Source organism: Toxorhynchites rutilus, chromosome 3 (genome assembly GCF_029784135.1).
Source record: "Toxorhynchites rutilus septentrionalis strain SRP chromosome 3, ASM2978413v1, whole genome shotgun sequence".
Classification (NCBI taxonomy): domain Eukaryota; kingdom Metazoa; phylum Arthropoda; class Insecta; order Diptera; family Culicidae; genus Toxorhynchites; species Toxorhynchites rutilus.
Genome location: NC_073746.1, coordinates 251,214,618 through 251,282,273, shown reverse-complemented (window position 1 = coordinate 251,282,273; position 67,656 = coordinate 251,214,618). Strand labels below are relative to the sequence as shown.

The 67,656-nt window shown below is 40.2% G+C and overlaps 8 protein-coding genes across 10 annotated transcripts in view; 5 read left to right on the top strand and 3 right to left on the bottom strand.

The window, feature by feature from the left end:
* Positions 1–10,124: 10,124 nt before the first annotated feature.
* LOC129774129 (uncharacterized) lies at positions 10,125–11,567 on the bottom strand. The gene has a single exon (XM_055777827.1). The coding sequence runs from the start codon at positions 11,565–11,567 to the stop codon at positions 10,125–10,127; it is 1,443 nt and encodes a 480-aa protein (XP_055633802.1).
* A 276-nt stretch (positions 11,568–11,843) lies between these two features.
* LOC129774128 (uncharacterized) lies at positions 11,844–13,256 on the bottom strand. The gene has a single exon (XM_055777826.1). It carries the CDS (start codon positions 13,254–13,256, stop codon positions 11,844–11,846), a length of 1,413 nt encoding a protein of 470 aa, XP_055633801.1.
* Positions 13,257–16,029: 2,773 nt separating this feature from the next.
* LOC129775079 (WW domain-containing protein tag-325-like) lies at positions 16,030–24,228 on the top strand. The gene is made up of 8 exons (XM_055779323.1): positions 16,030–16,406; positions 16,472–16,585; positions 16,885–17,011; positions 17,070–17,106; positions 17,159–17,462; positions 17,523–17,846; positions 17,907–18,000; positions 24,032–24,228. The coding sequence occupies exons 3-8, from the start codon at positions 16,908–16,910 to the stop codon at positions 24,210–24,212; spliced, it is 1,044 nt and encodes a 347-aa protein (XP_055635298.1). The 5' UTR covers positions 16,030–16,406; positions 16,472–16,585; positions 16,885–16,907; the 3' UTR covers positions 24,213–24,228.
* On the bottom strand, positions 23,915–27,914 carry LOC129775077 (cytochrome P450 4d2-like). Of its 2 annotated transcripts, XM_055779321.1 has the most exons (7): positions 27,687–27,914; positions 27,402–27,605; positions 27,240–27,346; positions 26,534–27,181; positions 26,350–26,480; positions 24,431–24,720; positions 23,915–24,376 (listed from the first exon to the last, which is right to left on the bottom strand). In XM_055779321.1, exons 2-7 carry the CDS (start codon positions 27,550–27,552, stop codon positions 24,216–24,218), a joined length of 1,488 nt encoding a protein of 495 aa, XP_055635296.1. In that variant the 5' UTR covers positions 27,553–27,605; positions 27,687–27,914; the 3' UTR covers positions 23,915–24,215. The 2 variants fall into 2 exon arrangements, with proteins under 2 accessions (XP_055635296.1, XP_055635295.1); XM_055779320.1 differs by having other exon boundaries at positions 27,402–27,914.
* Positions 27,915–33,156: 5,242 nt separating this feature from the next.
* LOC129775078 (cytochrome P450 4c3-like) lies at positions 33,157–45,835 on the top strand. Its single transcript, XM_055779322.1, has 7 exons — positions 33,157–33,344; positions 33,408–33,514; positions 33,581–33,921; positions 33,991–34,276; positions 45,043–45,176; positions 45,227–45,516; positions 45,581–45,835. Exons 1-7 carry the CDS (start codon positions 33,188–33,190, stop codon positions 45,742–45,744), a joined length of 1,479 nt encoding a protein of 492 aa, XP_055635297.1. The 5' UTR covers positions 33,157–33,187; the 3' UTR covers positions 45,745–45,835.
* On the top strand, positions 36,410–45,036 carry LOC129775081 (putative nuclease HARBI1). 2 transcript variants are annotated; one of them, XR_008742851.1, is made up of 3 exons: positions 36,410–37,357; positions 37,419–41,311; positions 44,780–45,036. XR_008742851.1 is itself a non-coding variant. In XM_055779325.1 (2 exons), exons 1-2 carry the CDS (start codon positions 37,091–37,093, stop codon positions 38,157–38,159), a joined length of 1,008 nt encoding a protein of 335 aa, XP_055635300.1. In that variant the 5' UTR covers positions 36,410–37,090; the 3' UTR covers positions 38,160–45,036. The 2 variants fall into 2 exon arrangements, 1 of the variants encoding a protein (XP_055635300.1); XM_055779325.1 differs by having other exon boundaries at positions 37,419–45,036.
* A 556-nt stretch (positions 45,836–46,391) lies between the features above and the next one.
* Positions 46,392–54,137, top strand: LOC129776414 (cytochrome P450 4d1-like). The gene is made up of 6 exons (XM_055782040.1): positions 46,392–46,699; positions 46,765–46,871; positions 52,628–52,907; positions 52,967–53,036; positions 53,093–53,643; positions 53,709–54,137. Exons 1-6 carry the CDS (start codon positions 46,537–46,539, stop codon positions 54,050–54,052), a joined length of 1,515 nt encoding a protein of 504 aa, XP_055638015.1. The 5' UTR covers positions 46,392–46,536; the 3' UTR covers positions 54,053–54,137.
* A 9,844-nt stretch (positions 54,138–63,981) lies between these two features.
* The window catches only part of LOC129778710 (cytochrome P450 4d1-like), a 19,602-nt gene continuing 15,927 nt past the window's right edge, over positions 63,982–67,656 (top strand). The window contains exon 1 of the mRNA XM_055785781.1: positions 63,982–64,370. Within this exon, the coding sequence (XP_055641756.1) occupies positions 64,211–64,370 (160 nt within the window). The 5' untranslated portion in view covers positions 63,982–64,210. The remainder of the gene's footprint in view (positions 64,371–67,656) is intronic.

Sequence of the window (67,656 nt, the reverse complement as noted above, 5' to 3'; positions counted from 1 at the left end):
TTGCGCTAATCAACACATTTGGCCTTCCATTTTTATTTTTATTTTTATTATTTTTTGTATTATAGTGACTTTCAACATTTTTTGACACATTATTTCCATTCTTTGAGAAAATTTCGGGAGTGAGGATTGCATTCATGACTTCTAGCGTGAGAGGTAGTGACATTATTCTCTATGAGATTAGTCGGCCCTAAGACAGTTTTAAATTACTAAAATTTGTATGAATTTTTTTCCTTGCGTTATTTATCTATTAGAAGTACGTTGATCTGACCCCAATTTAAACTATTTTCTATGAATTTTCAGATATTTTCACCAAATCTTACCATTATAATATAAAATCATCTTTAGACTCAATTTTTATATGATATTTTTTCACTACCTGCAAGCGAAAGTAATTTTCATTTACATAGAGTACTAATTTGATTTCGGAAAAATAATTTTCATTCATAATTTTCATTTTAAAAGTATGTTCATTTGTTCTGCAAACCGATATTGTCATGCCTACTCCCCCATTTCGTAATACGAAGCTCAATGCCGTCAACGCGGATAGATAGAAGCTAAGATAAGATCAGACAATAGGGGGTCTTTTACGGACCAAATTTCTGTCAGATACGGACCAAATATCTGTCAGTCGTTCTGATTTCTGATTGGCTGAATTTGATAAATTTTGTAAACAAAGCCGATTTTTTAGTGTTGCCAATTAAAATAAATAGCGTTGTATTTGTATTGAATTTAGAAATGGTGAATTTAATGAATATTACGATATTTAGTTTAAAGGAAATGAGAAGGAAATATATGCAAGTTTATGTATGTCATTTGTCAATTTAGCTTCGTTAGGTCCCTAATGCGATTACATATTTCGGATTATAATTTCCATTGCTAAGAAGAAATGGAAAGCCTCATCATTCACTATGCATATGGGAGAGTTGTTAGCTCTAGCTCGTAAATATGAAAAATGAGATGGTACCATCCATGTTATGTTTTACTGACTACCAATAGTTACACTGCTGACATATTCTTTCCCGCTGACTTATTTTGATGATGTAAAGAGCTATATGGAACAACGAATTTTGTTCTGTTCTGTCGAGGAGAGTTTTCGCTTTATCGATGGTGTACTCATAGTCGAATTCAATTTTCATGTTATCCACATTATCAGTAAAATTAGATGAAGCTGAAATTCGATATGATGTCGAGGCTGCTTCATTGTCCATCAATTTTTAGGCTGAACATTCTTCTCGCTGCTTTGATAGCAAGTCTATCAATCCAACAAGATGTTCTTGTGTATCGGCTGTATGCGAAGCATTCGGTACTACGGTCATGTGTTGCGAAAGAGTCACGATTTTCACGTTGTTCCTGAATTACAACGTAATTGAGCACCGTTGTTTTTCACGAATTAACGAGAAAAGATTCTCCGATAAACTTGGACGGGATGTTATGGACATCATTATTATATTATAGATATTATATATTATAGACTTATTTTATCCTTTAAAACATATTTTTGAGATTGCCTTATTGAAAATATGAAAAATCATTAAATTCGCACCAACCGAATGTTACGATTCATAAAAACAGAAATTTTAAAAAAATCGGAATTTTGTAATTTTTGGCAACTCTGGCATCTTCATGCCATGGCTTCGTTTTGTACGACGAAGAAGAGTAAGAAGCCAGCCCAGCAAACATTAAATCGTATAATTTTGCACGTGCCAAGTCTTACAAGAAATCCGAATAAATCATAATCGCATATAATATCAATCAAAGTATGTATCGTGTATATTTGAAATCGCATAAAATGTAAAAACTCGATTTTATATACCATTATCAAATAAAGTCGCAATTCGGTATAATAAACATCAATTTTATGATGTACATTGTCGTAAAATATATTTGATCCGCATTATATGCGTATATTACGCTGATGCAGTTTGTGTGTCGTATAAGCGTATAATTTAAATCGATTCAGTACTGTAGTAAATCGTGTTGCATGCTGAAGAAAATCATGAAACATTAAATCATATTATATCCTAATAAAGAACATATTACATCATATTGAAATGTCAATGGTGCATTCGAAAGTTTTAACCGCTGTTGAATTAAATTTCAGATAGCCGTGCGAGATATCTGGTGGATGATAATCCAGACGACCGGAGTTCGAACCCACATCGGAGCAGTTTTCACCAAACATCAATCTGTGCCATTTTAAACATTCATATTCCACTCCCAACACAAGTCAATCAAACAATTATTATTTCTACAAACATAAAAAAATGGCTATTCGTGCGGCTATAATAAACATTTAACGACAATATTTTGCGCCATTTGTTTTTTTTTTCTATGTCTGTAATAAATCATATATGAGTATGGCAAAAGTCGTATTTGGTGCCTTGACAATTCATGAATATATTCATATTAGATCGCAATTCAATTTCAACATAATCGCTATTATAGCCGGTAAAAGTTGCATATTCATCCAAACAAATTCGGTAAGCATTTGCCATGTATGTATATGGCCTCCACTTTTGCATGCATATGCCAGTTAGGCGCATTATATGCCAACCAAATTTTAGGGCACATGATGTGATATATACGTTTGTTATGCGATTTAATGTAAATAACTCAATTTGTTTATTCCAGCTTTGATATTTTGATTAAAACTCAAACCACATTTATAAAAATTATTATTGAAACGGTATGTAATCTTCGATTTGTGAAGTGGTCTTGATGGGCTGACCAAATAGTTCAGGGATAAAAGCGGGACACATAAGTCAAGAAAAATTATAGCATAATATTTTGACGTACGACTTCGTCTAACAGGACTTCATGGGGGTTAGTATTAAGAATGTTTTGGTTCACATAGATTAACGAAATAAAATGAAAATCTAAACACTGAACATGTAGGAAAAAAAAAGATAGATGCTTATAACTTGAGTACAGGGAAACTTCGATATAACGTACCCTCGTTATAACGTCACTCGATATAACGTACATTTTACCTCGATATAACGTACACATTTCCAAAGTGTAAAGGAATTTTTTTTTCTATATATTTTTTGATAGAACAATGAATTATATGTATTGTGATGTTAAAACAAGTTTTGTACCTTTAATCAATCCCGAAATACAGCTGTTTTTGTGATTCCGGATTCTAAATGAATCAAGCTTTAATCAACAGTACGAAGGGAAACATCATCAGAAAGGCTGCTTTGTCTTCTGATTGAAGTTATTCATTAACTGTACTAAAACAGCAACACAATAATGTTATATAGACTACGTTTGTTAGTACTTTATTATGCTTCGATATAACGTACAATTCGATACAACGTACAATTTTGAAAGTGAAATGTACGTTATATCGAAGTTTACCTGTATTTCTCAATAGATCGCAAAGGTGTTTACATCACTTGATAGGAAATATTTCTACGCATCTATCATCCCCTACGCATTCTACGTATCTCCTCAAATTGTTCCAACCAAAAGGAGTTTGTCGCTTTCTAGGGCCACCAAACCTTTCCCAGAAGATTTATTACAATTGAATTCAATGCAACAGTTCGATGCATTCTAAAGTGATCCGAAATAATAAAAGAAATTGGTTTATTTGGGAAAAGTTTGGTAATTCGATTCCGTGAATTTTCTATGAATTTGTGCCGGAAAGAATGGTTAGAAGTAGTGTCGTTGGAGATAGGTATAGAAAAAACTACTCGGGTATTCAATAAGTTATTTCAATTGACAGCTCTTGGTGTAGCCCTACGTCTCTAGGGTAATGTTCCCGACCTTACCCGTCTTTTTAAGGAATTTTATTGAGTGATGAATTCACGGCCAGTTGCTCCACTATCAGATGATCCCAACGAGCCTCAGCCTCTCACACCAGCACACTTTCTCATCGGTCGACCGCTAAATACTGTTCCCGAGATTAACCAGTTGGAGCGTCGTATCGGATCCCTCAGCAGGTGGGAGTATGTGCAACGAGTTATCCAGGGATTCCGAGCTCGGTGGCAGACCGAGTACCTTTCAACACTCCAACGGATGACAAGATGGCAACTTGCAGCGCCGAACATTGCAGTGGGTGATGTTGTATTATTGGTATCGCTGATAACGAGAAACCCAAGCAATGGCCTATGGACCGCATTATCGACACCTTCCCTGGAGCCGATGGTCACGTTAGGGTGGTGGCTGTTAGAACAACCAACGGTACTACTAGGCGGGATATTCGACGGATCCGGCGAATCCCTGTGGAAGATGACAAGTACGTGCCAGGAAGGAATGGAGCAGAAATTCCCCATCGTAATTTGGTGGTTGCTCGACGGCGGACCAGATTTTTACACTACAGCAGTGTGTGGCATGCCTAGTTCTGGCCAAGGCGCCTAGAAGTATATCCTAAGGTGAGGCCGTTTCTTCACTAAGTTGGTTAGGGGAGCGGTATATGAAAGCAGTACGGAATAAAGCAGAAGGGGAATTATTTGCTTAAAGCGTGAAAGAGACAGACTGATCACGAGCGAGCTTGGGCACAAGCGTCTTGTGTTTTGTCTACAAACAAAACACAGTCTACTTCCAAGATGGCTGAAGAGTGATTTTAGCAAGTTGGCCCACCTTAGGATATACTTCTAGGCTCCTTGGTTCTGGCAACACAGGCATAATCAGAAACCGGCTTGAACCGAAATATTTTCAGAGGCTCTGCGTGGGAACTAAGTGGCACTAAAGATGCACGTTTCCGAAGTGCATTTGGTGTGATTCCCACCGTTTGTGAAATATTCCAAGCAGAAATTAGAAAAATATGTTTGTTTTTTTCCATTAAAGATCGTATTTGTGAAAAGGGGAAGTAAAACTTGAACTTGAAAAATTGAAATTGAAGAAGAACTTGAAATTACATGAAGACATGACTGTCCAACTCGGGACTACCCCGTTAGCGGAAAACTACAAGTAGCAGAACTATACTACCATGGGAGGCATGAAAATTTCCAGTAAGTAAATTATACGTTTGAAAAAAGTATACATTGAACAGCATGGTTGGCAGAAATTCTAGTGATCCATGTTAATCCGCAGGTTGACTTGAATGACAGCAAAATTGAATGTTGAAATGAAAACAACGATTTATTTTTCGATTAATAATGATAAGAGTGCGGATCGGAACGACCGTGCTGTGTAAAAACGGAAGTAAAATTATTTGCGGACCGAGACGACTGCATAGAATAAGTTCAGGACGACCGTATGAAAAAATGATGATAAGTGCGGATCGGGACGACCGTGCTGTGTAAAAATGGAAGTAAAAATATTTACAGATCGGGACGACCGTATGGAAAAACAATAATGATAATAGTACGGATCGGGACAACCATGCTATGTAAAAATGGAAGTAAAATTATTTGCGGATCGAGACGACCGTATGAAAAAAAAATGATAATAATAAGAGTGTGGATCGGAACGACCGTGCTTTGTAAAAATGGAAGTAAAATTATTTGCGAATCGAGACGACCGCGCAGAAAAAAGTACAGCTCAGGATGACCGTATAAAAATCTACAACATTAAAAAGAACTATTTGGACTAATGAGATGCAAACTGTTCTTGAAAATTTAGTTGATTTAGGTGACAAGACAAATGGGTGTGGAAATTTTTAACGATCCTGCGTTGGAAATACTGGTCTAGAAGAAACACAAAAGAACAAATGGTACAACGATTCGATTTCAACGATACGAAATTCGATACAACGTACAATTTTGAAAGTGAAATGTACGTTATATCGAAGTTTACCTGTATTTCTCAATAGATCGCAAAGGTGTTTACATCACTTGATAGGAAATATTTCTACGCATCTATCATCCCCTACGCATTCTACGTATCTCCTCAAATTGTTCCAACCAAAAGGAGTTTGTCGCTTTCTAGGGCCACCAAACCTTTCCCAGAAGATTTATTACAATTGAATTCAATGCAACAGTTCGATGCATTCTAAAGTGATCCGAAATAATAAAAAAAATTGGTTTGTTTGGGAAAAGCTTGTGTAATTTTGGGGCTTGTTGGTGGATGGTAATTCGATTCCGTGAATTTTCTATGAATTTGTGCCGGAAAGAATGGTTAGAAGTAGTGTCGTTGGAGATAGGTATAGAAAAAACTACTCGGGTATTCAATAAGTTATTTCAATTGACAGCTCTTGGTGTAGCCCTACGTCTCTAGGGTAATGTTCCCGACCTTACCCGTCTTTTTAAGGAATTTTATTGAGTGATGAATTCACGGCCAGTTGCTCCACTATCAGATGATCCCAACGAGCCTCAGCCTCTCACACCAGCACACTTTCTCATCGGTCGACCGCTAAATACTGTTCCCGAGATTAACCAGTTGGAGCGTCGTATCGGATCCCTCAGCAGGTGGGAGTATGTGCAACGAGTTATCCAGGGATTCCGAGCTCGGTGGCAGACCGAGTACCTTTCAACACTCCAACGGATGACAAGATGGCAACTTGCAGCGCCGAACATTGCAGTGGGTGATGTTGTATTATTGGTATCGCTGATAACGAGAAACCCAAGCAATGGCCTATGGACCGCATTATCGACACCTTCCCTGGAGCCGATGGTCACGTTAGGGTGGTGGCTGTTAGAACAACCAACGGTACTACTAGGCGGGATATTCGACGGATCCGGCGAATCCCTGTGGAAGATGACAAGTACGTGCCAGGAAGGAATGGAGCAGAAATTCCCCATCGTAATTTGGTGGTTGCTCGACGGCGGACCAGATTTTTACACTACAGCAGTGTGTGGCATGCCTAGTTCTGGCCAAGGCGCCTAGAAGTATATTCTAAGGTGAGGCCGTTTCTTCACTAAGTTGGTTAGGGGAGCGGTATATGAAAGCAGTACGGAATAAAGCAGAAGAGGAATTATTTGCTTAAAGCGTGAAAGAGACAGACTGATCACGAGCGAGCTTGGGCACAAGCGTCTTGTGTTTTGTCTACAAACAAAACACAGTCTACTTCCAAGATGGCTGAAGAGTGATTTTAGCAAGTTGGCCCACCTTAGGATATACTTCTAGGCTCCTTGGTTCTGGCAACACAGGCATAATCAGAAACCGGCTTGAACCGAAATATTTTCAGAGGCTCTGCGTGGGAACTAAGTGGCACTAAAGATGCACGTTTCCGAAGTGCATTTGGTGTGATTCCCACCGTTTGTGAAATATTCCAAGCAGAAATTAGAAAAATATGTTTGTTTTTTTCCATTAAAGATCGTATTTGTGAAAAGGGGAAGTAAAACTTGAACTTGAAAAATTGAAATTGAAGAAGAACTTGAAATTACATGAAGACATGACTGTCCAACTCGGGACTACCCCGTTAGCGGAAAACTACAAGTAGCGGAACTATACTACCATGGGAGGCATGAAAATTTCCAGTAAGTAAATTATACGTTTGAAAAAAGTATACATTGAACAGCATGGTTGGCAGAAATTCTAGTGATCCATGTTAATCCGCAGGTTGACTTGAATGACAGCAAAATTGAATGTTGAAATGAAAACAACGATTTATTTTTCGATTAATAATGATAAGAGTGCGGATCGGAACGACCGTGCTGTGTAAAAACGGAAGTAAAATTATTTGCGGACCGAGACGACTGCATAGAATAAGTTCAGGACGACCGTATGAAAAAATGATGATGATAAGTGCGGATCGGGACGACCGTGCTGTGTAAAAATGGAAGTAAAAATATTTACAGATCGGGACGACCGTATGGAAAAACAATAATGATAATAGTACGGATCGGGACAACCATGCTATGTAAAAATGGAAGTAAAATTATTTGCGGATCGAGACGACCGTATGAAAAAAAAATGATAATAATAAGAGTGTGGATCGGAACGACCGTGCTTTGTAAAAATGGAAGTAAAATTATTTGCGAATCGAGACGACCGCGCAGAAAAAAGTACAGCTCAGGATGACCGTATAAAAATCTACAACATTAAAAAGAACTATTTGGACTAATGAGATGCAAACTGTTCTTGAAAATTTAGTTGATTTAGGTGACAAGACAAATGGGTGTGGAAATTTTTAACGATCCTGCGTTGGAAATACTGGTCTAGAAGAAACACAAAAGAACAAATGGTACAACGATTCGATTTCAACGATACGAAATTCGATACAACGTACAATTTTGAAAGTGAAATGTACGTTATATCGAAGTTTACCTGTATTTCTCAATAGATCGCAAAGGTGTTTACATCACTTGATAGGAAATATTTCTACGCATCTATCATCCCCTACGCATTCTACGTATCTCCTCAAATTGTTCCAACCAAAAGGAGTATGTCGCTTTCTAGGGCCACCAAACCTTTCCCAGAAGATTTATTACAATTGAATTCAATGCAACAGTTCGATGCATTCTAAAGTGATCCGAAATAATAAAAAAAATTGGTTTGTTTGGGAAAAGCTTGTCTAATTTTGGGGCTTGTTGGTGGATGGTAATTCGATTCCGTGAATTTTCTATGAATTTGTGCCGGAAAGAATGGTTAGAAGTAGTGTCGTTGGAGATAGGTATAGAAAAAACTACTCGGGTATTCAATAAGTTATTTCAATTGACAGCTCTTGGTGTAACCCTACGTCTCTAGGGTAATGTTCCCGACCTTACCCGTCTTTTTAGGGAATTTTATTGAGTGAATGAAAACGATAATAAAACCAAACAATCAAACATCTACAACACTCTACAACATTTAGATGATGAAGCCGCCTTGTCGAGGTAGATTATGATTTTTTTCCAGATCAAAGTTCTGTTGGAAAATTTTCGTAGCTTTAATGGTTTCAACATTGAGTCGTGACTTTTACGTTGTCCCCACACGTAGATCACCGTCATTATCATCATAGGAAAAAAATCCTTCCAACTGGTGCGGTACTATTAGTTAGACATAAATTATAATCAATGAGCTTCATGAATTCATGACACTTTAGAAATTTGTTTTCCATTTCAGAAAAGATTTGCATCTAATGGTTTGCTATTGGCACGGATTCTTTATTCCTCCGTTTTATTTCTTTAACTATAGCTTCTTCAATCATTGTCAGTCACCAAACCAAATATTTTCATCTATCTGAACTTGAAGTTTTTTGGCTAATGGTACTTTGAATTTCCGATCATTGAGGAATTGACTTTAATATAAACCATTTGTTCTTTTGTGTTTCTTCTAGACCAGTATTTCCAACGCAGGATCGTTAAAAATTTCCACACCCATTTGTCTTGTCACCTAAATCAACTAAATTTTCAAGAACAGTTTGCATCTCATTAGTCCAAATAGTTCTTTTTAATGTTGTAGATTTTTATACGGTCATCCTGAGCTGTACTTTTTTCTGCGCGGTCGTCTCGATTCGCAAATAATTTTACTTCCATTTTTACAAAGCACGGTCGTTCCGATCCGCACTCTTATCATTATCAATCGAAAAATAAATCGTTGTTTCTGGCAACAACATTCAATTTTGCTATCATTCAAGTCAACCTGCGGATTAACATGGATCACTAGAATTTCTGTCAACCATGCTGTTCAATGTATACTTTTTTCAAACGTATAATTTACTTACTGGAAATTTTCATGCCTCCCATGGTAGTATAGTTCTGCTACTTGTAGTTTTCCGCTAACGGGGTAGTCCCGAGTTGGACAGTCATGTCTTCATGTAATTTTAAGTTCTTCTTCAATTTCAATTTTTCAAGTTCAAGTTTTACTTCCCCTTTTCACAAATACGATTTTTAATGGAAAAAACAAACATATTTTTCTAATTTCTGCTTGGAATATTTCACAAACGGTGGGAATCACACCAAATGCACTTCGGAAACGTGCATCTTTAGTGCCACTTAGTTCCCACGCAGAGCCTCTGAAAATATTTCGGTTCAAGCCGGTTTCCGATTATGCCTGTGTTGCCAGAACCAAGGAGCCTAGAAGTATATCCTAAAGTGGGCCAACTTGCTAAAATCACTCTTCAGCCATCTTGGAAGTAGACTGTGTTTTGTTTGTAGAGAAAACACAAGACGCTTGTGCCCAAGCTCGCTCGTGATCAGTCTGTCTCTTTCACGCTTTAAGCAAATAATTCCTCTTCTGCTTTATTCCGTACTGCTTTCATATACCGCTCCCCTAACCAACTTAGTGAAGAAACGGCCTCACCTTAGGATATACTTCTAGGCACCTTGGCCAGAACTAGGCATGCCACACACTGCTGTAGTGTAAAAATATGGTCCGCCGTCGAGCAACCACCAAATTACGATGGGGAATTTCTGCTCCATTCCTTCCTGGCACGTACTTGTCATCTTCCACAGGGATTCGCCGGATCCGTCGAATATCCCGCCTAGTAGTACCGTTGGTTGTTCTAACAGCCACCACCCTAACGTGACCATCGGCTCCAGGGAAGGTGTCGATAATGCGGCCCATAGGCCATTGCTTGGGTTTCTCGTTATCAGCGATACCAATAATACAACATCACCCACTGCAATGTTCGGCGCTGCAAGTTGCCATCTTGTCATCCGTTGGAGTGTTGAAAGGTACTCGGTCTGCCACCGAGCTCGGAATTCTTGGATAACTCGTTGCACATACTCCCACCTGCTGAGGGATCCGATACGACGCTCCAACTGGTTAATCTCGGGAACAGTATTTAGCGGTCGACCGATGAGAAAGTGTGCTGGTGTGAGAGGCTGAGGCTCGTTGGGATCATCTGATAGTGGAGCAACTGGCCGTGAATTCATGCACGCCGCCACTTGTGCGAGAACGGTACTCAGTTCCTCGAAAGTGAAATGACCATCACCTCCAAACTTGCGGAAGAAGGTTTTCATCACCTTTACACCCGCCTCCCAAAGTCCACCGTGGTGAGGCGATCGAGCGGGAATGAATATCCACTCAATGCCTTTGTCGGAGAAAATATCTGCCGTGTTGATTTGTTCGTATAACTCACGGAATTTGGCTGCTGCTCCTCGTAGATTGGTAGCGTTGTCCGAATAGACTTTGTTAGGCAACCCATATCGACTACTGAAGCGGATGAAAGCAGAGGTAGTGAGATCCGACACAGCTTCAAGGTGTACAGCTCGTGTCGAAAAACAGATGAATAGTGCGATGTATCCTTTGCTCGATACAGCGCCACGTGTTCGACGACTGACGATACTAATCGGTCCAGCATAATCAATGCCGGTGATGGAGAAAGGCGGATTCGGTTTCAGGCGATCCGCTGGTAGTTGACCCATCATCTGGTGCAATGGAACTGGTCTTGCACGAACACATTCGACGCAGGCTCGACACGTCTTCCGGGCTGCACTCGTACCACGAACAATCCAAAAGCGCCGTCGCACCACCGCTAGTAACGATTGCGGACCACAGTGAAGTTGCTCGCGATGCTCATGATGGAGAATAAGCGCGGTGAGAGTTGAGTGGCTAGGCAGCAGGATCGGATGCTTCGACTCGTAGTTGAATTCTGACAGCTGCAGTCTACCGCCCACCCTGAGAAGACGGGTTTCGTCCAGAAACGGTTGCAGTTGACGGAGCGAGCTGTTATTGTTGATTTCCCGTTTACTGTCCAGTTGAAAGATTTCCTTCCAGTAGTGCTGGCTCTGTACGCGCCGCACATACACTCTCATTGCGTTGTCTATTTCCTTTGGCGTTAAACGATTCGTCGTTCTAAATTCTCGATGACTGAAACGTAACATCCGGGCCGTGATGCGTATAAGAAGCTGAAGGTTTGGGTAGTACCGAGATAACATCGCGTCGAGGAAGTCATTATCATACGTAGCTATACATCCTACGGCAATTGAACGTTGTTCTCTCTCTACTTGTCTCTGCAGAGTCACGTCGAGCGCGGGAAGGACTTGTGATGATACGTGGTCACTGGTTGTGCTTGTCCAGCATGGTCCGTGTTACCAGAGAGAATTGTTAATAATTTGCGCTGGTAGAGCACCGCGCGAGATCAAGTCTGCAGGATTGTTGTTGGTGTCCACGTGCTGCCAGTTAATTGCCGGAAGTAATGTGGTGATTTCAGCCACGCGGTTGGCAACAAACGTCTTCCATCTCGACGCACCGCCATAAATCCATGCTAGTGCCACTGTGGAGTCCGAATAAGCTCGTATTTCGATGAAAGGGGTTGAGATTGCCGTGATAACGCTCGCCATCAGGCGGGCCAAAATCACCGCCGCACACAGTTCTAGGCGAGGTAACGTGGTTCGTCCATTTCCGATAGGCGCCAATTTAGATTTTGCGCACAGCAGATGTGATGATGTGTTTCCTCCTTCGTTAGCAGCTCGAATGTAGACGCACGCACCCATGGCTCGCTCTGACGCATCACTGAAGCCGTGCAGATAGATTCTGGTCGCCTTTCGAACGCCGATCACTCGTCGAGGTACCTGTAAGTAATTGAGATCGGAAAGGCTTTGCTCAAATGAAAACAAATGTCGAACAAACTCACCGGGGAGAGTTTCATCCCAGTCCACCCTCAGTTCACACAACTGCTGCAGGATCAGCATCGCTCTGACGATGATTGGGGCCAGCAGTCCAAGAGGGCCGAATATGCTGGAGATTTGCGAGAGCATGATCCGCTTTGTGGGCTGAAGGATCTTGTTCGGTGAGTTGGAGAACTTGAACTCGTCGCTGCGTGGCTGCCAGTGGATGCCGAGGGCCTTGATGGTGCCTGTCTCGTTGATCTCGATGGATGATTTCACCTCTCTGTCTTCCGTTGGGATGTCATTGAGGACAGCTGCATTATTCGATGCCCACTTCCGTAGATGGAAGCCTCCGGAAGCGAACATGGTTGTCAATTGTTGACGTAATAAAGCTGCTTCCTTTACAGATTCAGCACCCGTTAAGATGTCGTCCACATACGTGTTTTTCTCCGCTTTTCCTACTGCTACCGGATACTGCTTACGATGCGCCTCTAATAGCTGCTGCACACATTTTGTCGCCTGATATGAAGCACTTTGCGTCCCGTAAGTGACGGTGTTTAGGCGATATTCTTTTACTACGTCGTCGCTAGACCATCGCCAAAGGATCCGCTGGAAATCACGATCCGCTTCGTGGATTTGGATCATGCCATACATTTGTTTAATGTCGCCGATAATTACAACGGACGGGAATCGGAATCGGAGAAGAATGTCGACTATTGAGTCTTGCAGAACGGGACCACACATCAGCATATCATTCAGTGACTTGCCAGTGGTGGTCTTGGCTGAGGCTTCAAACACGACGCGACATTTCGTGGTGGAGCTATTCTCCTTAACCACACAGTGATGGGGGAGGTATACGGCAACTCTCGGAGATGCTTCTTCGGCAAGTGTCATGTGACCAAGTTCACAATATTCCCGAAGAAATGCATGGTACTCCTGTTTCAGGTGCGGGTTTCTTTGCATTTTTTTTCTCGATTTGAAACAAACGCTTTTCGGCTGTTTGTCTGGAGTCTCCAAGTTGACTCGGGGGATGAAGGAACGGCAAGCGAACAATAAATTTTCCAGTGTCGTCACGAGTGGTGTGTTTGTGAAAGTGATCTTCACACAATTTTTCCTCCTCGCTGAAGTGGGGCGTAGATGTGCAGCATTCCTCCAACTCCCAAAATCTACGCAACTGTTGATTGAGGTTATCGTCAGAGGTGGTCAACAAACACGTCGAAGACTTCGTGTATGGTGAGATGGTGGGTTCACGATAGCGACCAGCAACCACCCAACCTAGCTTGGTGTTCTGCAAGGTTGGTAGATCGCCATCAGGCTCAGGCTCTTTCCAGGCTCAAGCAACTGGAAGAATAATTCAATGCCGAGGAGCACGCTGATTTTACCTGGACGGTGAAACACTGGGTCGGCTAGGTTGATTGAATGCGGCATGGGCCAACCGTCAATGTTCGCTGGTTTAACAGGAAGCGTTTTAGTGATTCTTTCTAACACCATACACGGAACTGTGGTGCGATAGTCCGTGCATCGGGATGTTATGACGATTGGCACGCATTTGTCTGCATGCGCAGGTGTAGCCGAGATACCTTCAAGGTTCATATCAGCTTCTTGCAACTCGAGACCAAGTTCGTTGCAAAAACTCTGGCTGATAAAACTTACTTGAGATGCGCAATCAAGCACAGCGCGACATGCATGTGGCCGTCCTTGCTTGTGCAGTACGTTGAAGGCCACTGTGGCGAGCAGTACGTTGGAAGCATCGAAATCTGTGGGAGCATCGAGGGCCGAAATCAGTGATTGTGCGGCCAGACTACCACTATTGGGGACAGCATGCGATGTTGGCGTGAGGGCAGCGTGCAGCAGGGTGTGGTGGAGTAAGCCACATTTCCGATAATTCCCGGATCTGCACGATTCACCACGATGATCTTTTAAGCAATTGCGACACAGCATTTGCGAGTTGATAAGGGAAAGCTTCTCCTCTGAGCTCATATGAACAAATTTACCGCACTGGTAAAGCGGATGAGCTGATTTGGAACAGACGTTGCAATTTGAAGAAATGTTGGTGGCAACGAATGTTGTTGCTCCTCTATACGGTGGCTTCACAGGTGGCTTGGACACAATTGTTCGCGGCTTAACAGGTTGCGCAGATTGCAGAGCGAAACTATGTGAATCGATGAAAGCGAGAAACATCTTCAGGGTTATGTTCCTTTCGGGCATGTCAGCAACCTTCTGGTACCAAAGCTTGGTTTCGTGATCCAATTTCTGAATGAGGATGAATAATAACCAAGTATCGCGATCCTCTCTTTTCATGGCTTGGAGAGCTCGAACAACCTCGTCGGAGACGTCGTGAAGCGAACGCAATCCATGAGCAGACGGTAATGTCAGGGCTGGTTGATTGAGAAAGCGTTCGATGTGTTTGTGAGCTATCTCGAGTGGTTTATCGTAGCGTGATTGGAGCTTTTGCAAAGCTGGACCGTAATTTGCATCTTCGATCTTAAGATGAGAAATGAGCGATGCAGCCTCACCGGTGAGATTGGTTTTGAGGAAGTATAATTTCTGACTATCCTTCAGCGATGGATTTTGATCGACCATGCTCTTAAAGAGGTCGATGAATGACTGCCATTCTAAATAGTTTCCACTAAACGCAGGCAAGTTCATACGTGACAATTAAGATCCGTCAGTGGCATGGCTGTATCATTATGAACAATGGTTCACGTGTTCGCTCCAGAGGCCATTCTGTCCGCCATCATATTCAGCAGCTCGGCATGTCGCTGTGAGAGTTGGCACTTTTGATAACCGATTTTTCAACGCGATATATAATATAAATCCCAGCTGGCGTCGTTGGGATTTTCTGAGGCGAAAAATCTCTGGTTACGTCTTCCTTCGGAGCGGAAGTAAAAGAAGTTGGCCCGGCTCATGAGTTGTTGAGTCTGATAGGTAGGAACAGGTGGAGTCGCCTCCCTGATGTCGGTGATTGGCACTAAAGTGGCGGAAATAGGCCGACGAAAAATAAGCGAAGATAAAAAAAAAAAAAAAAAAAAACGCGATATAAACCTTTTCTACACGGCATTGATGCTGCACAACATCATCGTACAATTCGTCGTTATCACTCACGTCCAAAATTATTTTATGCACTGAACAATAGGCACTCCAAATATCACCGAGACCGTCGAGTTCTGTTTCTATCTCGATTTCTTTAGCCGTTTCTGGCTCTAATTTTGCCACCATATCGGACACACGCTTGAGCCGTGGATCAAGTGATTTTCTCTCACGGATAAGCTTTTCCATCATGGAACAGATCACTCACTGTTTCGCGGATTGGAAACGATTGCGGGCGAAAATGCCAAAACACGCGGTAGCGATGGATAAAAACTGCGCGGTTCACGACGGATATTCCCGCGATCAGGTTCGAAGGACCAATGTGAATACCATTGTTATCGAGTACTATTGTGCCACAATGGAAGAAAAATAGTGATTGCCCGATTGGCGTGGGCGACATCCTCATAATCCGTCACAACAAGTTGATTAATGGCCTCCTTAACTCCACCCATCGTCCAGTGTGGTACGCCGTCGACGTTCACTGCACTGGTGTAGTTCTCTTCAGCACAGTCTTGGCCTGCGTCTGTTTGCGTATGTTGTATAGTATGTTGTAGCATCGTTCGGCTCCTGCAGTCGTCGTAGGTGGTATCGTGGGGAGCGCTAATGTATTATGCTATTGACAACTGAGAGTTTAGAACTCAGTTTGACCATGATCAGTTAGTAGTCTGAATCAATGTTAACGCCACAATAGGTTCTGACGTCGACGATATCTGGGAGGCGCCGACCGTCGATAAAAAATTATTCAATTTGTGTTTCCGTTCGCTGAGGTGACCTACAAGTGTAACGACACGAGGACAGTGATCAGCCGCCTCTGACATGGGGAACAGACGCTGTTTTGGGGCGTCAGACGCTCGGATGGGCCCCCTTCCGTGTCAGCATACGACCAAGATCCAACCGGGGTTGGTTACCCGATTTTCACTATGGTTGTTCGTACCCCAGTCGACACCGCAAAAGGTAGGGATAGGAGTAACTTGACAATAAGTTAAGAACCACGAATGGAGTCTATTTTATCCTTGCAGGTACACGAAGTACCGATGATACGCTTAGTTCAGTCGGTTACCTACCTCGGCAACATCTATAATACTTCACTATTTCATGCGTGACCATTGCAGTGAATTCTACTTGTTCACTTGGTAAATTCTCTTCAATCAGTGTACATACATAAAGTATAACAAGCATAATTTTGAAATTTAATGGTGTCAGAATCAAGAAATAAAGTATGAGAAGTATTCGTTAGACCTTCATTATATGAGTAGAGAAATCTACCGACAGTTTCACTGTATGACTTACATCAATAGTTATTGAGCATAAATTCATGCTTGATAAGATAAATACTTTCAAGAAATCAGCTGCTGTGTAGATGCATCGCACCATACAAACATCGCTTATCGCACGAGTACGCAAATAGTTGATTATCACTTCGCGCTTACAGACTGCCTTTGAGTCACCAGTTCAATGGATAGCATCGACTTGCGAGGCACGCTAGGTTTGGCGCAGGCCAAAACTCGTCCGAAAAATATTTTCGATGGTTTCACTAACCGTTCAGCTACTGTGAAAAGGTTTGTCCTTTATTGGTGTTTAAAAACCTCAATCGTTCTTATTCTATTCACTTTTCAGAACTCGTCAACAAAAGTATGTTACCCGAGAATCGAAGGTAATAATAGTTTATGAGTAAGTCGCTACTTCATGTGTTCGTTTATTTAAAGTCGGTAGCAGGGTCAGCGGTGGGAATCAGTCTAGTCGATCAGTTTGGTTATCTGCAAATCCAGCATCGTGAGTTGATAGACAAGTATAATGAATTGGAACGAAGTCACAAGAATGTTGAAAATCGCTGCGTACAGCTTGCGACGGAGAATACACAGCTGAGGGAATCCTATGATGAGCTGCAGGATAGTTATAATAATTTGCTCGGATCGCAGAAAAGCTTCAATGCTGGCAAGTTGTTTGTGTACTTGAAGCTGAAACGACGGACGGACAAGGAGACACTCGTCCAGCGCAATATCATCAAAAGTAAGCATCGATTCCTACACTTCAATTTTAGAGTGTTTTTTCTAAACATAATCGTTGTAGATGAAGCCTGCTTCAATACCAATCTCGTAGATGTAATCTTTCATGAGACACTTGGCATTCCTAAGATTATCGTTGAATGTGTGACAATTGTCGAATCGAGTGACAAATTCATGAAGTCTGTAGGGCTATACCGGGTTTCGGGGAATCACAATACCATTCAGAATTTGCGGTATGACATCAATGCAGATAATTATAAAAAACTTCGGAAGCAAAAAACTCCTCACGAAGTGTGCGGAATTTTGAAACTCTTCTTACGGGAACTCAAGGATCCTATCATTCCTTTAAAACCATTGAACCAAATCATTCCAGGCCCATCGGATATGAGTAAGAACTCTTTGTTTTATTTAGTAAGGCACATCTGAATATCCATTGATACAATTGCAGTACATCAAAGATCGCTGAAGGTATTGGAGTTGATAAACTCGTTGGATGAGACAAGGAAAAGTATATTGCGCTATTTAATGAGACATTTGAAAAGGTGAGTATTTTGTGTATTCAAAATACAGAGATTAGTTTATTCAATCGTTTTTTTGGTAAGGCTCGATTGCGGTAATCCTAAGTTTGTTTACACAAAATAACATCTCAAGTCTAAGATAATTGAGGGGCTTAGAATGAAAGGGGTGTAAGTGATTTGATCGATTTCTCTACATCGACTCTCTCTTTTGGTCATAACTTAGCTGCAAATACATTCCCAGCTGTATTTGACAATCAGAACCTCATCTATCGGATACTATAGCAAACTTAAATTGGAACGTTTTTGCAGTTGAGTTATTAACTAAAGAAAAAGCTGATGTAGAGAAATCGAGCAAGTCACTTACACCCCTCGCATTCTAAGCCCTCCAAATAGGATTCGACAGATTATTTGTGGTTTACTCGAGGTTGGGGAGAAATTCTTTTTGTGGGACTGGTTGTGCTAAGGATCGTTGTCTCGACCGAGGGTTTTCATACGCACTGTAACGTTGTACCTTATGACCAGAGATATCATCTGGTGTTCGACTGGCTTTGGGACGTGGATGACCTCATTGCCAAACAATATATCAATGCTTGGCAAGTGATCGCTTCCATGGGAATCGTTGATGACCGTCCAAAGACAATCTAATGATGCCGATCACATTCTGTGTGATTACATTCTCTACTGCGTTAGATGAATTATTCATCGAAAGATATAATTGATGCAAGGAGGGGCCAAGAAAGAGTCAATTGCTTAAGATAACATTCTATTGATGGAAGTAAGGCAGAAATTAAGCTTCTTAGAGAGTCTTGAACATATTCAATATGTGGCTCACGATGTCCGAAAAAGCTATCAATTCTCGTTTGGATTCAAACTTCTTTTGACAAGATCGAGTAGCAGCATTTTTTATTGTTGTTTCGTTTGGGTATAGACGGAATAGCCTTACTACAGCCAGGAACCGGTTCAGCAGGATCCTTCGAAATGGTTTTTTTTCCACTACCAGGAGAATTTGTTAATTTTTTGGTGGCCACTTTAGTTTTTTACGGCGTGCTTTTGAGGAGGAAGATTTTCTCTTTGAAGAACCATTGTTTTTCGAAGGTACTTGGGCCATCGTAGGGTCATCCTTTTCAGATATATCAGAATCCGACTTTTGAGATGACAAAACCGAAACTTCGTTCGCATTTTACGACCAAACATCGATTCTGCAGACGCTTTTCCAGTGGTTGAATGATTCGAAGAGTGATACACTAACAAATACTGTCGCCGATCTTTCCGCCAATCTTTTCCAAGTTCTTGGGCTCTACGCAATCGCTTCAAAATTGACCGGTTCTGCCGTTCAACTTCTCCGTTCATTTGCGGCCTATATGGAATAGTCGTCTCTAGATGTATACCATATTCATCACAAAAAGCAAAAGCTTCTGATGAGTTTCAAATCAGAAGCAAACTGAGGACCGTTATCCGCGCGTATTGATTCGGGAACTCCATACCCTTGAGAAAATGATTAATAGTTCTTTAATAGTTTATGCTGATGTAATAAAATTCATTTCAATAACTTCCATAAATCTGCTGTAGTAGCCGATACACCCTAGCAATCCGGACCTAAGAAATCTATCGCAATTTGCTCCCACGGTCGGGATGGAAGTGTTTATCTGATCACTGGTTCGGGTTGATTGGCGGCAGAGACCAAGACACACCCACGGCATGACTTCACATATCATACGACATCCTGATCCATCTTTGGCCACCACGAGTTAGTACGTAAATAGCTTTTCAGAATACGTATACCCGGATGCCCTCCATGTGCAATCTGTAAAACCCGTTGTCGAAGACTTTGTGGAATAACAATTCGGTCTACTCTCAGCAAAACATCATCTGGCCGGCAAAGCTCTGTCGATATCATTCTGAATGGTATAGAAATATCTCCCTCTCTCCCGGAGTCCAATGCCCCAATAACTTGTTGTATTCCAGGGTCGTCTCTACTAGTGCGTACAATTTCTTGCCACTCCAAAGCCATTGTTGCTGCAGAAGAAGATACTATTTCTCTCACCATCAGCTCTTCCGATTCATCGAACGGTTGAGGAAGGAGTGTGGAAAGCCGAGACAGGACATCCGTTGTTAGATTGTCCTGAAATATGAACAATCTGGTACTGGGAACTCTGTATCCTCAGTACCCATCGCCCAATACGGGCACATGACCGAGATGTCGGAGCAAATAAGTTAGTCAATGCTCTGAAGTCTGTCAAAACGTAAAATTTTCGATATACCTGGAACTTCTCAACACTCCAGACTAGAGCCAAAGCCTCCTTCTCCGTTTGGCAATATTTTTTCTCCGTGTCTGTCAGAGTATTTTTGCATTTCTAAGCATCTAAGCATTTTTGAAACTACCTGTGGATCGTTCCAAGTCATTTGTAAGTTGTCAGCTTAAGTGCCTCGTGGCAAACACAAAACTCCCTGATTCAACACCTCAAGGTCACCCACTTTTCACCCACTTCCTTTGCCTACACTCACCCGTATTGCGACCGAAAACTGGATGAAAATCGCGTGTCTGCGACTCTATGTGGCTTTTCCGCTGTAACGGAAACTAGGAGCTTTCCTTCAAACACTCTATTTATTCGCGAGCACTAGCGGAACCGCGCCACCGAACTTCCCTTTTTCTTTCAAACTGCTTTTTAACCCTCCTGTACTCGCGTGCAAAATCATAACACGTATACTCGCGCACGGTGTCACAGACCAAAAATTGAACTTCTCTGTAATGTTGCCATTGTTTATTTTTCAGGCTTTATTGGCTTTTATTTGAAGAAGAGGGGAATGATTGAATAAAAGAACTCAAAAAATATGTTTTGTCCGTCTTTATTATGTGTTACTAGTCATCTAATTTAGACTCCTCAAAACAGAGTAATTTTCGATACCCCAACACAAATAACGAAATTCAAAATTTTCACTGTTATTAATTAAAAGTAAGCAACTGAATATAATTCATGGAAGTATAAAGAATTATAGAATAACATAAAAACGTATTAATTGTTTGTGGTTTCATTGGAGTAAGAATCAGAACATAGCATAACTGCATGCTCGAAACAAACATATTTTGTACATTTCATGCAGTTGTTGCGTGTTTTTATGGTCTTTTATCGAAGAGAAGAATGCATAACGACCTTCTAGATAATTACCAGATGATGAATGTTCTGGAATATGAAGTTTGCATATTCTCTGTCTCTGTATTCTTGGTAAACTAAGAATTAATGCTTTTTTTTAGATGGGACATAAAAATATGATATAAAATGATTTCTAGGAACTTCCTTTTCTTTTTCTTGTTTTCTTGTCGATCCATTATGAAAAAAAATATCCCCGAAACTGTAACTGTTAAAAATTACCATAAGCCACCGATTAGTTTATAGTTTACTGTTTACAATTCTTCCACAAGTGAACTTCTTTCACAATTGTGTATATGTATGAACATTATATTTAGCAAATAACTATACGAAAGTCAAACATTTATATTTTGCTTTTGAACGTATGAATCTAACTACGAATAGTAAATATCACAAAAGTTACAAAAGGGACTGAAATCAAATAAGAATAGTCCGGTAATGATCTTATGCATTATATTCAATAAATATTCCACGCCACTAACATTAATTTATACATTTCATTCAACAATATTCTAGAATATGAAAAAAGGCACTTGTCCAAAAAAGTTACTCCTATACTCGCGTCGGTGTGTCAGACCGAAAGAGTGAAAAAAGTGGTACACGTCCCCTTTGTAGCAACACATGCGATAAGCTAAACGATGACGAACGACGAATAACGAAGCTAGAGAGAATCGCAAAGTCGTAGTGTTGATATTTTCTGATAAATGAACGAATTATTGATTTCTCGGTCTGACAGACCAATGCGCGAGTATAGGAGTGTTAATCACGCGGTTATTCGCGATCCCTTTTAGCTTCACGCGACACTTGGTTAAATCCAACCGTTTGGAGCAAAGGTTTCTTTAGCAGTTCCTCGTTCTTACGTTTCCGGGCATTCGCCTCGGCTCACCAATACCCTGAGGGACCACACTCAGGCTCCCGATTTTTAAACGTCGCCATCAAACAGTGCAACCTAGTGGCGAATATCCGGGCCTTCGGTGAGCGCACGGGGAGCGTAGCGTCGTTTCGCCGTAGTGAGTGTGGTATGAAGCAGCGAATCATCACACTCATCCACGTTCAGGTATTTCCCAAAATTCTAATAAATTGAATACGTAACAAGACGCGTTGGTTTTGCGTATCTCACCTATGCACTTACACCAACAGTTAGGCCAGGCGCAAATTGAGACACTTATAGCGCTAGTAACTTGGCGCGACAGCGCCTGTTTTTGTGGCTTATATAAACAAATGGAACGGCGCAAGTTGATCAGGTGACGCAAGATGGTGCGGCGCTTTAAGACGCGTTTCGCGTGACGCTGTGGCTGAGCCACAGTTTCTCGTGCTGGTCGTCCGGGGGTGGTGGTTGTGCTAGTATTTAATATCGCGCAACTCTGTGGAACCAGACTTTTTATGCGAGTGACATGTTATTTACACAAAACTGCGAGGAACAGAATTTTTTCAACCAGGAATTTTCGTGGAGGCTCGGGCATGGCGGGATTCTGTGCAACCGGAAAACTCAGGATAGCTTTCACATCATTCAAGGATTACATACATGTTCTGGAATCCTCTCTTCTATCGTTTTTGCTTGGATATCGTCACAAAAAAATCACATTTCAGCAAAACAATGCTACTATTCATACCAGCAAGGAAACTAAGCAATGGATTAAGGACCAAAAAATTATTTTTTTGGACTTGTCAGCTCACTCTCCAGAATCGAACCCTGTTGAAAATCTTAGGGGGATCTATGTACGCAGAATCTACACTGAGGGAAAGCGGTACACCACGATTGAAGAGCTCAAGGTCGCAATTTCGGAAACATGTAAAAATATCAAGGAATCCGTTCAGCAGAATTTGGTAAATAGTAATCCAACACGAATTTTCCAGGTTATTACCCGAAATGGCAGGGTTGCCTATTATTGACATGTAAATCAGCCGATTGTTTTGAAATTTGGATTGATAATACTTATGAATTTTGAAATAGTCTTATAGAAACAGGACAGCTGAAATTATCATATTTAAACACAATGAATAAACAAACAGCTCTTTTGAACGAAATTGACGTTAAATATACTTTATTCTAAGTATTCAGCAATGTATGAATGCATCTTGTTAAAATTCTAACTGTTTGTGTTGCAACGAAACAGAATCAGGGTGGTCTTATAGAAGTTGGACATATTGTATAACTTTCATGTTAAAATTATTTGCTTAATTTTCGAAATATTCCATAGCCCTTGTTCATTTCTAAATTAACCTTTAACCTAAAAGAACTATACGGCAAGGAAAGAAGACGGCATGTTAATTGTGCCTCTATTAATTTCTCCAGCATTTTTTCTAATTTCCTCATTATAATTTTTTGTTCTACTTCGCATTTTTGTTGCTCTTTTATGTTGTTTCGATTCAATTTGTTTATCAACAGTAGATTCGACAGAACTCAAAATCTGATTTATCGGAATTTTCCCTTCTTCATTCGGGTAAACGTTACATTCGGGTAAATGTTGCATTTGGGCTTTGTGCAATTTCGCTGGTTTAGGGTCAATTAATCACGGAGAGCAACTACGAAGTGTACGGTCTACCCAAGCTCAAGCTGAAACTACACTTTCACCATGGAACGCGCGCGCGAGAAAATTCCCCAACTCGATGGGAAAAACCCGCTGCCAAAACTTTTAGCGGAACAAAATCACGTCCAACTCCTTCAAGTGATTGGCGAGGAATGTTTACGGTAGTTAACATTGCATTGAGATTAGGGGCGAAATTAGAACAATTACAAATACGAACGGCGAAGTAGGAAAATTGAAATGAGGCAAAATAACATGACATAACAGAAATGAATTTTGAAACTCTAAATTAGTCTTTATTCAGTTCAAGATCAAAACTACCAACATCATCTTCGTATCAATATTATATACTTCTACATAACTCCGTTTTATTCACAGAGTCGCTGCAATTAAAGAGAACGAAATGGACTCCGTAGGTCTCGGCATTCTGATGAGTTCCTGCATTTTCAACGAAACACTTACTGACGTATGTCCGGAGCGGTTTGAAACGATATGCGCAGTACCTCGAGAGTGTGTTATTACTATGATTGATAACTACGAAGAGATATTTGGAAAATAAATGTTAAAATCTAGTGATGAATCTTATTGGTAGTCGTTTCGCTGGCTTGAGAACAATTTCCGCCTTCAAAATCGGTTCCATGTCTGGGCAAGGGAGCTCTAGGCGGAACTTTTGGAGAATCTTCACCGTGGCAGTCTTTAGCTCATATTGCGCAAATTTTTGTCCTGGAAAGTTACGTATAACGTTATCATATAGAAATCGATTTCAGCGTTACCAACCGATGCAGTTCCGGCTTCCAGCACTGAAGGGAATGTAAGTAAATGGATTGCTTTTCCCAGTTTCTCTGACTGCATGGAAGCGGTCTGGGTTGAATCGCTCCGCATCGTCGAAGTATTCTGGATTATGATGCATTTCAAAGATGTCCACACAAACACAAGTTCCCACTGGAATCTTTACATCTTCAATCTGAGTGTCCACGGTGGAGAGTCGGGCGATCATTGGGACAGGTGGGAAAAGCCGTAAAGATTCCTTGATGACCAAATCAAGGTAGTGCAGGTCGTTGAGTGTACTTTTCATAGAAAAATAAGTATATAAAGATAAGCAACAACAGCATTTAAGGAGCAACCAATCATCTTTGACTTGACGTGACTGGCACTAACGTTCCTAGAGGAACTTCGCCGTCTCAACGTAGTATTAGGCTGTCAAAAAAGTCCTGCGGTATTTTTTTTGAATTTTCATTTGTTCATAAAATTAGTTACAATCATCTGTTTTAAGTCAAATATGCGCCGTTTTGTTCGATGACTTGTTCCCAACGAGATGCCAACTTCATAATACCCCTGTTATAGAAGCTCGCTTCCTTATTGGCAAAAAACTCGGATAGCCAATTTTCACAGGCCTCTTTTGTGGCTAACTTCTGACTACCTAGCTCGTTCGCCATGGACAAAAACAGGTGGTAGTCACTTGGTGCAAGGTCCGGACTATACGGCGGATGCAAAAGAACCTCCCATCCGAACTCCCGGAGCTTCTGGCGCGTCACCAAAGAAGTGTGTGGCCTGGCGTTGTCCTGATGGAAGACAATGCGGCCTCTGTTTATCAAAGATGGCCTCTTCTTCATGAGTGCTACCTTCAAGCGGTCCAGTTGTTGGCAGTACAGGTCCGAATTGAGCGTTTGGCCATAGGGAAGCAGCTCATAATAGATTATTCCTTGACAATCCCACCAAACACACAGAAGAACCTTCCTGGCCGTTAATGAGGGCTTGGCCACCGTCTGAGCCGCTTCAGCGGGCTTCGACCACGACCGTTTGCGCTTCACGTTGTCGTAAGTGACCCACTTTTCATCGCCAGTCACCATCCGCTTCAGAAACGGGTCGATTTTGTTGCGATTCAGCAGCGATTCACATGCGTCGATACGGTCAAAGATGTTTTTTTTGCGTCAACGTGTGTGGCACCCATACATCGAGCTTCTTTGTGAATCCAAGCTTCTTCAAATGGTTAATAACGATTTGATGACTTATCCCCAGCTCTTGGCCGATGCTACGGCTGCTACTATGCCGGTCTTTCTCGGCTAATTCAGCGATTTTGTCGCAATTTTCGACGACAGGCCTTCCGGAGCGTGGCGCATCTTCGACGACCTCTACACCAGAACGAAAACGTTGAAACCATCGTTGTGCGGTGGAAATGGAAACTGTATCGGGTCCATAAACTGCACAAATTTAATTGGCAGCTTGTGATGCATTTTTGCCTTTGTCATAGTAGTACTGTAAAATATGTCGGATTTTCTCTTTATTTTGCTCCATATTTGCGACACTATAACTCACGAACGACTTAACCAAACAAAACACTGTCAAGGACTATATTATAACCTTTCCAACAAGCTATAGTATGACTCGATACAATGAATACAACTAGAACTATGCGCTTACAACGACACCTCGCGGAAATACCGCAGGACTTTTTTGACAGCCTAATATTACTTGCGTTTTTTTATTGGTACTTAGTTTAGGTTTTAATGCCAAATAACACGCCTTGAATGCATTCTGAGTGGCAAGCTCTAGAGTACGCGTAACCACAGTGCAAGTCGGAGGAAATTTCTTTGATGAAAAATTCCCCCGACCAGAACGGGAATCGAACCCGAGCCCGCGGCATGTGAGGTGTGACGCCAACCACTCGGCCACGGGAGCACAACCAATCTACTTACTGCAATGAAATTTCACCAGAATGTAGTCCAACGACATCGTCAATTTCCTGGAACAACTTCTGTTGTTCTGCCGGGTGTTTAGCAATATTGAAAAGTAGAAAAGTTAATGCAGATGCAGTTGTGTCGTGCCCCTAGAATTAAAGAGTTGTACTTGCTAATCATCTTACATTTTAAGACGACTCACGGCGAACATAAAAGTTTCCACTTCCTCCCTGATGTCCTCGTCTGAAAGGGGTTTACCATATGCTGTAGATTGCAGCAAAATATCCAACAGAGCAAATTTCTTGCGACCGTAGTTTTCATCCACGTTCGAGTTTTTCTCTGCGCCTGTCTGCTGGAAAAGTTGTCTTCTCTCGTTTATTATTTGCAACGTGAACTGATGCGTATCGTGCACCAGCTGTTGAAATCTTTTGTACTGTTTCGTGAATCGGAATAGCAGATCAACATTCGCGAACAGATTAAACATACGCCAATATAAAATAGACATCATCTCCTCGACGGCCGTCGGATAGAACGAGCTTTCGGTCAGTGCGTGGCATTTATATCCTAGTGCCGACTCACACACCACGTCCAGGGTGAACATCTTCAACAGTGGAAATATATCCACTTCGGAATTATCGAAACTAGCCAGCTTGCGGCACAAAACGTTGCTTTGCTCATTGAATACTCGAACGAAACTCTCCAAAACTTTGAAGTGAAAAGCTGGAGTGAGAATTTTTCGCCGTCTGAACCACTTCTCGCCCTTCGAGATTAACAAACCGTAACCTATCCATTCTGCTACCTTATCGTAGTCCTGAGATTTGGAAGCAAACAATTGCGTGTTGACGATTTTCTGGAAGCACAAAATGGTTTGATGGAATCATTATGCACCATTCATGCATATATTTTACCTCCACAATCTCCGGTTTCGCGAAAATCAAAGTGTAATCATAAGCGAAACAAAATTTGTACGCTGTTCCATATTCTTTAGCGTATTTCCGTAGGAGCTGAAATATATCTGCGGAGATAAATTAGAAAACCAAGTGTTACAACGAAATTCCGGGATAAATTACCAACAGGGCTCCGATTTATGAACTCCAGGGCACTTCCAACTAATGGCCATTCTCGTGGTCCTGGTAGTTGCGGGAATTGGCGTAACCGCGAATGCACCAACGCTAGTACTGCTATGATAACTAGCGATGTTAGCAAAACTAGTATCAACATCACTCGCTTCAATGGTTGATTAATTTGCGCTTGCCGGAATGAAACTGATAAAGCTGGGGAGAGCTATAGGTGAGTGGTATACAGTACATATAGGATAATTGAAGTGAATGCCTTTTGTTTGGACGCACACATGCCTATATCATTTGCTGGAATTCACATCGAGGTAGGATGGTTCGTATATTTAGATTGTATTCGGCATATTTATTTTCAGGAATACTGAGAATACGCTTCAAGCTTCCAACGTTCTATGAACGTCAAAATGTAAAAAAAATCGCGTCGCATTATTTTCTCAAGGTAGACGCATTATTGCTTGTTCGAGTATGAACAAATACATCAAACTCCAAAGAAATCGGCATCGCTATTACTACTGAGACTCACTATAAGCCAGAGAACAACGTTTAATTTTCAATTTTCAACTCCTGAGGGTAGATAGAACCAGTTCCGGAAAAAAGGAGTGGCGTTCTACTGCGAGACACAGCGTCACCTGTCACCTGCTGTCAAGTTCCCGATCGAAAATCATCGAAACCATCGGAGACAAAGTAGAATCAACTGTCGGCCCCATCAACGTCATCGCTGCCTACTCTAGGTAGGTCAATCAATGGGGAGGATCAGCTAATGACTATCGAAACGACATCAACAAGCTGACACTGCGGCTGACGAGGTACATTATCGGCTGTGACCTTAATACTAAACACGAGACTTGGGGCAACATCAGACGCAATCGAAACGGGAACACCCTGGGGATCGATCATCAGGAGGGGCATTACAATATCTTGGGCCCTGACTCCCCAACTCGTATGTTGCGATCCGGGACACATACGACCATCGATTATTGCATCAACAACATGGGAACGTCTCTCAACCGGAAGTTTTAATTAGAGTTGAGCTCTGACAATTTTCCGGTGGTCCTAGAGAAAAGCGAAAAGGTTATCATCGAGTAAACTGGTACAGGGTTAAACGATGCGTGGATGAACTTTTGATGAGTTCCTGTGACGACAGAAAACATCGACCGATCGCTAGAAGAGGACGCCTTAGTGACTGCATTAGTCCATGAACAGCATGGGCTGATTATTCCCCAAGTGAGCAACCCTTTGAACCAAAAATTATATTAAAATCCGTAACAACTACCGAAGACAGTTGCAGAGGAATGAATTTCGGTTCTTAAACAAATCTAAACAATATTTCCAAAATCATTCAAAATGGACGTACACAATCTGGAAGAAACTGAAGCAAGCTCGAGTACACGAGACTCGTATTAGTTAATTTTAATAATAATTAAATAATAGTTAATTTAATAATAATTAAAGCTTAAAAATAACTCTATTTTCCGATAACAGCACAATAGATGGTAACACCTGGTAACACCTGTAGAAAACTATAATTAGATTGGACAGCACTTCGTTACTTCCCCCAATCTTGAGCTGAATATCAAAAAGTCCCTTTGAGATCTCCATTGCAGGGCAAATCTGTTCATTGTCAACTGGAAGCCCCTATTGACCAAGATATCACAACTTACGAATTACTGGTTAGATTGGTACAATTTTACTTTCAAACTTATCAAATCCCCAAAATAGAGGCATCTGCGCGCACACGCTCACTCACGGAAATAGGAGTTTTCAAGTTGTTCAAATGCATGTTTTAAAAATGCGTTAAGTTCAAGTCGATCAAATTTGCTGATTTTGTTTTGTTTTGACGTAGAACTACGTATTTCAGGAAGGGTGCCAAATCAGAAAACAGATCACGTTATTATGAAATAAAGTTACCGTAATAACTATTTTCACTGTGAACTAATTCTCATGGTTTGCATACCAATCGAATCGGTAATAAATTTGTTTGATATGCTATACATTGCAATTCGTTAATCTCTAAATGGTTTAAATTCATGAAAACTGGAAGAAATTCCTTTTTTCCCATACATTTGTTCTGCCGATTTGTGTGCTAACCCTACCCGTAATTCGAATGCTTATAACTCGAACATTTCTTAACAGATCGGAAAGATGTTTGCATCAATTGATAGGAAATATTTCTACGTCTATCACAATTAATAAAATATTATTTTTCATGAGATGCGTTATCTAAACGCCCTAACTGCTAAGCTTTGATTGGCCCGATTTACGGTTTCCCCAACACAGACTTCAAAATCAATGTGCGTGGGGGAATCCGCTTTGTCAAAACATGAAAGTCGGGGGTATTTTATTCCCACTGAGCTGTGTTTCCCTAACACGGACTTCAAACTTGATGTGTATGTGGGTTTCCGCTTTGCAAATACATGCAAGTCAGGGGTATTTTTTGGTGTTGAGTACTTTTTTACTCGCTTGTCGTTGTGCAGACCGGAATATGTTTCTCTAAAATGTACTTTTAAACTGAGAAGCCTGAGAATCGTCGTTTCAGATACTAGAACTGAATGAACGTTCGCGGTTCGAGAACTACGTAAACATGAGATGTGCAATAATTTCAGAGGGTAATGATCGTTTGACAATTCTTTTGTTCACATATTTAGGTAGTCCTAGGGATCATATCAAACGTTAAAGGACGTTCATCAAATTTATTTGCAATACATAATCTATTACAAAAATTTCGATGCATTCTAAAATAATATTCGAAGTGTTAAACAAGTGGATTGCATGATATAATTGCGTAGTTCTACGTCGAAAATAGATGGTCGTGTCCTAGATACAACTCCTTGCATTTTTATAGGGTTTTGAATTTTGCTGTTCTTTCGCCTATATGACCAAATTTTGATCGCAACATTCTTTAAACAATCGGTTGGCATGTCTTGTCTTAAGGCTTATAATACTAGAATGCTACAGTCAGTGCTACCAAGTTCATCGAAGTTTAAATTTCCTTGTCAATTGGAAATTATAAACTTATAACAATTAAAAATAGTAAATCCCGATCTGAATTCTTAAAACAACAAAGAAATGGAAAAGTAGTCGATAGAATATCTATACAAGCAGACGATTGTGTACTACTTGGGCTGATAGGTCTCGGGATTTTTCAACAGATGACACCACTAAAAATGAACAAGATTCATTTCGAAAGGTTCATCAATCACTAGTTTATGTGTAAAGATTCATGACATTTCGTTGACGGAAAAAACTTCTGAACAATTGATGCAGTGGTTGACGAGATGTTATTCCACTCTTGCTCCTTCGAGAACAACAATTTATGGGGGGTTCAGAGAATTTAAAATAGGCCGTACAAGCACCGCAGCTCTGGAAGGCCAAAAGAGGCTACGAATCCAAAAATCGTAAAACAAGTGAATCGACTCGTTTTGAACGATCGTCAAAGTGAAGTTACGCGGCATTTCAAAAGAAAGAGGGGAAGAGTAATGCGGGGTAAAGGTGTGCACCTAACTGGTGTCGTCCAATAACTCTTGAAATAAAAGCAAATAAAATTCCGTTTGCTTACCAAATTGTAACTATATATATATATACCTTCGAAACGTAGTACAAGCATTTCTCGAGTTGTGTTTGTAATTGGACAAATACCTATTTTAATACAAAAAGACAAATGCGCACCTTTGCCCCATAGTGGGGGCAAAGGTGCGCACTTATTGAATTGAACTTCTGAGATAAGTTATACCAAAAATAAATGCTTTATCATCAGAAGCGGGAGAAGCATCATTACTAGAGAGTGTATGCACCGTCCAGTAGGCAGAATCGGGGGTATTCTGTGTTTTTTTATGGGTGGAGAAGAGTGGGTGTTATAGTCGAACATACCACGTGGATATTTTTGAGAAAAAGGAGACTGACAATATAAGCTATTCGAAAATGTCCAACGTTTGAAACAGAATTCGTTTTTATGAACAAACTAGCTCGACCAACCCACAATTGATATATTGATATAAATCATTTCGAACACTCAAGTTCCCACAGAAATTATTTTTATGTACATAATCTATACTCATGGTATATAATTTTTTTTTGACATATAAACCTGATGCAGAGTAAAGCGCATCAGTCCGTGAGGAATTTATGCCGTGAGGCATAAATCGTGAGGAACGGACACCACATCATTTTTATTTATATAGATCAAGTTTATAAATAGTTACCTTCACTTGATTTATTTAAAACACATTGTTAAAAAAACTATATTAATTTGAAGTTCATTGTGAAAACATAAACATAAACAAAACATAACCGTTGTTGAATTGAATGCATGGTGAAAATAAAAACATTTTTCATTTGAAATTCATTTTGAATTATTTTTAAGCAATTGTTTATTTTTATTCCTCATCTTGGATTTCGGTTCTGAGGATTCCGACGCTTTGCCTTGGAGCGCTGTTGCTTCGTTGAGCTATTGTGGGGTTCAAAAAGACAGACGTTGGTTCCACATGAAGCTGGAAGCCCAATCGCATCATGCTAGTTTTGCAACTTTGTTGAAATCGTGCTGAAGGTTGTTGGCTTCCGAAAAATCGAACGCCATGCGCCGTAAATCTTTGAAAGTCATACCATAGAAAACTTTGTCCAGTGGCCTGCAGATCCTCAGACTGCTCACTCGTAAATACCTATCTGAAGCACACTAGGTGCTCGCTGACACATTCCAGCAGAAGTAGAAATGTCAATAAAAGAAGATTCAAATCAAAAATCACTCACTGATATCCTCTTCCTCAGAGCTAATTCAGAAATACCGAGGTCTGTTGCAATCCGACGCAATCCGAGACTCCCTCCCGAAGTTTCTGTCGGGCCATTTGAGCATTTCTGGAGTGCATTTCTTCAAATCAGTTTTCTTCTTGTGGGTCCCGTTAAAAAATTTGTTGAAAATATTTTATAATTTTTTTTCAAAGCAAAACGCTAGTGCGAGCTTTTACCCCACAGTCACTGCGCACTTTTGCCCCACAGCCACTGCGCAACTTTGTCCCACAAGCAATTTCTGAACTAATCGAATTTTTCAAAATAGCTCTTGAACTTTTTCACAAAAACGAATACGCACCATCATCTACTATAGAATGAAGGTTTCCTTGACAGTGTAGTTTCGAGTTTTCCAGTTATTTTAGGTAAGTAAATCGTCATCTCCAAAACTGAAAAAATTAGATCAAAACATCGCAAAACTCTTTTTACCTCATACCTTTTTGCCACTTTCATGAAATGTATCTTTTTTTATATGTTTGAGCTGCTGGTGGAATAATGTATCAAACGACTACACTGTTGTCGAAATTTTACGCTCGTTTGCTTCAAAATGGCGGTGTGCACGGGGCAAAGGTGCGCATTTACCCCGCATTACTCTATACATTTTGCACGACATTTTGGACATGAAAGCGCTATCCAAAAAGCTATCGCGATGGGTGCCCCGTTTGCTGACCATCGAGCAAAACAGCGGCGCGTTTTGCTCGATGGTCAAATGTTGTCAAATGTTGCACATTCGAGTCAAATGTTGCACATATGTTCGTAACGTCGTGTGGCTCTGGCTTTGACTCAACTATTTAACTGGCGTAACTACAAGAGACATTCTTCAAATAGCATTGCGCCTGACAAGCTTGCTACTGTCGCCATAAAAGTGTGCTTGCGAGCTTTTCTGATCAACACATTTATTCCAGACTTCTTCTCAGTTCCCATTATCATTTCTCTGGATCCGCTCATGATTCATTGCGCGATTCCACTGTTTGATCTCAGTGCTGGTTTGTTGGCGAACCATGATAGTCACAGTGGTGATCATTTTCTGTGGGATATTTATTTTGAAATGCTATCAGCGCCGAAAGCGTTTCCTACGTGCGCTGCATAGCATTCCAGGGCCGAAAGGTCTTCCATTGTTGGGCAATGCAGCAGAAGGAATTCTTTGTGATCCCGCTGGTAAGTTCTAAAGAAGTATAATTACAACGCAGCGTAAACTGATCAAATTTTGAACAAACGTAGAGTTTCATGATAAACTCGAGCAATGGGTGAAGCAGTTTGGGACACGAATAAAAATCGATTTGTTCACAAAATTTTGGATTTTGCATAGTTCGCCGGAAGATATTGAGGTACACTGTTAATGAAAGAACACCGAACTCAAGTCAATCGATTAACAAACTGTACTTTGATCACAGAAAGTTGCAACTGATAGCCGATTCAATCGAAAATCAGAAGACTATAACCAATTGCAGGAGTGGTTGGGAAATGGAATTTTGCTCGATCACGGCCCAAGTTGGTTCGTAAATCGGAAGGCATTAACGGACGCATTCCACTTCAAGGTTTTGGAGAATTTCATCCCCACATCTCAGCAGCAGTCCGAAATATTGGTTGGTAAATTGCTGGCTTCCAACGGCCAAGCGGTTGATATTTTTCCGATCATGAAACTGTTCACCCTGGATGTTATATTGGAAACAGCAATAGGCGTAACGTGTGATGCACAACTGAATGATTCTGATTACGTAAAAGCCGTTGCCGGGTGGGTTTGAAAGTCACTTTTATTGTACGCAACGAGAATATAAAGCATTAATAATTACATACGTTTCAGTTTGAGTCACATTACCTACTGGAGGATGTTCAACGTGATGGGATATTCTGAGGCAACATTCAGATTCACTAAATATTACCGCCCCTACCGAGAAATGCTGAAGATCAACAACGATTTTACGATGGATGTAATCAAGCGAAGGCGGGATGAATTCTATAAAGAAGCGAGGGAAGAAGGTGGAAAAAAGCGATGTGCTCTGCTGGATAAACTGCTTCAAATGGAAATAGAGGGAAGAAAGTTGACGGATGAGGAAATAAGAAATCAGGTTAACAATTTCATGTTTGCGGTGAGTATATGCTTCCGTGTGGTATGATAAACGTTTCGTTCTATTTTTAACATGGTCCGGACAGTGTTATAATTTGAGATATACATTTGAATCGTTGTTCTTTGATCGTACACTAAGTATATGTTTCAATCAACATTTCGGTCATCATATAGGCTGAACAACATGAACTAGATATTTCTCCCTGATATGTGTCAGACTGGTTAATCTGGTTTTCAGGTAACATGGGAAATCGCCGGTGCATTCTTTCATTCCATTCGGGTTCGGTCCATTATCTATGTACTAGCTCACCCATACTAAACCAAACTGAAAAATTCAGTTGATTTGATGGTCTTGTTTGTGTGGAATGATTGATGTTACCAAAAACCCATTATTAGGAATATATAGTCTCCGAACTAATATGGTATTTAATCGAAATACGCGATACATCCGTGAAAGGCATTGTCCAATGGCACCAGAAATTAGTATGAAGATGAAGATGAAGAGAGATGAAGTCTGGTAGGTTTGCTGCTAGCCACGTTTTTGTACCGTTTAGGAGTTTTATTTTGTATCCTTCCAAGAGCTTTTATTTCGATCTTGGCGTCAATAAATGGTTCACCCATCATGTATGCACACGCAAAATACGACTTATTCTGCACTTGTAAACGTTCAATCCGACTGCTAGACGCTCGAAGCGAATTTACTGAGAGTAGAGTCGGTCTTCATTTTTCGCCATCGAAGATTTTGGGCCCTACTTATGACTATACTCGATAATAAGAGCCAGAATAATGCTAATTAGATATTAGATTTTTAGATCTTAAGATATTTTTGATCCATTAAAGATGTTTGTGAACGCGGCTTTAAATGTTTTACAATTAGTGGTTCTGATGTTAAAGACAAGGGTGAGGAGCTCAGCATCTAGCGAGTTTCTTAGGAAGATATATGTGGGGTGCATAATATTAAGGTCGCGACTAATCAAGCTATCATAATCTGATATGCATGAGTATACCCTTTCGATATTCTAAATCAGCAGCCAGTTAAATTCATTAATTGCATTTTTTACATAACCAAACAACATGCTCGATATTATGACATCCTGGACCACAATTTTATAAATTGTTAGTAGCAAGATCTACACGACAAAAACCTGAATTGAGCGCAAATTGATTGGGCAACATACAATATAATAGCTGATAAATACCTAAAGGGTGTGTCACATCAAATTGCATCACGGAAAAAACGCTGTAGAAATTTAATTTTTAGGAATTATATCTTCAGCTTTCGCTTATAATCAGATAAGAGTGTATAGATCACGTTGGCCATGCTTCACTGTCAATTTTTCGTAAATTTGGAAAAATGTCGTCGAACGAAAAAGAGCGTCGTGAATTAATCCTGCGCACTCATTTCGAGAATCCGGAGTTGTCACATCGGGACATCGGTAACATGCTGGGAATCGTCCAATCAACGGTCAGCAGAGTACTAAAACGATACTTCGAGAACCTAGCCATCGACCGGAAGGTGAAGAACGGCAAAAATGGATGCTCCGTCAGTGAAAAAGATCACAAGCGCGTAGTTAAGCAGTTTAGACGTGATCCGAGAAGTTCGGTCCGGGATGTCGCCAATAAGCTGAATTTGTCAAGTTCATTCGTCCAGTGGACCAAGCAGCGGGAGGGCCTGCGTACATACAAGGTTCAGAAGGCTCCTAACCGCGACGAAAGGCAAAACATGGTGGGGAAGACGCGAGCCCGGAAGCTGTGCACCGAAATGCTGACGAAGCTGCATTGCCTTGTAATGGACGACGAAACCTACGTCAAAGCGGACTTTCGTCAGCTGCCGGGCCTGTTGTTCTTCTCCGCAGAGGACAATTTCAGCGTTCCGGAGGAGATTCGCAAGCAGAAACTATCCAAGTTTGCCAAAAAGTACATGGTGTGGCAAGCGATCTGCTCTTGCGGAAAGCGGAGCGCCCCCTTCGTGATGACCGGCACGGTAAACGGGCAGGTTTACCTTAAGGAGTGCCTACAGAAGCGCTTACTACCACTATTGAAGCAGCACGAGGGCCCGACCATCTTCTGGCCGGATCTCGCTTCGTGCCACTATTCAAAGGACGTGTTGGAGTGGTACGAAGCCAACGGGGTCACCTTCGTGCCAAAGGAAATGAACCCGCCCAACGCGCCGGAGCTTCGCCCAATAGAGAAATATTGGGCGATTATGAAGCAGGCCCTCCGGAAGAACCCAAAAGTTGTCAAATCGGAGGCGGACTTCAAGAGAAAATGGATTTCTGTTCAAAAAAAACTACAACCTGACGTAGTACAGAACCTTATGGACGGGGTAAAGAGGAAGGTGCGAGCATACGGGCTTGGGCTCGAAGTATGAATAAAAAGAAAATGCCAAAAGTTGTTTAATAGTTTTTATTTTACTGTCTAAAATTTTCAAAAGGATCGGTCTACTGGGCGAAATTCTACAGCGTTTTTTCCGTGATGCAATTTGATGATACACACCCTTTACTATCGGTGAAAGGAGAATAATTCATTGTACGCAGTAACTCACATGAGGTTGTATGAATAAAAACAAAACTCAGCTTTACTTTACTTGAATCACGCATTCGAGCAGTGACATTAAGTATTTACTACGTTTGGTATGAATAAAACTGGCAACTGAGTATGAACTTTTCGAAAATGGAAGCTTACTTGATTTCGTATGAATAAAACAGCATTTATCAAGTATTTACTTTGTTATTATCAAGTATGCTCATGAGCGTACTTTGCTTCTGAAAACTTTTTTGTTTATCTTATGCGATTAATATTTAGTGCTGCTATCTTACATTTAAACAAGTGAAAAATGTATTATGTTGCGCCAAATATTCCTTTTCCGCTCGTTTGTGACATCGGTCCTTCATTTGAGAAAAATCGGGCTACCAAAACATACAAAATACGCAGAGAGGGAGATGACGACAATTTTAAGCAGTTGTACAGGTTTAGTCGCGAAAATGTAGGTTTCTTAGCAAGAACCTTTCTACCCAACTATGAGGAAACCAGAGGGGAAGCGTTTCAAAACATGCAAAAAATGAAATGTTTCCTGCGTTATGTGGGCGATCCCGGATTCCAGGTATGCTCTTCATTACTTACTCTGGCATTGCAAAAAAAAAAACGGATATACGATTTTCTAGGTGGGAGTTGGTGAGGATTTGGGTCTACACCAAACGACCGTTTGCAAAACTGTCTGGCAAACGTGTCGAGCGATCGTTGAAAAATCCCACGGATGGATCAAAAAGTACGAGTTCCCTTACTGCATAGGGGCACTTGACTGCACTCATGTGCTCATAAAACGGCCACACCATTTTGCCGATGAATTCGTCAATCGTAAAGGATTGACGTCATTTAACGTTCAGGCAACGTGCAATGGACGAGAAATGTTCACGAGTGTGGAGTGTCGGTGGCCTGGTTCTGTCCACGATGCCAGAATATGGAGAAATTCCGCCATTCGTGAAATACTCTCCGACAACAACAGCGATGCCGTTATGCTAGCAGATGAAGCATACCCTATAGCGCCTTGGCTAATGACGCCATTTAAAAACCCGTCATCTGCAGAACAGAGGTCCTACAACATTATGCATACTAGGGAAAGGGTGATAATCGAACGGGTATTCGGACAAGCTAAACAACGATTTCCCATTTTGCAATCAAAAATCCGCATATCAACGGAAAGAGTCCCACAAATGGTCGTTGCCTGCTTCGTGCTCCATAATGTGGCGAAGATAATGAATGATGAAGATTTCACGTTGCCGGAAGAGTTACTTCAGCCAAACTATGTACAGTTCAATGGGGGAGTCGATGATGGCAACTCTATTTGCCATAGAGGACAACGTCGTCGAGATGCAATTGCGATGCACATTAAAAATCAGTTATAATATAATAAATATTTTGCCTTTAAAACTTTATTAATTTAACTTTAATTTAAAAAATATATACAAAAAAATATATACACTTTCAGATGATCATGTTCTCTTTGAGTATTTTGATTTTCAGAACAGCAATTTCCTTTTTCAGAACCAACATTTCTTTTTGGTGTCGCTCTTCTTGGTTGGCTTAAAATACATCCGTATAATCTTGTTGCTTTTTCAGGAACATAAGTTGCTCCTCACACACTGTTTGTTGTGTTCTGCCACGTGTCTTGAATATAAAAAAAGAATTAAAAAACTATAAAAGTTCTTTGAAGAACAATTTTAGGAGAGAAATGGGAATAAAAATACCATTTTAACTGAGAGCGCATGAAAAGTAAAAGTAGAATTAAAATAAAACACATACCGATTTTTGATTTGTTTTTAGTGTTTGACACGCTTGACTGGGTGCCAGAAACTCGTTCTGCAAGCTGTTATAATCATAACCATCAGAAGAATCATGCTCCTCCTTCGGTGGATCCTTCCCCATTGCAATATTTTTGCTTCCTACTGCCAGACCATCTGTAAAAGTTATGATAAATGATAACATTTCATAAGTTTCAATATAATTGAAATAATTGAATAATTTTTATTTACACGGAACGCTGATGATGCTGGGATTGTCAACACCCCCCAGCAGTCCATAAAACTTTTCCTGCGGTTGGTTGAGCACAATTTTAACGTTCCCTGACACATACCGATTTTTGATTTGTTTTCAGTGTTTGACACGCTTGACTGGGCGCCAGAAACTCGTTCTGCAAGCTGTTATAATCATAATCATTGGAAGAATCATGCTCCTCCTTCGGTGGATCCTTCCCCATTGCAATATTTTTGCTTCCTACTGCCAGACCATCTGTAAAAGTTATGATAAATGATAACATTTCATAACTTTCAATATAATTGAAATAATTGAATAATTTTTACTTACACGGAACGCTGATGATGCTGGGATTGTCAACACCCCCTAGCAGTCCATAAAACTTTTCTTGCGGTTGGTTGAGCACAATTTTAACGTTCCCTGTTTTTTTGGTATCCGTTTTTGACGTGGGACTACGTCTAACCGGAGTATATGGGGGGTAAAATGAAAACCTAAACATAGAACATGCAGGAAAAAATGAAAGATTCCGAATGCTTATAACTCGAACATTTCTTACTGGATCGGAAAGATGTTTGCATCAATTGATACGGAATATTTCTACGCTTCTATCGCAATTAATAAAATGTTATTTCTCATTAGATAAACAATTCAATAACTGTAAAATGTTAAGCGTTATCTAAACGCCCTAACTACCTCGTTTTGATTGGTCCGATTTGCGTTTTCCCCAACACAGCCATCATAACCCAGCAGCCTAAGGGAAATCGACATTGAAAACACATGAAAGTATGGGGACTTTTGTTCGCACCGAAATGTGTTCCCTAACACAGACTTCAAAACAAAAAAAGCGTTAGAGAAATCAGCATTGCAAATACATGAAAGTCGGGAGTATTTTTGTTCCAACTGAAATGTGTTTACCTAATAAAGACTTCTGCACCAAGGTGTCTGGGGAAATCGGCGTTGCAAATACATGCAAATCGGGGTCATTTTTGTTATGACTGAAATGTGTTTGCCTAACATAGACATCAAAACCAAGATCATCATACCAAACGTAAAAGGACCGTCATTAAATTTACTTGTAACGAAGAACATAATCTATTGCATGAATTGACCTTACATGGTATTATACAATCTTTTTACTCACAAAGCAAATATATTGAATTCAATGGAATTCGGAAATTGTTTCATTCAATCAAAATTTCAATCAATACAAACAAACGATAAGGTAGTCCCACGTCAACCTTGCCTTATATCAAAGATATAACCTACCCATTTTTCTTTAACAGCGGTCTTCATGTTAGTGATTTTCTTCAATATTTGTTCGCCAGAGAACTCCAATCCACATCGGATGAACAACTGCTGTCGCATCGCCGCCAACGCTATTTTTTTCTTCTCCCGCACAGGTAGTGTTTGCGATTTTGAAAGTAAAATTTTTCCTACTTCCTCCAGTACATCCACAAACACAGCATACATTTATTCATGATTAGATTGATTCTTCCTCTTTCTTCCGCTACCGCTGCTGATTGATTTTTCGGCAGATCCTTCGACTGTAAATTTATGATTGGAAACTAGTATTTTTAAACAACAATTAAAAAACTCAACTTACCATCATCTACCAGAACAATCTCTTCGAGTACCTCGATGTTTTCGTGGCCAAAAATCATTGTTATAGATTTTTTTTTTCAATGAAAGGATTACAACACGGGCGAGAAAAGCGACGTTTTGAAACCAAACAAAAACAATCAGTTGACAGATGTTTGACAAAGTAAGAACTATGTTCGAATTCGAACATACGTTAAAATGAAATTAGTAAAGTAAACTTTCAATCATACGGATTCAAGTAAATACTAGGAAAGTTTACTTTACTCGGAAACGGGCAGAATAAGTAAATACTTTTTTTTATTCATACGGCCTATGGTGAGCTAACGCCCGAGAGATTGCTCGTTACGTCGGGGACGATAGCGAGTGGTTAGTCCAATCGACAGAAAACAAATCCATTTTAATCGTCAAATTGTTATCTGTGTATAATATATTCACTGTTCATGTTTTAAGCAAAAAAAAAATGCTGGATAAATGTCCTGTCTAATGGTATATAACATATGCCGCAATAACGATTTTGGTTAATATGTGATTGAATATTCTTAATGAATCGTTACATTTTTCGTTGGGTGACCTCCCTATATAGAAATCAAAGACATAGTCCTATGTCAAAATTCTGAAATATTCAGATTTTTCTGAATTTAGTGATCAATTTGCCCCCGGTTTACGGTACCACTGTTTGTCAATAGATGGCTCCAGCTGTAAGTGCTGGTCGATTTCGACATATTCAAAACGTCATAAATCAAGTCTAGACATACGGTAAACAAACTGCTTTGACACATCATTGATTCTGTTTTCGCGTCATATACTTTTGGTCGTGTGAAAATGTCCGAAAAAAATTGATTTTGAATTGGATTTGATTTTAGAATATTGAAGCTGCAGTAAAAACATTAAAAACGATGCCTTAATATCGTTTGAAACACTGATTGTAAAGAACTCGTTTACATTTCTTTATCTGCTAAAGCAATCCGCGTTGACGGCATTGAGCTTCGTATTACGAAATGGGGAGTAGGCATGACAATATGGGTTCGCAGATGAAATGAACACACTTTTAAAATAAAAATTATGAATGAAGATCGAAGATCTTTATAATTATGAATGAAGATCGAAGATCGAAGATCTTTATTTTTAACTTTATAACATCGAAGATCATTATAACGTTTTTCTATCTACATGTATCAAGTACAGTAACTTAGATTTGCGACATTCAGCTAATTGGACAGACCTGTGATGCGGCACGTTTAAATGGGAATTTTTACCTCTAATTGGACATTTTCGTAAACATCGAGTTCGGGGCCCAAATCATGGCCCCACATTAAAAGTCGCCACCAGACGTCGACACTGAGTGGTGCCTCAGCATGTCGCAATCAAAGTAAATAACTGTATAAGTGTACAGAAGCATGGTATGGCGTTTGCTCACTAATTTGCCTCCCTTTTATTAATATTCAGTTCGATCAGGAAATTTATGTCAGTTTGGATAATGTTTATGTAGGTGCTTCTATCGATATGTTGATCAATGAATATTTGTCAGTATGTAGAATTTCACACAACGCCTAAGCTGACTTTAAGACCAATTCGATAAAGTTTTACATTACACTCTGCAATCAAGTTTTAAAACGTTTTCATTTCAATTATCATTCAAACTTCAACATGGCGATAATTGATCCAATTATTCTCCAAGAAAGGAAGCATATGTCAATTGTTCCTCTTCTACAATGTCTTCCAATCGATTGATCGAACGATCGAATTGATATTGAGGATATTGATAATCAATTTAGGGATATTCAAGACCTGGATTTTACGGACCTCACTGTAAACAAACGTCAGTAAATTGTTATCCAAAAAGAGTATGACCTTAATTTTGCTTCTCCCAAATTGAGAAAAAATATATATACAATCCTGATTCTGCAACATTTTTCAGCAACCGTTGAGCGATTGTTTTGAGCATATATTTGAACAAATCAAAACTAAGAAATAGATCAGGAACAAAAACTGTGCTAGGAATTCTAGCTTTTGAAAATCGTGTAGACATTAATAATGTTGAAGAAAAATAAAGCAACGTCCGGATTAGTTAGAATGAGACAAAATGTAGAACAAAAGTATAATGTTGAAATGAATGATCACGAACAGGAAAGTAAAAAATGTTACTTATTGACACTGTCACTGTATATCGTAATTTTGATTGCTAAGATAAACAAAAATTGACAAATTCGATTCTTCCAGCGTTTTACAGTTTTATTTTCGAATTTTTCCAGATTTTCCGAAAAATCTTTTTGACATTGTCATTGTATATCGTAATTTTTATTGCTAAGATAAACAAAGACTGACAAATTCGATACTTCCAGCGTTTTACAGTTTTATTTTCGAATTTTTCCAGATTTTCCAAAAAAAATGTTGGCATCTTTGATTCTAATTGAACGAACGTAATGGCAAAGTAGTGCCAAATTTCATTCTAATTCTCATCGGAATTATGTGAAAGCAAGTGTGTCGAACACTTTCGGTGGTTTCCCCTGTTCCTCGTTCCATCAAAGGGTATCTTTTAAATATCGGGTTTTTCAATAGGAGCGCTACAAAAGTGAAAAAAGCCCTCTTGAATTTATGATTGTTAATAACTACATACTATTGTGTATGTTTGACAGCTGTGTACTTAAAAAAAACGAAAAAAATTAATTTCTCTTCAAGCGGGCTTCGACGTGTTTCTCTGCATTATTTCCAGCCGGGTGCTATGATTGGTGTTCATTAGCAAAATCTCAAGCAGAACTGTCAGTGGGATACCCAATTCATGTGAAAACAAAGGGAAAATGTCAGTGGGATACTCGATATGTTGGCTCCTGTCAGTTCAATAGAGGTTCTCTAAAGACGTCACCCAGGTGATTATTTCTGTATGATTTATATTGTTTGAAAACGTGTCAGAGTTGATAAGTGCAGATCGGACACACTACACCTTGTGCAATATTTTCTCATACAAATTCAAAATTTTATTACTTAGATTGTTTTGGTTATTGTTCTGAATGAAAGGTAACATTATGTTCATTTCATCATTTACAGCATACGCGTCGGTATTACACCGCCTTTAACTAATTTGACCAGTCTCAAAGGTTTTTTTTTGCGTTCGCACCTCCATCGGCATTTTGTCCCAAAGTCGAAGGATCAGGGACTTGAAGTGGGCAAAAGCAGACATCTTTTGCAAGTTTATCTTCGATTGCAATAATGAGCATACGGAGCGTTAATTTTAGCACCTTTCTTAATAAAAACAAGTGGTAGTTTGCCGTAAATACATCCCCCAAAGATAACGATTGGGCGAAATTGGGGGACTTCATTGTCACGATACCACGGTAGCACTTCGACTGTAGTGGCAGCTTGCCAAATATGGCCAAAACTTCCCGGACCTCTGTTCAGTTTTTGTTTTTTAAGGGACCTTAACCCGAATCGGACCTTTGTGAGCTTTCATAAACGGAAAAATACGTTTCTGCAGGCACTCTTCCCTATACATTTTAGAGTCCATTGTCTTGATTGTGACGAGAACCTTGGTTTTCTGTCCATAACTGCAAGTCCCTTGCCAAATCAAGAACTACCTGGTAAATTTATAAGCGCAAACGAAATTAAATTTGCTGGGGATATCTCCCCTGGTAGTAACCTTATAGATTCACAGGCCTCGGGGCTGTCCAAGATCCATCTTCACGTACGTTGCTTCATCCATCAGAATGCATCCTTCTTACTTCGTCAAAAACTTGTTGTACAACTTTCGAGCGCGTCTTCTGATCTCTAGATTTTGCTTTAGCGTTCTTTTTGGTTGCTTGTAGGCACGGAAATTACTATAACCTTCTCGTATATGGATTCTTCGGATGGTACTTTGGTTAGAGTTGTGTTTTTGGGCGATGTCGTAGTCCTAGTAGAGTTACGGGTTTGTCTTGATTGTTCACACCATCTTACGATCGTAAACTTCACTACAACGCGTTCTCTGATTCAAACGGACGAAACGGATCAAGGTGAAATTTTCACTGTCAAAAGATACAGGTTCTCCACACAATTTGCTGTCAAAAGATTTCAGATACGCCTACTGCTATAGAATGAACATTAATGTCATGTTATTCCGGATTCTAACTGAATCAATCCTTATATACATATTTTTTGTAATGGAGGCTATACATTTCTCCCTTACAATTTTCTAACATTTTCGCAGTATGAAATATAATTTATTTATTTCATACTGCGACAATGTATGTGAGAAAGGTAAAGTTTGCCCTCATAACAAAAAAAAAAAATGATACAAGGTTTGATCACGAGCGAACAATGTTTGGTTAGCTACAAATCCCATGCGATGCTGGGTCATATCTTGATAAATAGGTTACGAAAACGCTGTTTAATATTTTTAGACCATTTTTGTTTCATTCAGGAGAGATTTGAAGATCAAATTACAATTGAATGAAACTGACAGAGGTGGGCCAACCAATGTGAGGGAGGATCTTTTACACTATGTAATGCTTCCAATATATGATAAATCTCATAAACTTGAAATTACTATTTTTCTTTCTACTTTTTCTATTTTTCTACTACTATTATTATTGACCCGAAGATGATCAGGAAATTTTATGTAAATAAGTGAATCTCCCAGTCCTACCGATTATTTATTGTCCCTCCCATTGACGATTTTTTTAGGGTCACGACACAACTTCGAGCGCACTCACATTCATCGTATTCCTCGTTGCAAAACATCCAGAAGTGCAGGAAAAACTCTACGAGGAGATGAATCGTGTGCTGGCGGATGGAATGATTCCCACACTCAATCCAAGGTATGCTAATGATGTGAACGTTGGATTTTTATTCATCAACATGTTTTTAGAATTTTAAGCGACTTTAAATATATGGATCTGGTGATCAAGGAATCTCTGCGAATGTATCCCCCGGTGCCATATTTCTCAAGAACAATTGACTCGGAGACGGAAGTGTCCGGTGTAACTTATCCGCCGGGAACAACCGTATCGTTGGGTGTTTATTTCATGCACCGAAATCCGGATTATTTCCCAGAGCCTTTGTGCTTTAAACCTGAGCGATTCAGCTTCGATGCTGACCAGGAGAAAAGAAATCCTTACGTATACATTCCATTCAGCGCTGGAAGCCGTAATTGTATTGGTAGGTGCTTTTTTGAAACTAATTTATTTTGTTTCCTACTGGGTCACAAATATTTTCATTTCAGGGCAAAAATTCGCAATCAACGAAATCAAAGTTGCGCTGATCTATATTGTACTTAGATGTCGGTTTCGGCTGGATGATCCCACCTATGATCCGAAGTTGAAGGCGGAACTGGTATTGAAGCCCGTAGGGGGCATACCAGTGCGTTTTACACCCAGGAACATTTAGTTCAGTTTTCCCATAATTTATTTCATCTGGCTCATTTTAAACAAGTCTTATAAGCTTACAACTACAGAAATATATAATTCATGAAACTGTATTTTTTTGTACGTTGCCTCACCGATAATATCCTTGTCCGAAACTTTTTCTGTGGTGGGTGGTAATGATTCAATTTTAGTCCGTTGACACGATTTCAGCGTGAGCTAAGGCGAGTGAGAAACTCTTATCACGAGTGGAAAAATAAAACGCCCCAAAAGTTTGGATTCGCAAGTCATCGTGTGACTGTGGTTTTGATTTGGTAGAGTGAAAACAAGACGACAATAGTTGTATTGGCATCGAATTTTGATGCCATCTAAATTCAGGATGAAGGTACAAAGGTTGTCACCAATAAAACGTTAGATAACAGATACTTTGGATACCTATTATCAGAATGGAGTCGTATTAAACGTAAATTGCTCAAAAAGACAGAATCCACCACTGTTGGGTGAAATGTACATGTTTCCGTTATTATGATGCTAAAATACTAGATCGTCATATTTGTCACGCTGAGCTCTGGTACAGCACAGCATGGGAAGGGGTAAGGCTTGAATCGCGCAGCTCAATGATTTTTTCGCGATAAGAACAATTCGGATGGTCACGTTAAATTTGCTGTTTCGGCTATACGCTAGCTCAGTACCTCTATGGATTTAATGGAAGAAGTGTGGTTCAAATTCTAGTAGAAGTTACTGTATGAATTTCAATCAAAAATTGTTATCTCGGCTGGATTGATTTACGATTGCAAGTGAATAGCAAAAGTGTAAAATGCATATCCTAGTCGGTGCGGTGGTGAGCGTATCGGTTATCATTGGAGTGATTATCTACCGAAAGTTTGCTAACTTGATTCGACATGGGGCGCAATTTGGAGGCCCCAAAGCTTATCCTGTGGTTGGAAACTCGCACAGGTTTACTACGAAATCGCCGGCAGGTTAGTTTTGTGGGATATTTTTGGGTTAAGTTCTGGCGAACTTATGAAGCGTTTTGGTTTTCTAGAATTCCTGGAGGAAATACAGAAAATGATTCAGGAGTACGGTAGATGCTTCCGCTTATGGATGGGAATGGATTTCACCATTGTACTAACAGACGCCAAACTAGTAGAGGTTAGTTGAATTATTAAAGTGTGATTTGTAATTACAATTATTTGAAGTCTGCATTTTTCCGCCAAAGAGTATTCATTATAATAAAAGATTAGTGTTTTATCTCGAATTTCATATTCTGGTCTGGTCGAATTTCTTAGGCTTGTCTTACCATTGAAATTGTTTATAAGAATACTTGTATATATTATGTATTCACTTAATCACAATGGGATAACTTTCAGCTAAGCGACCATGACGATCAGTTGTCATCGATCGTGGTTGACATTCGTATTTCTCTAACAAAAATACCATTATATAATTATTTAGATGTGCTCTGTTGGTCAACGTTTGATTGTATCACTTTTCCCTTAGCTTCAAATAGTCAATAACCCAATATTACTCGTTTGGTGAAATTAATGAATTGATGTTCTTTTCGATGAGCAGCTGGGAGGTAGATCAATGATACTGTGTCAAAAGAGTTTACTCTTGGTATTTTGGTATAAGGTACCGTAGAAGTACCTTTCACTTTTACATTTGTCGTATATGGCCAAAACTTTATATTGCGATCTAATATAAATGTGCATGTTTTTGATGACGTCATGATGTAAACAAAATATGCACGGTTGACGTAAACACCAGCACCACGGGAAACGCATTTCTCTTGTTTTTAACTGAAGAATCAAGACTGTGAAACATTTATAGAAAATCATCTGTCCATTTAATAAATATTAACGGCAGTGTTTGCCAAATGATCCACTCATTGAAAAAATCGCTTTCGTTCGTTCAAATATGATCTTTCAGGAAACATTTCCCCCAGCGGTATTCTTTTGTTGTTATGTGTTGCAAATCACGACACAAAAGAGAACGAGACAACTCTGCATCGGCTCGCACTTTATTGCACACCAGCATGCAAGCAAAGCTATCATATACGCTTTTAGTCAGAAAGCTTATTTTCTTCTTTGCCTCTAATAGCGAATTCGTTTTTGTTCAGTTTCAACCCCAGTGCCGCACTAACTGCTGTCAAAACGTTTTTTTATTCACTCAGTTGCGCACTCAGTGTCGCACTAGTTCGCCCCGAAAGCTGCTAGTTTCGCACTGAGATGCTTCACGGGTTGGCACTTGGGTTCACCAATACAACTATACTGAACTGTCAAGTTCCGAGTATTGTTTTGGAAAATCTAGAAATGAAATGAAATGACTATGAAAATGGAAAAGCTACTGCTCTTGCTTTTGTATTATTGGAATCGTAATCTAATTCGGATTCTGATTTTGAAGAGTATAGTCGTGTAGACGGCATTAAGCTCCGTGTGCTTTCATTGGGAAGCGAAAATTATTATGGATATTCAGGAGGAATAAACATGCTCTCAAAATCAAAATTATGAATGAAAATTTACTTTAACGTATCGAATATTTATTTTATGTGATGAAATAAGAGGGTTTTTTTCCGATATCGCAGAAACATTGAACGAAAACTGTGTCTAACGATGATTTTATATTATAATAGTAATTATTTGTGGAACAAACAGGAAATGCATCGACAAATGGTTAAGTGAGTGTCAGGACTACATGTGTTAGGTAATCAAACAATACGAAGTAAAAAATGTCATTCAAACTTTTATATTTTTACACTGCACTTGGCCCTTCTTATCTGATAGAGAATAATTTACCTCCCAAGCACTAATATCGCCACCAGACGTCGACACTGTACATTTGTCGTCGCAAATATAAACAAATCAGACTATATAACGCACACCAACAAACCACCGCATTCGTGAAACTGAAAACGTTTTTTTATTAGAGTCAGTGTGGCACTGACTCAGTTTTAAAAACGAATTCGCTATAACATATGCATATCGACCTCTTCATGCATCATGAAACAGCAGGATCGTACGGACCCCGCAAAGCGAAAGATTCATATTCAGCTAATGTAGCAGATCCTGATTTTTAAGTCTCAGAGAGTGCAAACTATATTATTATTTAGCTCGATAGAGGCTAAGGGAGGGTAGTCAGATTATATTTTCCATTTTTAACGCCGCTATCTCTTGAAATATGTAAATTCATATAGACCGCATAGATTTACTAGCAACACCGCTCCAGTGAGAAGCAAAAACTCGCGTTTTATCTCTTCTCCCATTCGCTGCTCTCCGCAAATGGTGACTGAATGATGTCGTAATTTTTCTTGTATCATTTATTGCTTTGCACTTTTCTGTGCAGTGGGTTTCGCTATAGTAAAATGGGACGATATATGCGGTTCAAACTTGTATGCAGGCTTCGAAAACGGTATGCGATGTTTGATACAGATCGGATATGCAATCAACAGTCTTCGTTCCTCTCTCAGTTTAATCACTAAATATTACACAAGTGATTACTGACATTCATACAAGTATCTGAATGTGCACCCGTGGCCGAGTGGTTAGCGTCATAACTAACATGCCGGGTGTTCGGGTTCGATTCCCGTTCTGGTCGGGGGAATTTTTCGTCAAAGAAATTTCCTCCGACTTGCACTGTGATCACGCGTATTCTAGAGCTTGCCACTCAGAATGCATTCAAGGCGTGTTATTTGGCATAGAAATCTTAACTAAGTACTAATAAAAATGACGCAAGTAATACTACGTTGAGACGGCGAAGTTCCTCTAGGAACGTTAGTGCCATTGAAGAAGAAGAAGAACAAGTATCTGAATGATCCTCTCATATTTGGTTACATGTTCGTGAGAGTTTACTTGCATGACACATTGTGTATCATTCGATTTTGATCGAAATCCAAACACTGATTAACGGTTAAAAGTGGGTTATTTTAATTGTAATGTTATTTTAATTCTTTTGAAAAAAGCATTACCACAATTTATGCGAACAAATTGTTATATTGTTTGAACGTTTATTCGTATACTTGACGTAAAACTGATCTACAATGTTCGTGGTCTTATCTCGCTCACCAGATAACTTTATGAATGACAGATTTTTTCCGATGGTGGCAGCTCCTGTTATAAAGAGAGGAAACAAATTAGGAAGAATACTTCTATAATGTCCGGAAAAGGCGGCCGGAATTTGCTAACCACAACCGCAGAGATTGCTGTCAGCAAGATTAAAACGAAAAAGCAGCGCGTCTAACGAACAGTGATTGGACATGAGTCGGGAGAAGGTGCGAATAAAGTCTCGACTCAAATCCAGACTTTTGAACCACGGATTGAGGCTAACCTTAGGGATAATCGAGTGGAGCCACCGGCCCAATTCATCTTCGTTCCATTTGCGATGCCAGTTAGCGATGGTATTTCTACGGACTAAAGAATAAAATTCATTGAAGGCGATTTGACGCTGATAAACCTACCACCTACCTTTGTTAATGAGTCAGCCCTCTCATTACCCGGAATGGAGCAATGTGAGGGGACCCAGACAAAGGTAATGACATAACAGCGTCTGGATAAAGCACTCAAAATTTCTCGTATTCTCTCAAGGAAGTACGGCGAGTGCTTTTCCGGCCTCACTGAACGGATAGCTTCGACAGAGCTAAGACTATCCGTTACAATGTGATAGTGTTCAACAGGTCGTGAGGCGATGCTGTCCAGCGCCCAGTGTATTGCTGCCAATTTAGCAATATACACTGAGCAAGGATTCTGAAGACTGTGGGAGGTGCTAAAAATTTCGTTGAACGCTCCAAATCCTGTGGACTAATTCATAGAGGACCCATCAGTAAAGTACATATTTTCACAATTGACACACCCATACTTTGCATTGAAGATCGTAGGAACGATCCCCGATCGATGATAATCTGGAATTCCATGGATTTTCTCCTTCATGAACAGATCAAAATGTACAGAGGAATTGATGTAGTCAGGAAAACAAACACGGTTGGGAGTATACGAAGAAGGATCAACCTGCATGGAATGAATTCATGATATGAGCTCATGAATCCAGAATGAAAATTTAGCTCGATAAGGTGCTCAAACGTTGAACTTTTTTTGCTACAGAATGCAGTTTCAGAATATGCATGAAACAAGCATAGTACAGAGCAGAATCAAAGCAGAAGAGAAATATTAAATAGGACGTACACCGTCGTGGAGAACAAATATATAATCGCCTGGAGCCGCACTGTGTGTAGCACGAGAAGAACGTCGCGATGCATACTGGGTGCGCTACATGCATAAGCAATATATACATTTTACTTGTGCGTTGTTCTCGCGAGAACAAGAATGAATCATGAATCAACCATCTTCAGCTGTGTCTGCAAAACAACGAAAACCCAACGGTCCTTTTCAGAGCCACTAAAGCTTTCGATTAAAGAGTTATTTTTGAAACTTCGATGCATGCTAAAAACCTATTTTAATTTTTCAATATTTTTATTATTTTTGCTGGAGGGAGCTTTTCTGAATTCAGGAGGGTGTTTAGGTTTATTGGTGTAATGAGGTTTTGAATTATAGAAGCTTTAAGGTTTCTCAGTTCATTCACCTCTGCCTTGAAAAACACCATTTTAAAAACCTTGCTGCCGCCGCTAGCTGGATGGCTGATAAATCGAGAATTTAAAAAAAATTAAGTATGTTAGTGATTTTTTTCAATCGATAATTTTATTTTCGTCAAAAGGATTATTGTTTCCGAATTAAAAGTGACATAAGAATACAGCGCATTTCAAGTCGGATGTGAAGAAGGTATTTTACAGCGTCGAGAGCTGTGTTCTTTGGTGGAAAACTGAGGGAGAAAATTTGTTCCGATTCTATTGCCTTCGTCTCCGCCGCCGCCAAATAATAGATTCGATTCGGATTTTCTGTTGCCGTTCTGCGTCTTCTAAGATGATTCGTTCTGCCCTGGAGATGTAGTTTTGCTAAGAGATATTGAAAAACTTCTAAGATATTCAAGATATATATATATTTTTATATGTTCAGCATTTTAGTTTCAGTGCTTTAGACAGTGAGCATTCAACAGTACATGTTAATTATTATGTTAATTATTGGAATATTATTGCTTCGCGAGACGTTCGTGCTCCAAACACTCAGTGAAAGCACTCATTTATCAGTCCTTGTCAATGCTATCAAATATTTGTAACAAAGAGTTGTCTTGTAAAACGACGGCGTGGCCAGGATAATCGAATCAGCTCAAATCAAGACAAATTGTCTTTGACAAGACAATTTTTATACGAGTATCAGCTAGAAGACGAAAGAGGAGTACCACAGAATGTGTCTTATGTTTTCTTCTTGAATACATTAGGCCATGAAATGGAAAGCAGCTTTGAATTTTTTGATTGCATTAAAAACTATTAAAAGATGATGAACCGTTTTGTGACGTTGGTAACTTCAGCAAATCGGTATCATGAACAAGCGCAAAATGATGGTGCGACGTCATTATTGCGTACAAATGGTTGTTACGTCAAAATGGAGGCTTTCAATAATTCTCAAATGTTTCCAAACAAAAATACCTTGTTTTCATGTTTAGCATATGTATAACATAGTAAAGAAGGGCAATCAGTTAAAAAGTGGATTTTGGTCATGTTGGTGCTTACGTCAACCATGCATATTTGGGCAGTTTTATCGTAATTCAATGAGAAATAAATAAACAATTGGTAGCATTTTGCAACATCCAGATTTTCTTTATGGTCACGATTGTCCGTGATTTCGGTTTCCTACGGTTTTTTAATGTCTTCGACGACGTCAATTTCACACCTGTTCCGTTGGTTCACTTCCATCTCCATGGTAGAATACGCATCGAAATATTAACATGAATGTAACTTCTTAAACGATCACTATCTACAAATAACCAGTTCGAACTCATCAACTGTTTTCTCTCGTGTGCAGACAATTCTCAGCAGTCAGAAGTTCCTGGATAAAGCGGATGAGTACGACTTCATTCGACCATGGCTCGGAGATGGGCTGCTTACCAGTACAGGTCGAAAGTGGCACTCGCGGCGCAAGATGATCACTCCTACGTTCCACTTCAAAATTCTAGAGCAATTCGTGGAAATATTCGACCGTCAGGGTCGCACATTTGTGGAGCAGCTGAATGCGAAAGCCAACAGTGGTGAAAGTTTCGATGTCTTCCCAATGGTAACACTATGTGCGTTGGACGTTATTTGTGGTAAATTGAACGATTTACTGGACGATTTATATATTATCAAGGGATATTGTTTTTCGCAGAATCCGCAATGGGAACAAAAGTGAATGCTCAGATGAATTCCGACTCCAATTACGTGAGAGCTGTGAAGGAGTAATTGTACCCATAGTTTACATGTAATTTGTAATACTAAAGAATTTTTCTTACAGCATGTCCTGCGTCGTACATCAGCGGGTGTACAATCTAATTGCTCGAAACAGTTTCTCGTTCCAATATACTCGATACCGAAAAATGCAGGACAGGGCCCTCAAGGTTCTTCATGGTTATACGGATAGTGTCATTCGTTCTAGGAGGATAGATCATCGTCAAGCTCAGACCGCGACGAATGATGATGACAAGAACGAAATCGGAATCCGCAAAAAGGTAGCTTTTCTGGATATGTTATTGCAGGCTACTGTTGATGGGCGACCGCTCACCGACGAGGAGATACGGGAAGAGGTTGATACGTTTATGTTTGAGGGTCACGATACAACGACCTCCGCCATAAGTTTCTTGTTTGGTGTTTTGGCGAAGCATCCAGATATTCAACAGAAGGTATACGAGGAAGTTCTCGATGTAGTTGGGAGTGACTTGGATAAACCTCTCACGTTGTCAATGCTGAACGAACTGAACTATTTAGATCTTGTGATAAAAGAAACTTTACGAATGTACCCTTCAGTACCGATAATCGGACGCAAGATGCTCGAGGATCATGAAATAAGTGAGCTCGTATAATCACATACAAACACTTTTTCGAATATTTTCACACATTCTTCTCTCTTCAAGATGGCAGAACATTCCCAGCAGGGGCGAACATAATCATTATGCCATTCTCCATGGGTCGTGACCCGGAATATTTTCCAGAGCCGGAAAAGTTTCTGCCGGAGCGGTTTGCTGTAGAAACCTCGGCGGAGAAAGCCAATCCCTACCGTTACGTTCCGTTCAGTGCCGGGCCAAGAAATTGCATTGGGCAGAAGTTCGCTATTGCTGAGATTAAAAGTTTGGCAGCTAAAACTGTGAGGCAGTTCGAATTGCTACCAGCGGAACAAACTAAGCCCGAGAGGTTTATTGCCGAGCTAATCCTTCGACCGGAGAACGGGGTGCAGTTACGTGTGAAGAAGCGTGGTTGAGTGGGGCGGAATTTATGTGAATTTATTCATTATTGTAAGGACAATACAGTGTTATTTGACTGACCAGTAGCGTGGTTTTGATAAAAAATATTGGTATAAAATAAACAAAAGTTATATTAACTATAACATGACTTTTCATTTTATATAATGAAGGAGCTATTAGGAGCATATATCTGATTTATACTAGTTCTATAATACTTCCTATTATCGCATCATCCTGGATTGCCGTCTGGCACTAGATGTGCAATAAAGCTTTCACTGTTTGCTTCAGTGAAACCTTCGGAACTCATCCATAATATAATTTCTTATATCTTATGATATTTCATCAAAAAACTGTTCTCTCAGTGATGAAGTATGGCAGTTTCTCTTTTCAATCAGCTGCCAGAACGAATTCAGTACACTTGTCTACACATTGCGTTGGGATGTATGTCCTCAATGCACATCATGAGTCTTTTTTTTTCTCTTCGATTTCTCATCTGTAGTGAGGGCCGCAGTAATCCTTTATCGTATTTCCATATCGTGATTGTTTCCCTGACTATGTAAATTCCTCGGTTTTTTTAAATCTATCCATGAAAAAGGAAATCCAAGATTTTCATCAACCGAAGATCGCTTCATAGAATTTCAACAATCTTCAATGAAATTTCCAACACGTCTCACAGTCGGGATGTTATTCTTACCGATAAAAGGGCTTCTCTATCGTAACAATCTTGCCGGCACCAATGTATGCATTTGTGACCAAGGTTATCACGACGTTTTTTCTTCTTGCGAGCTATCTGGTCGAATTTGGGAAAAGTGTGAACCAAACAATTTTTTCCTCAAAAAACTCGGTTATTTCGATGCTGACGAAGTTTATTGCCGCACATAAGATGTCAAAAAATGTTGTCAAATGTTCACACATTTGACACACCTCATCCGAAACTTCTACTGATCAATCAGCTGGAACATATTTCGTAGCTTCCCACGTTACCCTTACATGCTTTTTGTTGTTGGGTACCATCGCAGGGACATAATGCCAACATGAAAGACTTCCATCTTGGGCAACTCGCAGCTATAGTCTTGACTTATGGCCAGTTCAGAATGCGGTCTACTGCTTTGAATTTGTCATTGAGGCTCCAGAAGTCTCTGGGTCGGTGATGTCCTTAGGGGTTCTGATTTAACGCTTGTTTGCAGGTTGACGGGTTGACTTGCAGGGATTCCAATCTAACGCTTGTTTAATAGTTGATAAACACCTGATGCACCTGAAGAAGTGGTTCTATCGCATTGAAACGGAGAGTATGTTTAACTCTCTTGTAATTGCGCGAAAAATTGTTACTCGTACACTCACTGACTGTGCGTTACTCTGTAATATCGCTATTGTGTATTTTTAGGCGTTATTGGTATTTATTTAAAGAGAATGATATAATTGAATAAAAAACTCAAGATAATATATCAACTTCATTACATTTTAATAGTCATTTAATTCAGCCACATCATTTATTCTCCATCTGTCAGACCTATGCGCGAGTATAGGAAAGTTAAAATCAATATAAAGCATGGGCTGACCCATACTGGGTGATCCGTAATACCGAGATGACTATATCTCACCTTTCAGGTCGAGAGAAAAACGTGTTTATTCCATGGTATGTCGAGAGAATTTTCAGCCCGGGAAAACTGTAGACCAGCGGTACTCAACCTTTTTTCAGAGGGGCTACAAATACGTGCCAGTATGGAGCATTGGAGACAGCAACATCCCAATTTCGAGAACACTTGTATTTATTTCTCAATTCAACTGACAATTGTTGTCTCATTGAATAAAAAAAACTTCTGCTAATCTTAGTTGACCAGCGGTACGAAATAGGTCGAGAAGCCGTTGTCGGAAATTGTTGGCAGAAATATTAAAATCGAAGAGATTGAAATTGTCGTTGAAATGCTGACAGATCGAACGGATCAGCTCATGTAATCCATAATTTCTGCTTCGTGGTTCCAACAGCAGAAAATCACGTTGGCGTAATGGTCTTTCAGGCACGTACTGGGAATATTTTCCCAGCAAATGTAGCTTGAGCGACTTTGCGTCTAAATTCAAGTGGTTGAATATTCAACAGACGACAACGATCCTCGTAGGGTGGCAGGTTCCGAGGATCGCGCCAACGAAGAAATCGGAGGGCGTATCTGACGAACTTCTTCTGAATTGCTTCAATAAGAGCGATCCATCTGGCGTGATAGGGGCACCATACTACTAAGTTTGATTCCAATATTGATCGGACAAGTGAACAGTACAGGCATCGGAGACACAGTGGGTCACGAAATTCGTCGGCAATTTTGAATATAAAGCCCAATTGGCGATTGGCTCTGGCAACAATATCGTGATAGTGATTCCGAAAAGAAAGTCCGTTATCCAGGATAACTCCGAGATCCTTGAGGTGTTGTACTCGGTCAAGATGACAACCAGACAGGATGTAGTCATGGATGATCGGTTGATTTTTGCGGTGATAGGAGATCACGTTACATTTTTCGACACTGACACTCAGCATGTTTCTGGAACACCAATCTGCAAAGGTACATACCAAAGTTTGCAGATCCTGGCAGTCCGAATGGCATTTGACTAATTTGAATATTTTTGCATCGTCAGCAAAAAAGAAACGGCATTCCGGAGGTATCAGCAACGAAACATCATTCAAAAATAATGAAAATAATAGAGGTCCGAGGTTACTGCCTTGCGGGACTCCAGAACTGTTGGAAAACGTCTCCGATTCTGAGAAGCCAATCTTGACCCGAACTGAGCGATCTAATAAGTAGGATCTGAACCAATTAACACTCCTTGATGAAACACCGAGTTTATCTAGTTTAGCGAGGAGAATTTCGTGGTTCACTGAATCGAAAGCAGCTTTCAAGTCCATGTATGCAGCATCAACTTGCCATCCCGAGTCCATACTTCGTAAACAAAACGATGTGAACTGCACCAAGTTGGTGGATACCGATCGCTTTGGGTAGAAACCGTGCTGTTGTGTGTCGATATAGTATTTACAACAAGGAAACAAAGATCCATTCACTTTTATCTAGAACAGCTTAGAACATGCGCACAAGGACGTGATACCGCGGTTATTACCAACATCGCGTTTGTCGCCTTTTTTGTGCACCGGAAACATATATGAAAATTTCCAACGGGTTGAAAATTCGCTTTGCTGAACCGACAGATTGAATATAGTTGTTAACGGAGAGCAAAGAACATCTGCACAAAGCTTCAAGACTGCTGAGGGTATTCCGTCGGGCCCAGCGGCATACGAGAGCGTTAATTTACGTATTGCGGTTTTCATCATCCCTACTGTAATGTAAGGAATGTCGAAGTTGAATTCATCACGAGGCAGTCCGCTGGTAGCTTCTGCAACTTGCATAGCAGAGGTTGAGGAATTGTTGAACACTCGTTTAAAATGACGTGCAAACAAATTGCATTTCTCAGGATCATTATTAGCCGTGCTATTTCCATAAAACATAGAACAAGGCAGTCCAGCATCTTTTCGTTTGGTATTCACAAATGACCAGAACCCACGAGGGTTCGTGCGTAGATTCGCTTCCGTTCGTTTTACGTACCGATTATAGAGAAAACGGTTATATTGACGGTAACAACGACTGGCCAAATTGAACTGTCGTTTGAAGTGAGATGACCGGCAGTTACTGAAATTTCGCAGAGCGGTTGATCGTTTTCGATTCAGCTTGCGTAAGCGGCGATTGGACCAAGGAGGATTATGAGGTGGTCGTCGAGCAGGGACAACACGAAAGAATGCATCCACTACTGCTGTACAGAAGTACTCCACTGCGACATTGACACTATCGGTAGATTCGATGAAATTCCAGTCAATATTGGCGAGTTCATCACTCAATAAAGCGTAGTTGGCTCGACGGAAGTTCAGAGATGATTGTTCAGATGGTGCAACATAAACGAGTGCTCCCTTGGCCGAGTGGTTAGCGTCATAACTAACATGCCGGGTGTTCGGGTTCGATTCCCGTTCTGGTCGGGGGAATTTTTCGTCAAAGAAATTTCCTCCGACTTGCACTGTGATCACGCGTATTCTAGAGCTTGCCACTCAGAATGCATTCAAGGCGTGTTATTTGGCATAGAAATCTCAACTAAGTACAAATAAAAATGACGCAAGTAATACTACGTTGAGACGGCGAAGTTCCTCTAGGAACGTTAGTGCCATTGAAGAAGAAGAAGAAGAACATAAACGATCGGAGTGTGCAAGCTTATTGACGTGACGAGAGCAGGGTGATCAGCATCAAGATCAATTAGGGGATCAGCCGCCAAAGCAATCGAAGAAATGGGTAATGCAGCATCATTGGCCAGGACAAGGTCCAGTAATCGACCATTTCTATTCAGATGTGTGTTGGCTTGAGAAAAACCGTGTAGGTTGAATCCGTCCAGGAGAACACAGCAGGCCTCGGATATATGCGATGTCAATGGATCGATGATTGGTGTACTACTTTCGGGGAAACACCACTGCAAACCTGCTTGATTATAGTCACCGAACAGAAGAGCAGGAGAGTGAACTTTCAAACGAGCTGAAACTGAACCAATGGATTCCACGTGTTCGTCGATTGCCGTACTATCGTTTTTTCTGTTAGGCGGGAGATAAATAACGCCGATACTGAAAGTGTTGTGATTAACTTCCACCAAAACCCACAGTTGCTCAAGTAGGAGAGAAATAGGGGCAGGATCAAGATAACTGGTTAGTCGCCTCGTGACAGCAATCAGTACTCCACCACCACGAGATTTATGACTATTTAGATGACTTCTATCGGTTCGGTATACGGCGTACGAAGGTCCAAAAAGCTGCGTTGAGAAAATGCGATCATCCAGCCATGTTTCCGTCAGGACAATCAAATCAAAATCTTCTTCAACAGACAAGAAGAAAGCATCGAGCCTCAATCCACGCACATTTTGATAATAAATCCGGAGGTTCGAGGAACGGCGATCGCAGGAACTGGAAATCGAAGGGATTTCAGGTGCCGAAAGTTCAGAATTATCAGTATACTCGCTTGAACTTACAGGCCGGAAGCTCCCTGAACCAACAACGACCGCAGGACCGGTACAATGATGATGACGGATGTGGATATAGGGCACGACTGGATCGGTTGGCGAGGGAACTTCCTCAATACCTGTTACTGATTGTCCCGGATCCAATGTAGAGGCATCGAACAAAAAAGTGGATGAGCAGCGATTGCTAGAAGGTGAAGCATTGTCAAGTACCGGAAGCTCCTTATCACAACTATACTTGCCTGCTGTTGCAGGTAGGAGGCCCCTTTTACCAACACCAACTGTAGGACCGGGACGACGATAATGACTGGCGTTAGCAGGAAGCACGACTAAGTTGGGAGGTGTAGGGGCTTCCTCAATACCTGTTACGGAGTGTCCCGGGGCCAGTGATGTAGTGGTGACGTCAGAAACCGTAGAGCCGTGATGAATTAGTTTTTTGCCAGGTCAACAAACTCTCGGAATTGTAACCAGGCAGGCCATTAGGCCGGATCAAGCGCCAAATCCTTCATGCTAGGATCCAGACCAATCTTAAATGACACAAAAGTCATGTTGCTAGTATTCCTGCCTTTAGGAACCAGTCGGAAAACTTCGGCTGGATCTACGGTATCCAAACAGCGCGATACAATGTTTTGCACGTCGCTATCAGAGATGAGTGGATTCATGCGCGATAAATACAGCCAAAACTTAACCGGAGGAGCAGCGGGTGAGATGGAAGGAACAGAGAGATCGCTCAAATCTATCGATTTAATTCCTTTTGCTATTGGTACTTGTAATACTAACCTCGAGCCAACCGCGAGTAATCGGTTACATATTACTAACATAGATAATAAGCAAAATTGTCAAAATATTGAACTCCCGGCCCTCATACACCTTTTCATCCTCCAAAAGTGCTTGTCATACCGTTTCGTTCAGCCTTGATGGCTATTAACGATAAGATATTAACGCTCAAATCCTGCCCCCCCCAACTTAATGCTCTCGTTTTCGAAACTTGAAACATACACTCCAATTGAAAATGAGCTGAGCTTAAATTGCAATATTCGAGAAAACACATTGTCCGTAGAACGAACGCTGCGATTGCTATTTGTATTTCATGAAAGGTGCCCTATTTTCCGGATTCCAGTTCCAGTGACAATTGCCCAGTAACGGTCGATTGGTCGCAGTTGCGGACAATTTGGTGGGTAGTTGTCTTTTTCGACGAACATGATGTAGTTTTCCACAAATCACTGGAGAGTAGATTTGGAGTAATAAGCCGTTGCCAAATCTGGCCAGAATAGAGAGGGCAGGTCAATGGAAATTGTCCCTTCTTCAAGCATTCATTCTGATAAATTTGAGAATTTATAGTCCCTTTTTGAGAGAAAAGTAGAAGATCACAAGTAACATGCGCAAATGGCTTGCTAGCACCTTTTGGCCGATTTTTTCCACCACAACAGTCGTATCAGTAGTCGATACATCCTCTCCAACTGATTTAGTCCCCGAATAAGACCCCGGCAAAGTTCTGGAGTCCTCTCTGGCATAAGTCTAGTCGTCCATCAAAATGCAGTGGTTGGGATTATCTATAGTACGCTCATAAAGCTTTCGAGCACTCGTTTTAGTACGATGTTGCTGTTCCGGAGTTTGTTTGGGTACTCTCTGCTTCTTGTAGCTCTTCAAATCATATATTTTCTTGATCCGCTGGATCATTCCGATGCTGGTACCTAATATCTTGACCAAGTCACGACTAGAGGCAGATTGATGTTTACGCATATAATTTACGACATTCTGGTCCAATCCGGGGTCAGCAGAACCGGGTTTACGTCCACTTCTTGGATACTCTAGGGAACACTCATTGCCAAACTACTCAATTATTCGTTTCACATTTCCCGGGAAAATCTTTGGTCCTATTCGTGATTTGATATGTTACACCTTTCTCGGTGCACTAAATGTGCAAAACTTTTATTTCTGTTGCCAATTTGATTTGCGGCTTCTAAAAAACATATACAAGTAACCTGCTGTTGTGTTTTTGAGAATTAGTTACAACCAATGTATTTGGAATAAGACAAACATGAGGGAACAAACATTGACTTTGCTACCTAAAACTACAAGTTATGCTACGAGGTTGTGTGCAAAGCGAACGACAAACTTTGCTCTGCCAGCCTAGGACATGAATCGGGCTGACTAATCAAGACATTCCTCCAAGCAAGCTTTTGGACTATTGGAACTAGTTTTTCGGGTAATAAGTAAAAAACATCGTTGGTAGATATTTCATCTTTCGAATAAAGGAGTGATCATACCACGACGTTCAGCCGGCAAAGAGATATTAACGCTCAAAACCTCGCGTTTCAAAGGCAGCGCTCTTATTCTCGAAACTTTGAATTTACACACAATTTCTATCACCGTATCCGACTTTTGTCGATATATAAAACAAATAATATCACTCCATTTTATTTTTCAATAATGACAGGATGCCAAACCCGGTCGAAAAAGCACGGAACAATTGTGCTGTTTCAGGAGAGGCCGTAGTCGTTTCCTCAGACCTTCATTCTCGTAAATTTCGCTTTTCAAGCCACAACTGACACCAAACTACCAAACCAGACATTTCTTAGCGTATCCGGACAGTTCCACATCCTTCTGCATCTACCACAAGTCTTCTTCTTCTTCTTCAATGGCACTAACGTTCCTAGAGGAACTTCGCCGTCTCAACGTAGTATTACTTGCGTCATTTTTTATTAGTACTTAGTTGAGATTTCTATGCCAAATAACACGCCTTGAATGCATTCTGAGTGGCAACCTCTAGAATACGCGTGATCACAGTGCAAGTCGGAGGAAATTTCTTTGACGAAAAATTCCCCCGACCAGAACGGGAATCGAACCTGAACACCCGGCATGTTAGTTATGACGCTAACCACTCGGCCACGGGAGCACAAGTCTACCAGCAACAAAATCGTTATAAGTAGGGATTTTTTTTTCAATGAAAGCTAGTTTTAGGCCTACAGAATCCAAAACAAGAAAAGTTTAATAACTCTGTTATAGTTAAACTTTTAAAATCCGACCATATGCGCATAGGGATTTTTTTACCAAATATGATCATTAGGGTGGCAATGGATGTATGGGAAAAATTTCATCATCGAATTTCAGAAACCGACCATGTAAATTTTGTTAATTGGCCCCAAAAATGATCTGTGCAAAGTTCCAGCTCGATCTGACATGATTTAGGGGTGCCTCAAAGCGCTTTAAGTTTTGATTTTTTGACCCTCAAAAATCTTCCATGGGGGGGAAAATTTAGAAAATCGAAATTTTTTTTTGGCTTTTGAGTCTCCCTGTACTTCAGTAGAGCTGCCGCACGTCAAAATATAAATAAAAACAAAAATTGATATCTCGATAGCCATTCGGCCGTAGTTCTGTGCGAATGGTTCTAAGGAATTTGTCGTGAAATTCTGTTTATCTGTTATCTGATATGTTGGACAAATCACCAGTTTGGACGATTGTTCACATTTTCTAGGAGAGGTGAACAGATATTTTATTCAATCTCAGCGGTTAATTAGCATAGAAATTACTTTGATGTTTGGGGGCAAAGTGGTCATAGGTACATAATGACTTGCAATGCTCTGTTTACTAAAGCTGATATACCTCATCACATTCTGCTCTTGAAGAGGTTCCTTTTGTGGCTTTGACCCTGGGAAAATATGCCACTCCAACTAAACTAAGCCTCATTATGCGGAACGTTATGTGTTTCTTACAACGTTTTTGTATGCATGAGAAAATTTAAATTCAGACTCTAGGTGAATAGACCTAGCTTATTTCATACATTGACCTACTATATCGAATAGGTTTTGAACAAATTTGGGCGAAAAAAACGTATAAATTCATCTCATTTAGCTTGATATGTGCGAGGGCCACTTTGCCCCCACTAGGCAAAAAAAGTTCGATATTTCACCTTTTATCTAATGATGAAAAATGTACTATTTTGAATTTTTATAGTAAAAGCCGTATCTTGAGCCGTATCGTATCTATCTTGAACAACAATAAGTTGAACTATAATATTCTTAGAAAAACGGGAATTGCAGCTATATGTGGACACATTAAATAGACATATTCCTTAGGGTGACCACTATGCCCCCACTTCCCCTATCATCGATTGGAACAATCGGTTGGAACACTTCGATTGTTGTCGATAGCAATTTTCCTTGCTGGCTCCGTTCGATTTGAGCCGGTTGTTTTCTAAACACATTTGGTGCTCTGGCGCACCATATTTCAGCTTCAATATAAAAAGCACTATTCCAAGCGTCTAAAACAATCTCTCGATTTTGTTACGGACAAAACATGCTCGCCGTAAGTCTGCACTATAATTCTTTGTATCTTAGGCGCTGATTTTTCCTGTAATAAAGTAGTGCATTCAGACTCCTCGCAAACACTGTTTTGGGTACTAAATATGTGTTGTTGTTTGCTCTCCGGTGGAATATCATATACTGATTTCACTATAGATGTGATTTTTTTGAACATCTATAGCATATCTTTATCACAATTATTGATTGATAAAAGGTTCCAGACAATCGGCTGCAGTTATCGCTAGTGCAGATTTGATCGCCCATTAGCAGCGGGGACGACAACATGCACTAGACGCAGGCACTACGATACCTGCTCCGACAAGGATACAGTACTCAGCGCACACAGAACCCGACGACCTCTCTCATGCAATAGCACAGCAATTAACTATTTTCAAGTTCAATGTTTGTGTATATACGCGTATTCTCGAATACCGATCTATCTGCGTTCTAGACTTAGTTCCAAAGCACACCAAGCTAATCCATTTCTAATAAACGCTGGTGTGTTGGGTGCGAAATCGCTTTCTTATTTACTAGAGGTTTACACATTTAAACGTCTAGTTTGTGCTTTTTCAGTGCCCTATGTAACGCGTTCCATACAGAAACTAACAGAGCGATCCTCCTCATTAGTCATTCCAGACAGAGTCGCACAGTCAGTTGCTTCCGATCGGTTGAGTTGTTTGCTTAGAGTGAAATAATCACAGTTAAGCGGGTGCGACAAGTTTGAACTTAAAAAGGCGCGTAATTGGCCGCGTGGTGTCTTTGTGAGGGGTGTTTGAATGCCAAATATTATATCAGAACTGTTGAAGTAGGTCAGTGACATCCAGCAGGCAGAAACTGGGAGCAATGATCTTAGTCTTCATTGTGGCAATAGTGGCCATTGGCCTCGGCGTGTTCCTCTTTCAAAAGTTTTCCAATGTACTGTATTACGGAGCTAAAATTGGAGGACCCAAGGGTTACCCGCTGATCGGAAATGCTCTGTTATTCATTAATAAAACTCCCCCTGGTAAGCCAAATTCTATTGTGATTAGGTTATCGGAAATAGTGAGGTGGATTCTTATATAACATGCAATCTCGTAATGAACCTCCGTTGAGGTCAGAAGTGTTAATAAAATGCATACAAATAGTGTTTCCGTGTGTTCCGATTCAAAATCTGTAATCATTTTTCCGAAAAGTGTTGAGGAACTATCATTTATTTGTCATTTTGAAATAAATCGTTGGTATATCCATATTCTGAAATTACGAGGTATATACAATTCATGAGACCGACAATACGTTCGGTTGTTGAATAAAATAGAAGCGGGAAAATTTCAAATGTGGCCTATGAAAAGTGATCAAGCATGCAATGAACGAACGAACGATACAAAACTGTTGACGATCGCCATTTTGTTCGTTCCGGAACTACACAGTATCATCTCTTATAGAGGAGTGTAGGACTTCAGTCGAGATTGTACAGATACAACACTGAATCGCAAGCTTGCTCCGATATGTTAGCTTTCGGATAGATGATAAAATCTATTAGGTAGAAGGAATGGATTGTGCATATCGTGCGCATTTGTCTCAAAGTTGGATCAGTGGCATCGCGGTTTTACGAGTATATTTAATGAGTGGATGAAATAAGTGGGTACGTAAAGGTGAATGTGTGCGCTTTGAATTTTAATAGTGATCCATATTCTTCAGTGAAAAAAACGTTTACTCTCTTACATGCTAGAAAACAAAAAATCTCCACAAAAAGTGTTTGAGAAGTGTCTTCCTTTTGGGAAACAGTGTTATTGAGGAAACATATGCATGATTTCAGAGACAATATTGCACTGAAAGCAATATCAGTACTTAATCGATTGCACATAGTACTAAGGTACTTTTTGTCCTTTTCCCACAAAAGTATAACATTTTGAACCTAAACTTTGAAGTTCTTCTGGAACTGTGTTGTTATGTTTGTACTTCGACATCGATTTTGAAAGTACTGTATAGTTTTTTTTATCCCACTTGTTTATTTATTTAGGCTCATTTTAGTTTTAGTTCTTCCATTATAGCTCTAACAGAGCCGAATTTAATCGTGTACATGCTACATGTTTGTGGTATCTATAAATTGTGGATTGCACAGTAGCCATTTGGGCGTAAGAGTATTCCTTCTGTATTCCATCGTTCAGTAGAACGAACAGTTGATATGACCATTGTTGTGAACTATTAATAGTTCAACATCCCGATGTTTTTCTTGTTGCAAACAGAGCTTGCATATGGATAGAGAGAAGCCAGGATGATTGTTGCTTGGACGTAGTTATTCTATAACAACACAAATATCGCCAATTGAGGGCCCTGAGTTTTGAACTCACGAGCGATCACTTAGTAAGCGAACGCGTAACCGATGTGGCTTCGAAGACCCCAGTACATACTGTTGTCTATCAAATTTAGGAATCGGTAGTGAAAATCAACTTTCAAGCAAATTGCTTCAGTATCTTTGACCTTTGCGGCGAGTGCTGCTCTAGTGGATGGGTGTTTTGCGCACCTGACATTAACATAATTATCTTCGAATCCGGGTCGCCACAGCACCATCCTCCATTAGTACTGTCATTATCGACTAGGGGTGAAGCAGTGTCGGCTGCTGAGGATCTTAACACAGGTGAACAATCGCTGAACTACGCTGAAATCAATTGCGCTGCATTCAATGAGTTTCTGAGTAGCTTGGAGCACTACACTTCTTCCCGTCCTACAGCGTGACAAAAATTCCTGTCAACGCAAACTGCGCTGTCGACGAACTGTTGAAATTAAGTATAACTTTCAACTTGCTAGCAATGTATACCGCAACCTTAACGCTACTCTTTACAAATCATACGTATTTCGTGTGCAGACAAATTTGCGTAGGAATCCAACAAGTTTCTGGCATTTTGTCAATTCCAAGCGTAAAACTACAGACATCCCATCTAAGATGTTCTTGGATGATTGGAAGTCGTCCTCTGTTCCTGAAATGTGTGAAATGTGTGTGTGAAACACTTTGCTTCAGTGTTTGTCGCTGATGCAGCCGCTTCGTCTGAAGCACAGAGCGTTCCGGAGTTTCCAATAGACTTGCGGTAATTCATTGTTACTCTGCTATTGATACCGACATAAAAGCCGCTTTCGATCGAATTGACCACCGCATTCTGCTGAGAAAACTATCCCGTCTTGGTGCTGTTGAAGGATTCAACAACTGAGTGAGGTCATAATTTTCTGGAAGAACGTTTCATGTTAAGTTCCAGTCTCACACTTAATCTCCGTTTGCTGTTTGTTCGGAAGTGTCGTTTATCCTACCATCCGGCTGTGTGTCGATCTACGTAGATGACTTGAGGATCTATCTGGTTATTAACTCTTGGGGATTGCCATCGACTACAGAGCTTGCTTGACTAGTTTGCGGTTTGGTGCCGTCTGAATAAATTAACCATAAGCATCGCTAAGTGTGTGATCATGAGCTTTTAAAAAAACAGCCAGTTATACTGTTCTGAATCATATTTCGGACGCTTAAGGCATATGATGCAGAAAACAGATCTAAACTTTATGCACAGGTATTATTTGGTTGATATTTTTAATCAATTAGGTCAATATACTTTTAAGCTTTCTACTTTGGTACCTATTTGATTGAAAATATGAAAAAATCATCGAATAAAATGCTTTTCAAATGAAGCGAATAAGAATTAAACACTAAATCAAATTTCGGACAGATTAAATTCGGACACTTTATTTTGTAATTTTTTGGACGAAAATTACATTACACTTGATTATATTCTATAATTAACTGCGAAACACTTACCAAGCAATCGCAGTAAACTGTTAACGATGATGAGAACTGATGAAACACGGGAGAAATTTAAATATTTATGAACGGGTAAATTCTACGTGCTCACGCTAAGCAAACGTCAAACACAAACGATAATGAGTAGTGTTGTCAGATTTTTGCCGATTATGTTATAATTCAAATGTAGTTCTCATATGAAATGATAGTGAAACCAAGGGATTACTCTAAAGAAGCAATTGTGATATTAATTTTATAGTTATATCATCAGTGCATTAAGCATTTAATGATAATAGAACAAAGTGTCCGAAATATGATGTTGTCCGAAATATGATTCAGAGCGGTATTCAACTACACGATCGACGATTTGATTTTAGAGAAGGTCAATTAGGTCAACGACTTGAGCGTAGTTCTCGACCATAAGCTCACTTTCGATGAACACCGTTCATATCAAGAATCTCTAGGGACTTCACTGTACCATACTGCCTGAAATCACCCTACTGCTCTCTTGTTTGGCTGATTCTCGAAA

What these genes read in the sequence shown, in the direction of transcription:
- LOC129776414 (XM_055782040.1), top strand. Translation starts at nt 46,537, where the DNA reads ATGCATATCCTAGTCGGTGCGGTGGTGAGCGTATCGGTTATCATTGGA. An exon ending in TACTACGAAATCGCCGGCAG is followed by an intron (nt 46,700 to 46,764) that starts GTTAGTTTTGTG and finishes TTGGTTTTCTAG; the next exon opens with AATTCCTGGAGGAAATACAG. An exon ending in TACGTGAGAGCTGTGAAGGA is followed by an intron (nt 53,037 to 53,092) that starts GTAATTGTACCC and finishes TTTTTCTTACAG; the next exon opens with CATGTCCTGCGTCGTACATC.
- LOC129774128 (XM_055777826.1), bottom strand. Translation starts at nt 13,256, where the DNA reads ATGACACTTGCCGAAGAAGCATCTCCGAGAGTTGCCGTATACCTCCCC.
- LOC129775077 (XM_055779320.1), bottom strand. Translation starts at nt 27,552, where the DNA reads ATGTTGATACTAGTTTTGCTAACATCGCTAGTTATCATAGCAGTACTA. An exon ending in CATAAATCGGAGCCCTGTTG is followed by an intron (nt 27,347 to 27,401) that starts GTAATTTATCCC and finishes TTATCTCCGCAG; the next exon opens with ATATATTTCAGCTCCTACGG. An exon ending in TCTGGTGAAATTTCATTGCA is followed by an intron (nt 24,721 to 26,349) that starts GTAAGTAGATTG and finishes TTCTATGAAAAG; the next exon opens with TACACTCAACGACCTGCACT.
- LOC129775079 (XM_055779323.1), top strand. Translation starts at nt 16,908, where the DNA reads ATGGATAGCATCGACTTGCGAGGCACGCTAGGTTTGGCGCAGGCCAAA. An exon ending in TCCAGGCCCATCGGATATGA is followed by an intron (nt 17,847 to 17,906) that starts GTAAGAACTCTT and finishes ATACAATTGCAG; the next exon opens with TACATCAAAGATCGCTGAAG. An exon ending in TTAATGAGACATTTGAAAAG is followed by an intron (nt 18,001 to 24,031) that starts GTGAGTATTTTG and finishes TTTTATTCACAG; the next exon opens with AGTCGCTGCAATTAAAGAGA.
- LOC129774129 (XM_055777827.1), bottom strand. Translation starts at nt 11,567, where the DNA reads ATGAGAGTGTATGTGCGGCGCGTACAGAGCCAGCACTACTGGAAGGAA.
- LOC129775081 (XM_055779325.1), top strand. Translation starts at nt 37,091, where the DNA reads ATGTATTATGTTGCGCCAAATATTCCTTTTCCGCTCGTTTGTGACATC. An exon ending in TGGGCGATCCCGGATTCCAG is followed by an intron (nt 37,358 to 37,418) that starts GTATGCTCTTCA and finishes ACGATTTTCTAG; the next exon opens with GTGGGAGTTGGTGAGGATTT.
- LOC129775078 (XM_055779322.1), top strand. Translation starts at nt 33,188, where the DNA reads ATGATAGTCACAGTGGTGATCATTTTCTGTGGGATATTTATTTTGAAA. An exon ending in TACGTAAAAGCCGTTGCCGG is followed by an intron (nt 33,922 to 33,990) that starts GTGGGTTTGAAA and finishes CATACGTTTCAG; the next exon opens with TTTGAGTCACATTACCTACT. An exon ending in TTAACAATTTCATGTTTGCG is followed by an intron (nt 34,277 to 45,042) that starts GTGAGTATATGC and finishes CGATTTTTTTAG; the next exon opens with GGTCACGACACAACTTCGAG.